The 72,089-nt window shown below is 40.3% G+C and overlaps 1 protein-coding gene across 2 annotated transcripts; it reads right to left on the bottom strand.

Moving 5' to 3' along the window:
- Positions 1-17,276: 17,276 nt before the first annotated feature.
- Positions 17,277-57,645, bottom strand: LOC148848839 (SUN domain-containing protein 2-like). Of its 2 annotated transcripts, none has more exons than XM_088950699.1 (3): positions 57,403-57,645; positions 56,196-57,303; positions 17,277-17,832 (listed from the first exon to the last, which is right to left on the bottom strand). In XM_088950699.1, the coding sequence occupies exons 2-3, from the start codon at positions 57,258-57,260 to the stop codon at positions 17,530-17,532; spliced, it is 1,368 nt and encodes a 455-aa protein (XP_088806825.1). In that variant the 5' UTR covers positions 57,261-57,303; positions 57,403-57,645; the 3' UTR covers positions 17,277-17,529. The 2 variants fall into 2 exon arrangements, with proteins under 2 accessions (XP_088806825.1, XP_088806826.1); XM_088950700.1 differs by having other exon boundaries at positions 17,277-17,815; positions 57,403-57,638.
- Between the last annotated feature and the right edge of the window lie 14,444 nt (positions 57,646-72,089).

The following is a 72,089-nucleotide window of genomic DNA, read 5'->3' as shown; positions in this document are numbered from 1 at the left end:
CTCGCTAGGGAGGCGGAACCTCTATATGAGGTCCTGAAGCCTCTTCGAGGTCATTATGGAAGGCCCAAACTGATCTGATTCCTAACCTCGGTGGGAGGTAGACGCTAGATGACTTGAAGCCACCCGTACTTCGGATGGCTGGGTTGCAGAGGGGACATCCCAAGCCGAGGTACCTACCTCGGGCTCGTCGATTGTCTACACTAGACGACATACCGGACTAACAGAAAGAAGCAAACTAGAAGGGAAAAGGAAGCTTGGGAGGACTCACCAAAGAAATGCAACCGGACTGGAAGAACAGAACGAACTGGAGGACCCGAGCTAGGAAACCCCTGGCGTGAGCTCAAACGCTAACGATGAAGGCTTTGTGGTGAAGAAAATGGCCAAGGGACCCCCTATTTATAGCCGCAACCGCGGCTTCTTCGAGGTGAAAATGATTTAGCGTGTTTTTGATGTCTGCGAAGTCCAAGTCGCGTGAAGTACGCACGTAACCCAGGCGTGACCCGAATCTCTTTTCGGTCAAGTCAGGCGCTAGACCAGTACAGCTGGACAGAACGCGCGGTGACACAGCACAAACACCGACGCCAAAACCACCCAACGCGTCATGACATCATTGCACTGGGTCACCGCCGCCAGCGTAGGGAGTGGGGGGCAATTGATGGAGGGTGATTTGGCATGACCTCATAGCTTAGATACACGTAGGCGTGACCTAGCTCAAATAGTGACTCAGCATGACTCAGTGGGGAAGTCCCATCGAGTTCAACACGGCAACTCGGCAGGTACACTACTCGCCGAAAGCTGCCTCGCCCGCACCTCCTCCCCGGGGTCAAGGGACTTCGGGGGGTCCCGAGTTTGGGGCACCCTGACCCCTTTTGAGACCCGAGCTCCTCCCAATGGACCTCGGGCCACTCCCAAGCAAGAACGCACCGATTCTTCTTTGGACGCCCCGAGGCACAAAGACCTCAGATCGGCTAGCTCAACATAACCGGCTGCAGGCAGCCCGTCACTTAAGGGACGGCCCAACTCAGGGCAATTCGCAGGAGAATAGCTCGGTATACCATAGGAGGGCTTTCTGCCTGACCGTCGTACCTGACAAACCTGCGAATTGCGGGCATGTCCCCTCGCTATGCCTGCCACCTTTAGGAAGGTGTCCCACAGCTGATAGACACGTACCCTGCATGACGGCCCCGCGCATGCCACCTCAGCCCTGCCTGTAGTGACTATGGTAGACTGATAGTGGCGGTTATACCTACCCTGTTAGAAGTCAGAGGGCCAGAAGCAATGGAATTCAGCTATAAGGAACTTACCCTTAAGGAACAGGGTATCTGAAATCACTAGCGCAACCTACACTTTTAGCCTTCGTTCTCTCTTTGCTTCCTGTACACAATACTAACTTAAGCATCGGAGCGTTCCCATCAGAAAACCCCCCGGGAGTTCTTCCTCCTTCCTCTCATTTCAGGTACATCTCAAGAGCCACGCGCCAGCTAGGAGTGACCGAATTGTGCTACATCAATTATCAATTGTTTTAATTACAATGAGCTAATAAGTTGCACTATTTTGTGCATATCCAATGAACACACATTCAGGTTTTCGATCCTAACTTATTTCTTTTTGGTTCAGATATTCCAACCTTTGCTAGGCAGCCCCAAACTTTTAGATAGTTCAAACTAGGTTTTCTGTTATGCCAAAGTTCAAAGGGTATTTGTCCTTTCTTCTTGGCTGGTATTCTATTATATAGGTGGCAAGCCGTTAGGATTGTTTCCCCCCACAAATTTAGAGGTGCACCTGAACTAATTAGCATTGCATTCATCATTTCCTTTAATGTTCTGTTTAGTCTTTTTGCAACTCCATTATATTCAGGTTAACAGAGTGCTATGGTTTCATGTATGATTCCATTTCCTTCAAAGAATTTTCTAATGGTTTGTCCTTCATATTCAGTTCCTCTATCTGTTCTAAATTTTTTATTTTCTTTCCTAACTAGTTTTCTACTTCAGTTTTGTAGTTTATGGAAGCTTGATCAACCTCATCTTTTGATCTAAGTAGAACTACTTTTGCATATCTAGAGAAGTCATCTGTAAAAGTTATATAGTATTTTTTCCTCCTCTAACTTCATGACATTTAAGGTCTCCTAGATCACTGTGAATAAGTTGTAGTAATTCAGTTTTTCTTTATACACTTTTATGAGGTTTCTTAGTAAATTTTGCTTCTAAGCATACTTGGCATTTTTCATTTGTAAAATTAACAGGAACATTCCAAACTCCTAATTTACACGATCATTTTAAATAAGGAGCACTACGATGTCCTAGTCTAGCATGCCAAATATCAAAAGATTCAACAATATAAGCAGAAGAAGAAGTGGTTTTATTCATAACAATATCGGAAATATTCAGTACAAGAAATCCTCCAGCATTGTATCATTTTCCAATAAATACATTATTCTTAGTTAACACAGCCTTGTTTTCTTCAAATGTGAGCTTTAGTTCCACTTTGTTGAAGAGTGCTCCTGATACCAAGTTCCGTCGGATCTTCAATACATGTAGCATATCATTGAACATTAGGATTTGCTCTGAAGTTAATTTCAGGAGCACCTTTCCTTTGCCAATGACCTTTAAAGTTTGTGAGTTTCCCATGAAGACTTGCTCTCCTTCAGACTAAGTTATATACTCATAGAAGGAATTGTAGTCCCCACATATGTGCTTGGTAGCACCAGTGTCAAGTACCCACTCCTTTAACTTATCAACTAAGTTTACCTCAGTTACCACTGCTACGATAACATCCTCAGTCAAATTGACTTTCGGTTTCCCATTGTCCTTCTTCTTTCAGTACCGATAGTCCTTCTTATAATGACCTTTGAAGTTTGTGAGTTTCCCATGAAGACTTGCTCTCCTTTAAACTGAGTTGTATACTCATAGAAGGAATTGGAGTCCCCACATATGTGCTTGGTAGCACCAGTGTCAAGTACCCACTCCTTCGGCTTATCAACTAAGTTTACCTCAGTTACCACTGCTACGATAACATCCTCAGTCAAATTGACTTTCGGTTTCCCAGAGTCCTTCTTCTTTCATAACTGATAGTCCTTCTTGTAATGTTCGGGTTTGCCACATACATAGTAGTTTCCTTTCTTTTGTTGCTTCTTGAATTTCTTATCATTTTTCACATTCAAGTTCTTTTTTAATTTTGTAGTCTTTTCCTCCACCAGATTGGTTTTGGAAAACTGGTCCTCATCTTTCTTTATGTTCTTTTCTTCTATCTTAATTTGGACCACTACTTGGTCCAAAGTAGTGTCATTCCTTTTATGCTTCATACTGGTCTTGAAATCATTCCATGTATGTGACAATTTCTCTATGAGAGAACCGACAATGAATTCATCTGGCAGTATCATGCCTTCATTTGCTAGTTTCCCCACAAGAACCTGAAACTCATCTATTTGGGTAGACACGTCTATGTCTTCTTTCATGGTGAAGTGCAGGAAGTTGGAAATGACATATTTCTTGTTTCCGACATTTTATAGAACACACTTAGTGTCTAATGCATTCCAGATTTCATAAGCATAATTGTAGGAAGAATAAACATTGTATAGTTCATTGGATAAGCAATTTAGGATATGGTTGGTGCAGAGGTGGTCGACTGTAATCCAGTGTTCTACAACAATAGAATGGGCTAGTTCCTCCATTCTTAGTGGGTCCTAATTGCTCTAAGGCAAACAACAGGCATTTTCTCCAACGCTTGTAGTTGGTTCCATTGAAGGGTTCAATCTTAGAGAAATCGGGAACTGTTGATAGTATTCGGTTCCTCAAGGTGTTAGCATAGATAGGTTCCATAAATGCGGTTTAAAGATTGTTGTAAAAATAGTAAAGAAGGCATAATGGAACTTATCGGTATTCGCTTTCCAAACCAAACATATAGAGATGTGATGATGCAAAATCTCAAAACTGGAAATTGTAGGAAGAAGGAGGGTTGAGTCGTGCCACTTGGTCACTCTCCTTAAAACTGCATTTGCCCCCTACGATGTAGCCGGGTGATCGCAAATCGGTCACTAAGATAAAACAACCTACAAGCTTCTGGTAGGCGTCCACTCACTTACCAGACCTCTGTGAACCACAGGAAGGATGATGCTCACATTACAGAGAAGATAGAGAAGAAGACTTTTGAAAGAGAATGTTGTGGGTAGACTAGGTCGGCTAGCACTCTTCTTATAGAGTGCTCTCAAACCCGAATGGACACAGATGTGTCCTTTCAGACAGGATTCTCTTCAGAATAGTGCACCTATTCAAAGAGGCACAACGAGGAAGAAGAGACATTGATAACTCTGTATTTTGATGCCTTAAGGGTATCTTTTTTGGGGTATTTTAGACCTTAGACTGACTAATTTGTACCATTATTTTCGGTTAAATTCAATGTTATGACCTCTGAGGGTCCCTGTGCAAATTTTGAGTAAAAACAGGGAAATTTACAGAGTTTTCTACAGATTTTAGGAAGCTGGTGAGAATTTCAACTGAGAAAGGGGATGTTTCTATGAAAAATGAGCACAGGAGGGTGCCTCCTATCTGCTAAACCTAGAAAGACACCCCTCCTACTGTATTAGCATACTCCCCTCTCCTTAGAAAACCCTAGGGCACCTCCCCACTCATTCTTTTCACCTCTAACAAACCCTAGCTGCCCCTAACTACTAAATCTTCACCTTCCACTCCTCCCTAACATCTAATCTCAACCATCCAATCCTTAGCAACCTCTCATAGCCATAGACCTCTCCCTAGACAACATCCTAACCTTACACCTCACTCTTTAAACCTCAACCAATCACCTTAGGGTGCTAAGTCACACTAACCAATCACATTTCTCTAGTTCTATGCGCCCAAATCTGCTCCCTCCATTCTGGGCACCCTAATCTCAGCCCTATATAAAATTGGGCACCCTCTCCATCTCATCTTAGCCTTAGGATCACCTTAGAAGAATCCTAATCCTCCATTCTCAACCCTAGGGCGTTCATATTTCTGCAAAAACCCAACTGCCACCCCTCTCTTTCTCTCTAATCCCAAACCTATCATTCATTCTCTATAAAAAGGACCCAAAGGGTCCTTGAGAAGGGGTTAGATTTTGCCCCCAGGTAAGACGGAAGGTTGTTCTTGAGAAGTTCAAGGGTAGAAGAAGAAGAGAATGCCTAGGCAAGAGGAGGGGTTCCTGCTTGTAGTTCGCCTAGCCATTACTGCCACCTCTAGGTCTGGGTCTCAACCAATCCCATAGTTTTAGATTTACTTTTTACGCGTGTTTTTATTTTCTGTTCTTTAATTTCCAGTTTTTATTTTATTTTTGCAATTTATTTTTATCAAATTTAATTTTTGTCTTCCTTTCTACAGATCTGAAATTCGGCTAGGTAAGACGGAAGGCCCATCTTGAGGAGTTCAAGGGTCAAAGGATAGATTCAGAGACTACTACCTCTAACCGAGTTGCAGATTTTTTATTTAGTTTTTTTTTTATTTCTGTTATTTATTTATTTTTCTACAATTTTTACTTTCAGCATTGTTAGAATTTTATTTTAATGGATTCCAGTTCAATTAATTAAATTTTGTGTTTCTGCAATCTTAAATCTTGTTATTTGGTCAGGATTGAAGTACGTAACAATTTTTTCCTCTCTTTCCTGTGGATACGACTCCTTTGTTACCATTAACTGCATTTTGTAGTTATTTTGAGAACTGGAAAATTTATAAATATTGAAATTGGTGTTACAAAGTGGTTAACGACACACTTCCTAATACACCAATTTTTTGGCGCCATTGCTGGGGAAGCAACGGAGAAAAAAATTTTATTTGCTATGTTTGGATCTGTTTCATTATTTTTTTTTATTTTCATTTGATTACTTGATCTGTAATCTCATTTTAATTCTTGTTTCTCTTTGATTTTGTAGGACGTAATAACAAAAGGTGGGGTACTGGAGCGTTTTTGGACTGTTGAAGAAAAGAGAAGAGAAGAGAAATTGGGATTGCGATTCAGATGTAGTCGTTCCAATTTAATCATTTTTTTTGTTTTTATTTTTGAATTCTTTTTGGTAAAGTAGTGTTTTCGAATTCTTAGTTAATTATTTTTATTTCTTGATAGACCCAATTTATTTTTTTTAGGATTATTTTTTGTTTCGTTCTTATATCTTTTTTTTTGGATTGTTAGGTTATGTTTTTTGTTTAATCATTAGAAACTCATTTCATTTCTTGAATTTTTATTGCTGCATACTCTTATTTTTTTTATTTTTATTTAAACTTTAGAGTAGTGAACTTCCTTCTTAATCTTCATTTCTATAGTATTTATTTTTTGCAAAATTAGTTCATTTATTTTTCTATTTTTTGTGATTAATTGTTGTTGTAATTAATTGCTCCCTTTGCTAAATTAGTTTGTTTTTTTATTTTATGCTAAATTGTTGAATTGCATATTAGAGATAATTGTTCATGCATTGTAATTAGTTGTATTTATTTTTTTATTGTGTTTTTTCGTTAATCCATTTGAAGGCAATCCTATTTAAATAAGATAAGGTGGGGATTTCATCACCCTTCATTGGCCCAAAAACCACCACCCTTTCATGTGCAGTTCACCCTAAACCATAATTTAAAATTTGGATAGCAAGATCCTTTAGGAGGCTCCACACATTTGGTTCAAAAGTATGCTGAATTTTAGGGAAGTTTGTAATTACTTTCCATAACTAGCGTTTAGTATCTAAGGAAAGAGGTTAACCGGCTAAGCCTAAGCGAGTTTTGTGGTTACTTAATTAAGTCCTTGCGAGAGTAAGGAAGCCTCCCACATCCCCCACCTCTTACCTGGCTAACCAAAGGAAGTGGTGTAATTCCAAGTGAACCTAAGAGGATTCACATTGGTTGAACCACTAGTTTTGGAAACCTTAGGTCCCCTAAGCCGTGTGTGAAATGCTTGCATTTTCAAAAATTTAAAAATTCAAATTTGAATTTAAATTTCAAAATCTATATTTGAATTTAAATTTCAAATTTCAAATTAAAAAAAGAGAAATTTAAAAATTCAAGTTTGAGTTTAAATTTCAAAATCTAAATTTGAAATTAAAATTCAAAATTTTAAATTCAAATTTTAAAAAAGAAGAAAAAGGGACTTCTGAGTTGTATGTTAGGAAGGAGATCTCTGGGGAGAGAAATAGTAGAACCTATACCTGAGATAGAGAGATACCTCCATCACCAACAGCGCAACCACATGGTCGGGATCGATGATGAACCACCCAAAAAGCTGAAGGAGTATTTCACTCTAACCCAATATAACCCTTCATCCTGCATACAATAGTCAGATACCCAAGCCTTGCAGTATGAGATTAAATCAAGCACAATCCAGATGCTCCCCTCTTTCTACGTAAACCCGAGTGAGGACCCATACAAACACATAGATGAGTTTCTAGAAATTTGTTCCACTATAAGGATCCAAAACTTTAATGATGATGCCCTTAGATTAACTCTTTTCCTCTTCTCCTTGAAAGATAAGGCCAAGCACTGGTTGGGAACTATATGGAGACCTATTAGAACTTGGGCAGAAATGTAGCAATAATTCCTTAAAAAGTTTTACTTTATAGGACAAACCAACACCATGAGAAGAGCCATCACTGGATTCACCCAAACACCGGGTGAACAAATCCACGAGTCTTGGGAGAGAATGAAAGAGTTATTGAGAAGGTGCCCACACCATGCCTGTCCAAATGGCAAATTGTCCAAGCCTTCTATGAAGGTTTGACTGATAAATACAGGCAAATGGTAGATGAATCCTGCGGGGGGGGGCATTTATGACTAAAAGTGAGGATGAAGCATATGGTCTTTTCGAAACATTGAGTGAAAATCCCATCAACAATGCATCATTATATTCCTATGAGAGGTCGGTGGGACCTTCAAAGAGGGCAAGGCTCTACGAAGTCAGGAACAGTATAGAGCCCGAGGCAAGAATGGACCTGAATGCAATCTCTAGAAAATTGGACAAGGTAGATCTTCTAGCCCCAAAGCTTGATCAATTCTTCACCTATAACTAGCAACCAAGCCCATCTACACCTTATCTTGATTGTGCCAGCTCGGCCCACCAAGTTGATGATTATCCAACAATGACCTAGTTTTCGTCATTTATCCAAGAACAAGTTCAGACAACCTAGAATTTCTCGAGGCCTAATAATGAACCATTTTCAAATACTTACAACCCTTGGTGGAGAAATTACCCTAACTTTTATTGGATGACACATCAACCTAACACACAGTCTCAACAGTACCATCCATCTAACTCAATGGCCCAGCAATTTTAGAGGCCACAAGTGTAGAGCCAATTCCAGTAGACTTACCCTATAGGAACCAGTCGGTCTAACCTTACCAGGTTTCCACAACCTCCTTAGACCAGTACAGTTGATGACAAATGCATGCAAGTTCAGTAGTTGATTCTAACTCGGCAGTAGTCCATTGCTAGATTAAAAAGCCAAATAGGACAGCTAGTTGAAGCCAATGCGAGGAGAGATGTAGGACAACTACCGAGTCAACTGGTTGCGAATCCTAGAAATCAGCCACCGAGTTTTCCTCCACTACAGATTCAACCACCTCCTAAGAACCCTCAGTTTGAAAATGTCAAGGCTATTATGACCTTAAGGAGTGGGAGGATTTTAGAGGACCCGTATGAGAAAAAAAAAATTGAAAACATTAGTGAAGAAGAAAAGGAGCAAGAAGACCATACATTGGAGGGGGAAGACAAAGGAAAGGAAAATTTAGAAGAAGAACCTATAGTAAACTGACCTGTAGTTCCCTTTCCGACCGCACTCATAGCCAAGCCGTTGTGAAAGACGAAACAGACTCGCAACGAGGAGATCAGGGAGTTATTCAAGCAATTCCATATTAACATCCCTCTCCTCGATGCGATACAACATGTCTCAGCCTATGCCAAGTTCTTGAAAGAGTTGTGTACTCAAAAGAGGGAACCACAACCGGCCCCGCAAAAAGTGATGCTCTCGGTAGATGTTAGTGCAGTTCTCCTAAACCAACTCCCCTAGAAAATGAAAGACCTTAGTGCTCCTCTAATAAGTTGTGTCATCTCTTGAATCACTTTCGATTGGTCCATAAAAAATGAAAGACCTTAGTGCTTCGGTAATTTTGCAACTCGCTGATCGGTCAGTCAAGACTCCTCAAGGTGTTATTGAGGAAGTCATTGTCAGAGTAGAGGATTGTTACTTCCCAATGGATTTTATCGTCCTAAACATGACCCCAACCGAGGAACTGAACAATAACCCAATAATCTTAGGATGTCCGTTTCTAGAAACTACCAATGCAAAAATCACCTTAAATCGAGAGAAATGAACATTACATTTGGGGAGCAGAAAGTCCGATTAAATGTATTTAGTGCCGCTAAGTATCCAAACATAGGGGAAGATGAATTCAAAGTAGATGTAGTGGACGACCTTGTAGATGCCCTGTCTACCTTTTGGTTAGCTCAATCTGAGCCTTGTCTGTGTAAAGAAGAAAGCGAGTCTAGAAGTGTAGATGAGAGAAGTGAGTGAATGCGTCTGGTTGAAGACGCTAAATTTAGCACTGGTTGGGAGGCAACCCAACGTAGTTTTTAGTTGCTTTTGCTTTTAGGATTAGAGTTTTTGTTTTCATGATTCGAGACCAGTTGGCAGACCTTGAACCCCTTGGGAAAAACCTTCTTGATTGTTCCCTTTGGCCGAAGTCCCTTTGTATCATTCTAGTCATGCCATTGGGGACAACGGAATTTAAGTTGGGGGTGAAGAAAGAGAGAGAAATTTTGAAAAAAAAATAATAATAATAATAATAAGAGCTCAGCTTTTAGAAATGTAGAACTAAAAATTTTACTAAGAAATTTTTAAGTTTTTCCATAAAAAGATATTCACAAACATAAAAAGTTGAGGAAACTGACAGAAGAATATTGAATTTTGTAGAATATTCCCAAGTTTTCCTTGGTAGGATAAGAAGAGAAAGATTGAGAAATTAGACAAAATTTCTTCAAGTCATTAGAGACAGTGGACTACCCTGAACAGTGTTTAAAAAAAAAAGAATAAAAGGTCAATGGACACCTTGGACTTAGTAACCGAGTCTCTTCACCTAAGTCAAGTGTCGAGATTCACATTAAACGGAAAAGGGAATGCCAAAGACAATCACCTAACACTTAATAACCGGGTCTCTTCACCTAAGTCAAGTGTCGAGATTCACGTCAAATGATGGAATGTAGCAATAAAAATGTGTGTGCGTATCAAGTTCAAGGGTAGAAATCCACTACCAGAAATGATAAGAAGAATACCCGCCTAATTTTAAAAATCAATCTCAACTTATTGAGACAGTCTGCAACTGGAAGGGTATATAAGATTTTTAAGCCCAAGTTTCTGTAATGTTCAAAGCATGATGGTTTTACCCCTTAAACCCAATACTGATTTATACAAAGTTTGAGAATTCTGGAATTAGGATACTTAGCTAATTTTGTCAGGGATGATCTTGCAATGGGAATGATCTCTTTACTCAATGTAATTTTAAGATTGCGTTGCTAAGGGACTAGCATTGGTTAAGTTAGGGGGTGTGATAACTCTGTATTTTGATGCCTTAAGGGTATCATTTTAGGGGTATTTTAGACCTTGATTGACTAATCTGTACCATTTTTCTGGTTAAATTCAATGTTGTGACCTCTGCTGTGCAAATTCTAGGTAAAAACCGGGAAATTTATAGAGTTTTCTATAGATTTTGGGAAGCTTGTGAGAATTCCAGTTGAGAGAGGGGGTGTTTCTGTGAAAACTTGTGCACAGGAGGGTGTCTCTTATCTGCTAAACCCAGAAAGACACCCCTCCTACTGTATTAGCATACTCACCTCTCCTTAGAAAACCCTAGGACGCCTCCCCACTCATTCTTTTCACCTCTAACAAACCCTAGCCACCCCTAACTTCTAAATGTTCACCTTCCACTCCTCCCTAACATCTAATCTCAACCATCCAATCCTTAGCAACCTCTCATACCCTTAGATCTCTCCCTAGACAGCATCCTAGCCTTACACCTCACTCTTTAAACCTCAACCAATCACCTTAGGGCGCTACATCACACCAACCAATCACATTTCTCCAGCTCTAGGCACTCAAATCTCAGCCCTACATAATATTGGGAACCGTTTCCTTCTCTTCTCAGCCTTAAGATCAGCTTAGAACAATCCTAACCCTCCATTCTCAACCCTAGGGTGCTCATATTTCTACAAAAGCCCAGTTGTCGCCCCTCTCTTTCTCTCTAATCCCAAACCTATCATTCCTTCTCTATAAAAAGGACCCAAGGGGTCCTGAAAAGGGGTTGTACTCTGCCCCCCAAGTAAGACGAAAGGTTGTTCTTAAGAAGTTCAAGGGTAGAAGAAGAAGAGAACGCCCATGCAAGAGTATGGGTTCCTGCTTGTAGTTCGCCTAGCCACTACTACCACCTTTGGACCCGGATCCCAACCAGTTTCCCATAGTTTTTGATTTACTTTTTACGCGTGTTTTTATTTTTCGTTCTTTAATTTCCAGTTTATATTTTATTTTTGCAATTTATTTTTATCAAATTTAATTTTTGTCTTCCTTTCTGCAGATCTGAAATGGCCAGGTAAGACGGAAGGCCCAGCTCGAGGATCAAAAGATAGATCCGGAGACTACTACCTTTGACTGAATTGCAAATTTTTTTATTTAGTTTTTTATTTCTGTTATTTATTTATTTTTCTACGATTTTTACTTTCAGCATTGTTAGAATTTTATTTTAATGGATTCCAGTTCAGTTAATTAAATTGTGTTTTTGCAATCTCAAATCTTGTTATTTTGTCTGGATTGAAGTACATAACAAGTTTTCCCTCACTTCCCTGTGGATACGATCCCTTTCTCACCACTAACTGCATTTTGTAGTTATTTTGAGAATTGGAAAATTTATAAATATTGAAATTGGTATTCCGAAGTGATTAACGACACGCTTCCAGACACACTAGACACAAAAAAGAAAACGTTTTAATTTAAAATTAAATTGAAAAAATTGAAGAGACATTTTAAATTAAAAGGTTGTAATTCGGCTAAACCAAAATGATCTAGTGCATCGCACGTACACGCACCCGCACCCACGCTTGCACCCTCGCCCACACCTCAACCAGGCTCTGCTCGACGCACGCGTGTGAAAAGCACTCCCAACCCCCCCTCACATGCATGGAATATCTATAGTGCTCTCCTATGGGTCCCTACACAAATATACTCAATGTCACTCATTTCCCAAGCAATGTGGGACAATGAGTCTTACCATGCACTCAAGGGTGGGAAGAGGAAAAGACAAAAACAAGAGGAAGGAGAGAGATTCTTGAAAATTTGAATCTCCCTCTAACAGGTTTTCGCTAAGAAAGCTATAAATGTCCTAATCTTCTTTTGCATGAAAAAACTTTAGCTGTTGCGGGCCAATGGCCAATGCTATTGAGAAAATTTCTGGAAATACCACATTACCATGAGAATGGATAAATTAGTAATTACATCTTAATTTTTTTTTTGACTAAAACCAAAGCATGGGCGTGAACTGGTGAATTGCTCAAAACATGCCCAACCCAAAAATTGAGACCAACAGCCAAAGTTAAGCCCCTTTTGCATTTCTTTGTGAATCGAGGCTATCAGCTCAAGCAAGCACTTAGAGTTTACAAGTCCCCTTATGATCATAGCGCCAAGAGGGAGGACACATCCTCCAACGGGATCCCAAACTCCCCGAATGCCCCTAGAAAAGTGTGTCCATGAACACCAATGAGCAAGAAGAGGCTCCATGTGCTCAAATCTGCTCTTTTCTGCCATTCCCCTAGAGCAATCTACAACAATAAGCAAACATGGAGAAACTTACAAAACATGGGATTGCTAAGAATCTAGCCTTCCCACTTTATAAACTAGACATTAGACTCCCCACAATGAAAAATTATTTTCTTCTCAAATATGTCATAGAAGTACAGTAAACTAGTCCCTTCTATTGCATAATACTACCCATTTTCCTACCCCATTGAAACTAGAACAGGAGGGGGAAATCCCTTCTTAATCTCTTTACTCTTTAACACCAACGCCTTCCTCAAGAGATAATCAACATCTACATGCCCTAGAGATACCTCAAAAGGGTGAACAACATTAGTAGCAACCATGGTTTTTAAAACCAACCCGGAGGCCGAACCGGTCAGGAGTCCGGTTACCGGGTCAAGTGGGAGTCCAGATCTGCTCCTCACTGCTGGTAAACCCTATCGAGTATTCCTCCGCTTATTTCTGATTTCCGGTTCTATCCTACTAAGCCCCTGGTAAACCCTAGCGCCCTCCACCAGTTGTAGTGTTTTCTCCGGCGGACGGTGATTTCACCGACAACAATACGAAGTCTCCTTTCAATCAGAGACGAAACGAGACTGACAACTCTGTCGATTTCTTTTTTCCCGCCTAAACTCTCATCCCTTTTCCTTTTTCACGAAGGACCCAAACTAATAGATAGCAAACCTACGATTCCTCGTCGTCATTGTCTCTTGTCTCCACCGTGTCACAAGCCTACGATTCCAACTTGCTCAGTTCTCTGTCTATTCCATCGTCTGTTCGATCGAGATTTATGTACTGATAGATAGGAAAGCTAACAACGGCGGATTTTCTTTTTAAATAAAAAATAAAAAATAAATCCCATATCTCTTCTCTCCTAAAGCTCATCATTTCCTTCCTCCCCGCATCGAACCAATCATTTACAATCCCAAAGTCCCAACTTGACCAAGCTTTCTACTACTACTACTACTTCTCGATTGCTTCGCCAAATTCAACGTTTTCTCGGAGCACCAGCCCTAATTTTCCTTCTGAAACTCTTCCTACTTGTCTTGTAATTCTATGGCTCAGCTCTTCAAATCCAGGTGTTGTGGACCTGGACGGATATCGGTGTTGGAGTTGTCCCCTCCGACTCCATCATTATATCTAACTAAGAACGAAGACGAAGAAGGAGAGGAAGATGATGACGGTGACGATTACTTTTCCAATCCAATATCATCCACTCCGTTGATAATTCCTGCGGGGGGAGAGGGAGGTGCCAGAGATGAGAGTCATCATTTCCCAATTCTGGAAATTTTGCTAGCGGCATTAAAGAAGTCGTTGGTGACATGTAGCATGGAGAGGGAGGATATTTGTGCCATGGATATTATTAGATGACCTACCAATGTCAGGCATGTCTCCCACCTAATTTTCGATCACTACAATGGCTTTCTCGGTTTGCCCGTTGAGTTCAAGACTGATGTCCTTCTAGGGTTCCCCAGTGCCAGGTTTCACTCTCGGTCTGTGCCTCTATTTGTTTGCTTCTTATGCTTAAACTCTGCATCTTCTCTTTACAAAAATCCTAAAGTTATAAGTGCGGTGATAAACATTCCATGCTTTTGCTTTATTGTTTCGTCATATTCCAGTAGTTTTTGCCAAAATATTTCCCAACTCTGTAATTTCTCTTTTCTTCTGGTTAGAGTTGTCAGTCTCGTTTCGTCTGTGATCGCAGAAAGACTTTGTATTGTCGCCAGTGAAATCGCTGTCCACCGGAGAAAGCACTACTCAATCGGTGAAGGCACTAGAATTTAGCAGGAATTTAGGGAAAATAACAGAAAATTAGAAATAAGACTTGCTGAGGAAGAATACTCGGTGGCGGGGGTGGGGGCGCTAACGGAATGATGAGAACTTGCAAGGCGCCAGGCGGTGAGGAGCAGATCCGGACTCGTCAAATGATCGGACCGTTTGACCCAAATGGTCAGTCTGTTCTAACAAAAGAAATAAAAAGATTAAAAAAGACGGTCTAATCCGTTCGAATGATTAATCACTCGGGTCAATGGTTTCTTGATCAAAATCAACAGTTTTTTGAGATTTCTAACCGGTTCCTGGTTTTTCCTTTCCAGTCCGACCCTATTTTGAAAACCATGGTAGCAGCAATTGAGGTTAACTTAGTCTCAATCTCAACCATTCTATCATTTCTTGTTACTAAAAGCCAAAAACGAAGGTCGTTGCAGATAAAGAACTAGAAACAATAATGGAGATGAAGAAGATGAAAAGGCTAACAACTTTTTCAAATAGATGGGTGGTTTTCTTAACCCCCAAATTGTTTAATCAGCCGTATAGCACCACGTGTCACCTTGACACAATAATCGCACCTATGACTTCGGATTATGGGGTTTCCAGTTTTGTTAAATTTCAAAAGAGATCCCCTACTTTACATGATAACATTGACAAGCATTTAATCCTCATGCAATAACATTCAATCATTTCATTACACTAGAAGTTTCGTTACCTTCTCATCGCAAATCAAACACAGCGTATAACACCCCCCACGGTATAACTGCAATGGTCTGTACTTCTATCGGTGAGTAGCGGCTACATTAGGATAGGTAATCTATAAATTGACCAGACTTATTTTTTCCAACACAAGAATAGGTCATGCTTATTGACAAAATTACTTCTATTAATAACAACCAATGGACTTGTAATTCTCACATACAGATCCCAAGAATAAGGGTGATAATCCAAACCCCTGGATCTTTGCATAGACACGTTGCGACACCCCACTCGGCTTGCTCGTTTTGGATCTAACAAAATAACAAACTTTCCCACTCGCAAAAGTTTCTCTCCTTTACACACCTTGCGTCTATAAATACAAAAAAGGTTTGAGCCTTGAGGCTCTTATGACTTTAGTCTTCTAGATCTCCTGCATAAATTATTCTCAACTGAAACCCTAACCTCCCTCAAGCCAAAAACTACTTTCCCTCTTCCTCCTCTAAGAGACTACTATCTTTCAAATAGACCATTTTATTGTCTTACCCTCCCTGCCTACACCTATGATGACATAACAAACATTCTCATACAAAAGTCCATCAAGCTTGAACTGTAGCCAAGCACAAATCCACCATACCTTATACTAAAATTTAATTAATTATAATAGGACAAAAAGGATCAAACACTAAATCACTTGGTTAAATAGGCTTTGATAACAAGAAGAAAACTAAACTAGCAGTATGTGTTGTGTTTAACCAAGAAAACCAACAAAAGAAAATAGAGAAGATTAAATGGAGAAGAGAAGATGGAAAAGGAGAAGAGTCAAATTGTACTCCTATCTCCAACCCCTAATTAATTTTATTAATTCTGATTAGAAACAATGGGGTAATTACGTTACATGAATACCCTTAATATGGTCACTGCCTATAAACCAAGGTTCAAAGTATCGACACATATCGGCCCGTATCGACTGATATGTATCGTTCTGGGAGTTCCCCGATACGTCCCTACAATGGGTTTATCGGGGTTCTGACCAGTTCAGGGGGTGGAGCCTTAAACCACCCCCCCTGAACCGGTTTTGAAAAAAAAAAAACTTAAAAAAAGTATCGATATCGCCCGATACACCCCTACCGGTGTATCAGACATCAATATTTTGAACCTTGCTACAAACTTTAGGAAAAGAGACCAATATGCCCACAAGTACAAAGGTCCATCCATTAACACAAAAAAATAAACAATAAATGTAAAACTGAAATAACCATGGCCCATCCATCCCAATATTTCTATTGTGGATTTCGATGCTCTGATCACATGCATAATAAACCATCAACAACACCCATAAAAAGTGATTTCTTGCTGGTTGAAGGAGCTAGAAGGGTTAGGGATAGATTGACCAATAAAGACATGGGTAATAATAAGAAATGATTTAAGTTCCAATAATTTAACAATGGATATAGCAAATGATGAAACAAAATTTATATAACCAACCCCATATGATTGGGTTAAGGCTTGGATGATGACGACGATATTTCCTCACTTAAGAGAATCTGAATAAGGCGTTTAAGAAACTCTATTAGTTTGGCCGCGATAAAGCAGATATCTAGCTTTACAATATAGCTGAATGACTTCAACCTAAAAGGTTAAGAATACGAGTTTTTCTGTTTTTTTCCATGCATGGGTGGAACTTGTATAAATGCTTCAACGGGCACAATTGTTGCTTCTTTAAGTGGCTGAGCTATCAGAAAAGAGTCCGATTCACAAACTTCAATCTGGCTGACCCGATTAGGGAGAAACTGCATAGATGGGCTACTTGATGAAAAGTTATAGCATGAGCCAGGTTGTGGCGTCCGGACTTTTCCTCAACTTTCTCCTACATGAAATTTACGAGGGGTGTCCCCTTACACGTATAATCCCTATTCATATAAGAACACAAGTGAAGGGACACATGTCACACTGAATTGAAGCTCCTGGTTTCTCTAGTGAATCTCCTCTCCCTCTTTCCTTTTTCCTGTTTTGCACAAAATTCTCTGGAAAATAACTGTGTTCACATCATAATCTATTTTCAATCAGTTTCGGGTCTCATATATGCCCAGTTAAGATAGTATCTTAGAACAACCAGTACAGAGAAAGAACTAAAACATAGAGTCCGAAAAATTTACATTGTCACAAGAAGATAGTTGATGGACATCGGAAGAAAGAGGAAGTACAACAAAAGATAAACTACAAAAATAACTTGAATATCAGCAGTACGGTAGAGAAAAGGGATGATGCTTTTTAAATCACGATTGCATTGCCAAGGCTGCAATTGTATCAGGTTCATAACCATGTACCCTCAAGCGATAGATGCAAGTGTGAGTGAGGCTTCCATGGTTGGAAGTGAAGTCGAGCCTAACAAAGTTGATAGCACCTGAATTTGTTGGGTCCACATTGAAGGTCTGTGCATTGCTCTTATCAAGGTCATAAGTAAACTCTGTCAATAAAAACATCTTCTCTTCCTGGCTGGATGGATCAATATCACGTTTTTGTAACCATCCGGAGATCCGACAATCCCTTGGAGCACTTGCTCTGTCATAGGCAACACTCTGAGCATTAACAAGGAAAACTGTTATATTAATACATTGACAAGGCTTCATCATGATATTATTAGAAGAATAACTTATGAACTTCACTATATCTTCAAACAGCAAAATAGACCACTAAGCAAAGCGCCTTTAAGAAGGCTAAGGAAAACGTATTTTTCCAACAAGAAACAGATGATATCCATACTCATTCAGTCGGAACTACACAGATAGTGTCAATAGCATGAGTCAGTTCGAGGACTCATGCATGTGATTAAATCAATCCAACAATGCCCCGTTCCTTTTAATACTGAATTGCCAGCCCGTATACCTAGATGATGGTCTGAATGGACACTACTGTAATCCACATAAATACTGTGAGATCTGCCCCATGTTGCTTTTGAAATACATTTCTTATAGAAAATGCAACTAAATTTAATTTACACATCCATACGGAATTAACTAATTTATGTATAGCACAGATTTTCAGTCATTTGTTTTTCAAATTAGTTACCAAATAATGCATACTTTGTAGAATTGGAATTCTAAATCCTGTTCACATCACTATATCATCCACCGAATCAATGGCATCGTTCTATTTTAGAACAAGAAACAGAATGACCTACACAACAAAGATCCAAAAGTGTGCCAAATTGACAAACAGTTTCACTCTGCAACTAAATGTCCAATTAAGTGGAAAAGAACAAGAAACCGCTTCAAAACCAGTCAGATAAGAATTACTTCAAGTATTCTATATATTTAGTGATTTCTAGTGTGAACAAGGTATGAGAAAGAAAATGAAGTTAAGGAAAGTTGAGGATGCCCAAAAGTGTTAGAAATGCCCCTCCTCATTATCATTTATACTTAGTACACAAAGTTACACCAACACAAGAACTAAACTACCCCAATGGTAACAAGCAGCTATCAACACTCACCCTCAAATTGAGCATAGATAATGGTACATGCCCAGCTCGCATAGATTTGGATCCAAGTTGGATCATAGAACTTTGGTGAGGCAGTATACCGATTAAGCTTCATACTTGACAAAACAAAAAGAAAAACTTCACCACAAGCAATGTCTTCCTTGATAAAGTGTCAACCTCAATGTGCTTGATGCAGTCAGGCTGTACAGGATTATTTGCAATATTTATTGCCTCCTAATTATCTCAATACAGCATCATTATGCATTCATGGTCAACACCCATCTTTCTTAACAAATTACGCAACCATAGTATTTCTAAAACTATACGAGCCATAGCTCTATATTCAATTTTTATACCTGACCTTGCAACCACAGAATGCTAGATTTTGGAACCTAGTAATTGAGATATTCACTAAATGGCCTCTTGGAAGAAAAGTTACCTGTATTTGGGGGTAGGATTACATTGATTAGGTCGACGTTGACCAACTTGCCGGTGTACCATTTGATTGTGTTCAAAACTCTAGAAGGGGTGAGAAGAAGATTGGAAAAATTGATTAGGGATTTTTATAGATCCATGAGAGAAGAAATATAATAGAATTCATTGGGAGATGGTGCAAGACATTCAGTAGTCTAGGTGTAGAGAATATCCAAAGAAGGAATATAGCTCTATTGGGTAAGTAGTTTTGGAGACTGCCACAAAAAAGGATAAATTGTGGGCAAAGGTGATAATAAGCATTCATGGGCTTGTGACCAAGGGATGGGATGGACTTTGGGCTAGAGTAACAAGAGATTCAGCCTGGAAATCTATCCATAATATTCTACATGTATTCTTGGCCTTTATCAAATATAACTTGTGTTCTGGAAACCTTGTTAAATTCTGGGAACATGTGTGGTTGGGTGACTCACCATTGAAGAAACAATTTCCATCTCTTTTTAATTTGTCCAACCTTAGGGATGAGCCTGTGTCTTCTTTCTTGATGCCTTCTAGCTCTAGTTCTGACTTTTCCAGGAATTTGGGGTTTAGGATGTTTCATACTTCATCTTTTGGATGGGGTGTTCTTGATGCCTTGACCCAACCCCCAAACAGCTCTTTGGTGCCTTTTCCTATTAAGGAGATCTGGGACAAGCCTATTCCTCCTAGGGTTGGTGATTTTTGCTAGGATCCTGGAAAGAATCAATACTTGCGATCTCCTTCAAAAAGAGACAAAATAGGTGTCTTTCTCCTAATTGGTGTATCATGTGTAATGCCAACGGTGATACTTGCTACAACTTATTAATCTCATGTCCTTTTGTTTATGGTATTTGGGAATGGTTTCTCTCTTTGATTGGGTGTAGGTGGGACCCCCCGCCAAATGTACAAAACTTGTTCAGTTCTACCTTTGTCAAATGGAAAATGACAAGGAGGAGAATTTTGTGTAGGTGGGTGGTTGTTTGTTGGACGATCTAGGAGGAAAGGAACCAAAGAGTTTTTTTCAGATGAAGAGAAGAGCAGAGAAGCACTAATTGAAACCATTACCATCAAAGTGGTTCAGTGGACAAAATCTTTGAGTAGTTTTGAAGGTATTTCTACTGATGACCCGTTTAGAAAGTGGAAGGAGGTGGTTAACTCCTCTCTTTAAAGTTGTCTGTTGTCACTAGGCTGACATGGTCCCTGCCTACTTCCACGTTTATCAAGTTGAATTTTGATGGTAGTAGTGAAGGGAACCGAGGTGCTTCAGACGAAGTATTTTCTGGAATGAGGGAAGAATTATTGCTCTCTACTCGGGCCCAATAGGTATGAGTGATTAATTGAGGGCTGAAATCATGGCTTTGATGGAAAGAGTTCAAAAAGCAAAGGAATTGAACATCAGAAGATTGATCGTTGAAGGGGATTCATAGTAGTGAGCTGGCTGCAAAAGGAGGATATTGGTTGGTTTTAATGAAAGAAGTTTAAGCGGATGATACAAGGCATAGAAGTTAAGCCATAGTGAGTAATATAGATAAACCAACCAATATAGCGGGTAATACAAAGCTGTAATTGTGTAATCAGCTGTCATCTTGGGGAGAGTTAAGAGAGTTTACCTCTCTCTATGGTGTTCTATTGTACCTCTTTTCTATAGTAATGAAATTGTTCTGTTATTGATAAAAAAAAAAAAAAAAATCTACAAATTGCTTCTTACTCTTCCAAGAAATAAGATTAGCTCCAACTAAAACACAGTAGCTAGAGATAGATCATTTATCACCAACTGACAATATTCCATTGGCTGAAAACTGTGGATATCTTTGATGACTTCTCCTTTGATGATTTGTAGAGAAATTGGCTAGTAATAGCCAATACTTCAACAAAGAATGATAGAATTCTGTCAGAATGGGTTCCGCCTTTGGAAAGTGTCATTAAGCTGAACTTTGATGGAAGCAGCCAAGGCAATCCCGGGCCTTCAGGTATACGGGGTATCCTGAGAAATAAGGACAGTAACATAATTTCCCTATTCTCAGGACCGGTGGGAGTGGGGGATTCCACAAGGGCAGAAATACTTGCTGCAGTACAAGGAATTCAGATGCCAACCAGCTTGGGGTGGAGCATCTCCTAGTTGAAGGGGACTCTCAGGAGGTAACCAGGTGAATCCTAAACTTGGATACCACCATTTGGGGCTACAAAGATCTCATAAAAAAAGTAAAGTGGTTAACCAGCAATATGAGAGTGGAGGTAAAATGGGTTAGTAGGTCTGCTAATTCTTTGGCCGATGCTCTAGCCATACAGGGGGTATATAGGGAAGATCTTTTTTGTGCTCCTATGTAAGTTATTATTAATTCGGAAATTTGTACTTAGCCTGGAGAGGTTGCAACTCGTACCTTTCCATGAGGACTTTGTACTATTTTATTGCTGATTTATAAAATCACTTCAATTATCAAAAAAAAAAACATTGGTATAGGCTTTTTGAAGTGTCCATAAGAAGAATAGATAAAGTCAATGAGAAGAATAGGTAAGGGCATCTTCCCTTTAAGTTTGTCTATTTCGTCTTGATATTGATTATGCTGTCAGTGTAGTAAATGAATACACGCATTGTCGTCAACTTTCTCATATGGTGTAGTTAATCAAATAAAAACAGTCTTCCAACAAGGCTTTGGTACATACCCTTATCTGTTACTAGATCACCCTCAATAGCACAAATCTTGTGAGATGGTCATAACCATCAGCTGGTTTGATCTCTAACTTTCCAATGTCCTTATACAGATAAAAAATGTATTCTCTCTGAAGAATAATTATAAATTTCCCTGACAATACATGTATTAACTAAATCCCAAAAACTACAATATCATAATATAAACTATCATTGTAGTTACTTTGTTGTCTCTCCTCTTGATTAGTAGTGTATGATCCACTTGGAATTGTTTGAAATCCACCTTCAAAACAACACTCCTAAACCTATCAAACCCCAAGCTCTAGGTGTTGATAACATGGACTCCTGTTGGCAGATGGTCGAGTCTCCAAAGGTTTGGAGAAGGCGACAAGGAAGAGGGAGAATGTGGGGAGGAGAGGAGAGAGAAGAGAAGAGGGAGAGTCTCTTTTTGCAAAATCCTAGGTCAAGGTCATATCCTCTCCTCCAACGTGGGGGAGAGATATCCCTTTTTATAGAGAGGACCCCAAGGTTATAAAGAGAAGGATCTAAAAGGAGACCTTTCCTATTAGGAAAGGGGATATTTATCTTTATGTTGGCTATTAAGGGAGTACCATTGGGGTTTCGCCACATTCCAACAAGATCCTTCAAAGACAAAGTTTCCTTTCTCTTAAGGTGCTCATGTGGCATGTGTAGGCTACGTCCCCTTATGGGTTTCCTAGTGGCCACGTGTTAGTCTTAGGTGACGCCCATTGTTCACTGTGGGTCTCAAGTGGTGTTTTATGTTCATCACAAGTCTGTGATGGATACTAAGCTCATCGCAAGTCTACGTTTGCTTTGTTAAGCTCATCGCAAGTCTGTACGAGCTCTGAGATCATTGCAGATGTGGGCCAAGTCATGGACTCGTCGGGGGTATTATTGTGGTACTGATTTATCACCTTATGTGCCCCCACAATCATGGCGATCAACACATACTTACATTAGCACCCCCAGGGTATGTAAGATCGCGCCTGGGGTTGCCAGGGTATGTGAGATCGCGTCTGGGGTTGCCAACGCCTTCCTGGGGTTGCCAGGGTATGCAAGATCGCGTCTGGGGTTGCCAAGGTATGTAAGAGCATGCCTGGGGTTGCCAGGGCATTCCTAGGGTTGCCAGGTTATGTAAGATCGCGCTTGGGGTTGTCAGGGCCTTCCTAGGGTTGCCAGGGTATGTAAGAGCGTGCCTAGGGTTGCTAGGGCCTTCCTAGGTTGCCAGGGTATGTGAGATCACACCTGGAGTTGCCAGGGTATGTAAGATAGCACTTGGTGTTTCTAGGGCCTTCCTGGAGTTGCCAAGGTATGTAAGAGCGTGCCTAGGGTTGCTAGGACCTTGCTAGGGTACGTGAGATCACACCTATGGTTGTCAGGGCCTTCTTGGGGTTGCCAAGGTATGTAAGATCGCGTCTAGGGTTGCCAGGGTATGTAAGAGCGCACTTGGGGATGCCAGGGTATATGTGACGAGCTCCTTTGCTTGCTAGGGCTTATTTACAACTGGGGGTGTCAGCCCGGAGGCGGTGCCCAGGCCTATAATGAATGGGCTATGTTGTTGATCAGGAACATGTTTCAACCCCACTTTTTGTTTCGAAATCATGCTTAGCCATTGTTTACTAGGAAAATGTTTTTAAATAGTCTTTTTTTTTACTTCGCAGTAAAGATATGTCTTTGAATTGATTTATGAATTTTAAACAAGTGTTTACCCATTCATCGCATTTCGTGTTGTTCGCTAACATGTTTATTACAATATTTACATAAAAGTCCTGGTCAACAGCATAGCCCATTCATTACAGACCTGGTTTACCAGGCCCGGGCACCTCCTCCGAGCTGACACCCCGATTGTAAATAAGCTCTAGCAACCCCAGGAGCTCGTCACATATACCCTAGCAACCCCAGGAAGGCCCTGACAACCCCAGGCGCACTCTTACATACCCTGGCAACCCCAGGAAGGCCCTGGCAACCCCAAGTGTGATCTTACATACCCTGGCAACCCCAAGAAGGCCCTGAAAACCCCAGGTGCAATCTCACATACCCTGGCAACCCCAGGTGTACTCTTACATACCCTGGCAACACCAAGTGCGCTCTTACATACCCTATCAACCCCAGGAAGAACCTAGCAACCCCAAGTGTGATTTTACATACCCTAGAAACCCCAGTAAGGCCCTGGCAACCCCAGGTGAGATCTCACATACCCTGGCAACCCCAGGTGAGATCTCACATACCCTGGCAACCCCAGGTGAGATCTCACATACCCTGGCAACCCCAGGCGCACTCTTAGATGCCCTGTTAACCCTAGGTGCAATCTCACATACTCTAGCAACCCTAGGCGCACTCTTACATACCCTAGCAACCCCAGGTGCGATTTTACATACCCTGGTAACCCCAAGCATGATCTCACATACATTGGCAACCCCAGGCACGCCCTTACATTCCCTAACAACCCCAGGAGCAACAATAAGCAAAATACATAGCATCCTGAAATGCAATGAGTTACCGTGGAAACACCGGGTGTGATGAGATATGCTGACACTTAGTTTTCCGAAGTACAACAAACTATCCTTGCAACACCAGGAGCGATGAAATTTAGTTTTCTTATATGCGATGAAATTTACCTCTTACATGTGATGACATTTATCTCTCTCAAATACAATGTCAATTAACCCTCAGTTGCGATATCACTCAACCTTCGCATATGCGATGACATTTAATTTTCCCAAGAGCGATAACTCTTAACCTGCTTAAATGCGATGGAATGTCTTGGCAAACCCAAAAGGCCTTGGAAATCCCGAGGACAATGGAAGACATTAGCAAACAAAAAAGTCGTGATAACAACAAGCATGGCAATCAATCTCAGCACTTAGCATAATCAAGTGCGATGACATATACTGGAAAGACTAGGAAAGCTTCGACAATCTCAACCACACTAACGGACCTTAGCACAAAAAAGCCCTCGGAAAACCCAAGGGAGATGGAATACCACAAACACTCAATGCTCCGAGTTGCAATGACATGACCAAGTCCAAAGGTACTTCGTATCACCGTACGTAGTTCAAATAAATGATCCGCAATATTATCACAAGAATATCAATAGGCTGCAAAGCAATCTCAACAAATTTACCCCCTTTGTTAGCATGGTCCATAATCTTGCACACTTAATGAGGGGCTTCCTACCCCCTTTGTGCAATATTTACCCTTACCTGATACTTCACTTACCAAAATGTAGAGTTGTAAAACTATCTTCAGACCTTTCCTATTCTTTTAGAATCCCACGAATCGTAACAATATGTTTATTAACAGAACTATGCGATCATCTGGACGTTCCAGCAATATTTAACATGTATCAGTATGCTTGAGGTCCTATATACACCTTTTGACAAAAAATGCTTAACCCAATCCCAAAAGAATTCAAATGGGGGGCTGCAGACTTGGCCTGGTCTTTTCCTCTCTCGATCGTTTCTTGATAGGGGGGCTGACAATTCGACCTAATTTCTTTCGTGCTTCTTGACAGAAATCATTCTACCATGAAGCAGGGGGCTATGAATTCAATTTGACAGGCTCCCGATCCATACTTCTTGACAGATGCTCTACCCAATACTTCACTTGTTTCTTGATATAATGCCTTCTATCAAGAAACATGGGCTAAAGTAGAGGAAGTATTGAGCTATGCAAAATGCTCCTATGATTGTACCATCACTTACATCTTCAAACACTTTGTACATGACTCAAACAACCTAGAAAACAAGTACGAGCCAATATGACAAATAACACCCTATCAAAAGACAGGTGGCTGAACACATCAGCGCAATCAACCCAAGAGAACGAGAAAATAACTCAAATCAACCGCTCCCGGTCCTCACCCAAATAACACCAAGATATAATAAAACAAGAATGCTTATCGGTAAGCTCCCACTTAGCAATTAGTAGGGGGGCTAATGTAAGTATATGTTGATCACCATGATTGCAGAGGCACAGAAAGTGTTAAACCGATACCACAAGAACACCCGCGGCGAGTCCATAACTCGGCCCACATCCGCAATGATCTCAGAACCCGTAAAGACTTGCGATGAGCTTAACAAAACCATTGCAGACTTGCGATGAGCTTAGTAGTCATCGCAAACTTGCGATGAGCATAAAACAACACTTGGAACCCATAAAACACCACAACAAGATAACATCGCCGATCTAACATCGCCGATCTTGTCCTTTAACACGTGGCCACTAGGAAACCCATAAGGGGACATAGCCTACACGTGCCACGTGAGCACCCTTAAGAGAAAGGAAACTTTGTCTTTGAAGGATCTCGCTGGACACGTGGCGAAACTCCAATGGTGCTTCCTTAATAGCCAACATAAAGATAAAGATCCCCTTTCCTAATAGGAAATGTCTCCTTTTAGATCCTTCTCCTTATAACCTTGGGGTCATCTCTATAAAAAGGGATAGCTCTCCCCCACGTCAGAAGGAGAGGATATGACCTCAACCTAGGGTATTCCAGAAGGAGACTATCCCTCTTCTCTTCTCTCTCCTCTCTTCCCTGCATTCTCCCTCTTCCTTGTCGCCTTCTCTAGACCTTTAGAGACTCGACCATCCACCAACGGGAGTCCATGTTATCAACACTAGGAAATTGCTTCAAAGCCATAAATCAACTTCTTTAATCTACATTAGTTCCCTAGAATAGTAGGAATGATAAAGCAATTACTAAAGTTACATGATTTTAGGATCTAAGATTGGAAAAGATAATTAGCTTCTTAAGCTACCTTCTTTGGCCTGGTGTATACTTGAAGATCTCTCCCTAGCATAGAATCAATGGTGGGAATCATAGGAAAAGTAGGATCTAAGGAGTCATGAACGGGAACAAGTCAAGGAAGAGAAGGTCGACTCTCTCACCATTATTCTCCCCATGAAGAAGGGTTTAAGAAGAAAAATAAGGTTCAAATTCATAGAAAATGACATCCTTCAGCACAATGCCTACTAAAATTGGGTTCATAATGATGATACCCCTTTTTAGTAGTAAAAATCCCAAAATGATGCATTTAAGAGTTCTAGGCTCAAACTTAATGATTGCTTGACTTGGATCATGAACAAAACATGAATCACCACAGACCATTAAGGGAAGACTTAACATAGTATCAAGGCATAGAAGCTGAAATAGAGATCTATAATGAAGAACCTAAGCAATTTATTGATTAGGAAATTTCTATTTAAACATATCCCAAAACCAAGTAGGAACCTTTATTTGGAACAACAATCCTCTTGCCACCTCCACTACATGTTGATTATTTCTCTCTGTTACACCATTTTGTTGAAGTGTAGACATGTAAGCTGATGGGATAAGGTTAGTTTGAAAGTTCTAAAGTCGGGATTAAAACACTAAGGATCAAGGGAAGCAGAAGGGGATTTACTTTAAAAGCTAAGGATTAGATAAAGAAGAAAAAAGGTCCTTGGCAAAGAGTTTGGTTCCCTATTTATAAGATCCCACCTTTCCAAAAACTTCCTCGGCATTAACGAACAAGCAGGAGGCAAATCCTACATTTCTCTCAGGTGGGATGTATTTCCTAGGGACCACAAGTCGATTATACCATGTTACTGAAACTCATTTGAAAAGCAACATGAGTCTCGAAAGGTACCAAGTACCATTATGACCTCCACCATGTATCTCAAACCAAGCACCCCACAACATGGATCTCATGCTAGGCAAGCTTTTTTAGGGTGTACCAAGACAAGGTATTCCTCATGCGAGATCGCATCATAGCATCGCAAGACCTTCATGTCTCACTAGTTTTAATGAGACCACACTTGTTTTATCTTAGCAAGATCGTGTTTGCCTTATCTTGTCAATAAAATACCGCAATCTTTGATAGTCGTAGCATGATCCCCATGAAGAACTCGCTAGGTCTAGCGAGATCGCTTGCATTCTATACTCTATACTCATAAAATAGTATCTTGATCTCGCTACACTTATCCACTCTCTCACAAGAGGCACATGAGCATTAATGTAGGATATTTGTCCTTAAATCCCTTCTCCAAATACTCCTTTACATTGCCTGATCTAAACATTTTTGTCCTCTTACCATACCAGGTCTATACCATATTATAGAAGCTTTTTGATAATTGAAGAAACTTGTTCCCTGCTCCTACGAAGATACAACCATGTATATCTAGTAAAATTATTAACAAAGAGAATAAAATACCCAAATTCAAAAATAGCATCTTTTATTATTAGCACGTTAAACATCTTTACAATGTTTGGATAATTGACAAACTTCACAATGTAAACTAAAATAGACAATCGAAAGGACTAGGAAACATGGACATCAAAGAAGAAAAAGAAATGACCAAGGCTACAATGCCAAAATTTTAATTAATGCATAAGGGCACACTAAGACACTATGATCAATATGCCAAGGCTTGTAAGAAGACTAGTCTAGAAGGTACACTCCATTTGTCTCACAACCACTACCAATCATCCTCCTAGTGCTGAAGTCTTAAAAGACACAACAATTATGATAAAATGGTACACAACACAAGAATTCAAATTATTGGTGGAAGAACAAACAAACAAGAGAACCAGTATAAAGTTTCAAAACAAGGAGAACAAACTAAAGGGAGAGATCCTTACTAACTCTAAGTTCACCCAAACCAGAGATATGTGTACAGGATTTATCAGCAATAGTAATTTTATCTCTTTCAATGTAGAGGTTATATGAATTAAAGCAGGAAGACATACCCATCATATGATCTAATGAAACTTAGTCAATAAGCCAAGGAGTGCAATGGCAAGACAAACATTGTGGAGAGAGCAACAGGTCCAATGTGTTTGCCGGAACACAACAGCCGAAGAAGAAGAAGAAGAAGAAGAAGAAGAAGAAGAAGTTTTGAGAAAGGCGGCATACTCACTTCAGCCGGCCCTACAATCTTATATAGATGATTATAAAACAATGTTACACGAATGGACTAGAACGCCCCTGATTAGTGATGGGACACCTAGACAAATAAAACACTAAACAAGTTTAGGCCCAATAACTAAGAACTTAAGACGCAAATATGTCTAACATAAACACTAAAAACAGCCGAACCAACACTCCCCCTCAAGCTAAGCATGGATGTCAGTCATGTTTAGCTTGCCAAGTAAGTCTGAGAGCTTCGTTGAAGCTAGTCCTTTAGTTAACACATCTGCAATCTGCATCTCGAAAGGAGTATAAGGAATGCAAAGTTCTCCTGAAACGATTCTTTTTCTAATGAAGTGTCGGTCAATCTCAATGTGCTTCGTCCTATCATGTTGCACTAGGTTATTTGCAATGTTGATAGCAGCCATGTTGTCACAGTACAGCCTGAGTGGACACTCGACCTTTACCCCGAGCATTGAATAATTCAGGAAACAACCCTTGCAATGATGAAAAAGGTAAATGACCTAACCTAGCATGCCACAAGTGTAATCTAGCTATTGACTCCTCATTATTCTAACTACCGGTAGCAGATGATTGTAAAGCCGAACTTATGTCTGCATCAAAATAGTAGAGACCTCCACACTCATGACCGCTCCCAATCGTTCTCTTCGTCAATCTGTCCTGAAAGACACAATGAGTAGGAAAGAAAGTTACGCTACAATTTAAATTCTTGGTAATCTTCGAAACAAATAAGAGATTGGAAGTAAGGTTTGGAACATGTAGAATAGATTTAAGAGAGAAGTTCTTGCGTCAACCCCCCCCCCCCTTCCCAGAAATGGTGGAGAGGGAACCGTCAGCAACTCTCATCTTATCTTGGCCAGACATCAATTGGTAAGAAGAAAATAAAGTGGACATGTGTGTCATGTGGTTAGTTGCATCGGAATCAATAATCCAAGAAGTAGAGTCTATAGAACTAGTTGTGCTGTAAGAAGAGACAACACCTGATCTGGCAAGAGAGGTGGAAGCAAGGGAATTAGTCCTTAGACGGGTTAGGGCCCGGCTAAGGACCTCTACCTCATAGCAGTGAAACCTAAGGACCCGGATGTGGAGGAATTAGCAGTCTGTCCCATGGGAGAAGATGCAACTATAGATGTATTCTTCGAGCTATCACCACTGTGACTAGTAACATGGTTCCCAATTGCTGTTTGATTCTTCTGAGGCTTCTTGTCTTTCCTTAACACAGCTGGTTTCAGATGAGGATAAAGAACCCAACAAGTCTCTTTTACATGCCTTTCACCACCACAATGAAAGCACTTAAGATGCCTCTTGTTTGAATGCTTGCTCCCCTTTTGGTTTGAAGAAATCAGGGCTGAATGTTCAACAGGCTGTTCAGTTGGCTGTATTTGAGTGTCAACTTGCATCTCTTTCCTCCTAACCTCTTCATTCCTTACTAGACAATAGATATGATGTAAATCTGGCATTTCATCACTTCCCAGAATTTGAGACCTTATGCTCTCATACATTGGGTCTAAACCAGCCAAGAACTTAAAGGTTCTACCCTCTTCAATTTGTTTGTCATGCCTCTCCTTGTCTTTTGCATTCTCCCAATCAAGAATAAGATGATGATCAAGTTCTTCCCATAGTCCTTCAAGGGTTGCAAAATACGTTGCAACTGTCATATCTCCTTGTCTCAATGCAGCAATGTCTTAGTTCAGCCAATAAATTCTGACATTGTTCTTTCTCTGTCCATAAGTTTTAGAGACTTTCTCCCAAATCTTAGCAACAGTAGGAAGGTGTTGAACAGTCCTGACCACTCTTGGAATCACCGAAGCAAGCAGCCAGGACATAAAGTAGCATTTTCCTTGCGCCATACTACATACTCCACACTACCCACTACAGGTTCCTTCTTCTGTCCATCTAAATAACCTATAAGTTCCCGGGAAGTAATGAAGAGCATGGCTGAAACAGACCATTCTCTAAAGTTATATTCATCCAACAATACACTGGTGATCTGCAAGCTGTGCAGATCTGGATTTTCCAGATTAGGAGATCCCCCACCAGTTCTATTATCCCTAGAAGACACTTCTCCCGATATTGAAGACATATCCTTCCTCTTACAGTGATCACAATTGAAAACTCAGTACAAAGAACACTATTTCAGACTTACCGAAGCTGTTGCAGGTCAGAGAACCCCTTGTAACAGGTCTGAAACCAAGAACAATCCGCCTCTGTACTGTGCTGAACTCTTCTGGACTAGACTGGGCTTTGATTTCTGCTATCGTAGACTGGGATCACCCTTACGATCTGTACTAGGACTGTCGAAGTCAATCCTTCCACCTAGATCTGTTCCACACAGATCTCTCTTAGCAGCCGAATGGCTACTACCTGCTGCAAGGTGTCTAGTAGGGCATCGGTTTCTAGAACAAACTCCCCTTGGGCCCTACAACCAAGGGAAACCCTAGATACAGACCTTGTTGTGTTCTACGGTCAGCCCTAGGGTTTCTTCACAGTGACCAAGATAAGAGAGAAAGGAAAAAAGGAATAGAGAAGAGCAGAGAAAGGTGGCGGCTGTAACCAGACAGACGAATTAGTGCTCTGATACCATGTTTGCTGGAACACAGCAGCCGAAGAAGCCGAAGAAGAAGAAGAAGAAGAAGAAGAAGAAGAAGAAGAAGAGAAGAAGTTTTGAGAAAGGCAGCATACTCACTTCAGCAGGCCCTACAATCTTATATAGATGATTATAAAATAATGTTACATGAATGGACTAGCATGCCCCTGATTAGTGATGGGACACCTAGACAAATAAAACAAATAAAACATTAAACAAGTTTAGGCCCAATAACTAAGAACTTAAGACACAAATATGACTAACACAAACACTAAAAACAGCCGAACCAACACAATGGATGAATTACTACCATTGCATTCCAATTGAATCACTACCTGAATACATTCCTTTTGGTTGGTCCCAAATTTGTATCCAAAAATATCGGTCGACTGCTAATTTTAGGTTCCATTAAATTCCACAACCAAGTTTTTATTTGGGCATCTTCTTGAATCCAAGCAGAGTAGTTGGCACTGTCATCCGCAGGTTTCTTTTCTATCCGTAAGGTATACTTGTACAGATTTACCCAAATTGGATAGTTACCACTTCCATTGAGCTTAATACTGCTCAGCTGAACAGACATATCTTTCTGTCTGGTGTAACAAGTATAGATTTTTTTGAATCCATATCTTTCACAATAACAGATGGGAAACCCAATGAGGGCCTTCACTCAACACAAAAATTGTGAAATCAATCACAATTCAATTCTGAAATAATTATAGGAAATCACAAATTCACCGACTGTGAATATTAAGAAGTTCCCTGCACACTTTTATACCTGCATCTTTAACTTTGCTGGGCTGAATCACTTCAGTATAATAATTTGACTAGAGCACCCTAATTTTCTTCTAGAAATTAGCAGATTACCCTGCCTCCCAAGACTTGACATAAAACAGCTCTCTCAATAAGCGGTGACTATTGTAACCAGATCAGTGTGGGTACAATAGGGAGGGGTTCACTAGGACAAATTGCCAGCATCCGACAATTCTAAGAAGGATGGATAGTTTCTTGTTCTCTGAGATTGGATGGATGAAATTGGAGAAGTGATTCAGGAGGCCTTACATTCTTTCAGACCATAAACCAATCCTTTTGAGGAAATTTATCAAGGTGGTTGGAATCCAACCATTCCGTTTTGAAAATATGTGGCTGGATCACCCAAATTTTCAAGAGTGGGTGGAGAAGTGAAGTAGCTTGCAAGCAGTAGGGTCAATGGGCTTCAGACTAATGAAAAAGCTTTAATTTCTCAAGGACTTAATGGTCCGTTTGGTTTGTGCAACTGGGATGGGAAAATAGGAATACTCTTCAAAGATTCCTATTTTCCTAGGTTTGTTTTGGGCGAAAGGGTGAGATGTGACGAGAACACATGTCTCAATTTCTAGGACGTGGGGTCTAATCTCACCAAATAGCAGACCCCATTGAGAAAGGAAGTTGAGTGAGAAAATTTCATCGAGGGAGGCAACTGCACGTAGTCTTCTTCTCAGACGCCGTCCAACGGTTTACTCACTGGCGCCATCTCCGGTTTTCATTGCCGGAAAATGACTTCCGGCTTCCGACGTCTACCTCTTCCAAAAAACAGCTTCCAACTTCTGGCGTCCAACGGTTTTCATTCCTAGAAAACGGCTTCCGGCGTCTGCCTCTTCCAGATCTGGCATCGTTCTTCCACCGCCGTTGCCACCACAAGCACTACCGAGGTACTAGGCCCCGATTAGACAAGCAAAGAATATTGTTCAGAGTGTGATGAAGCAGGAGATTGCCAAATTTTGGAGGCAGAAGCGCATGGAGGAGGAGGATCACCTCCTTGCTGCTATCAAGGTCGCAGCTCGTATCAGAGCCCGTAATCTCACCATAAGATCAAATTAACCAATAACATTCATTTCTTCTCCCTTGAACAAATTGGTCTCAGCAACCAAACACAGGTGACAGGATTGTGGAAAAAAAATTTCCTTCTCATCCCATCCCATCTCACCTCATCCTTTCTCAACAACCAAACGGACCATAAAAGGATGGAATAAGGAGGCTTTTGGAAATTTGGAGAGCAAGAAAAAGGAAGTGCTTCAAAAAATGGACTGGACAAATTATAGGAAGAGGAGAATATCCTTGTGGCTACTTGGGTGGAAAGAGAAAGGTTGAAAAGTGATTTGGAGAGAATAATCCAGAGGGAAGAGGTGAGTTGGAGGCAAAAATCTAGGGCAATTTGGTTCAAGGATGGTGACAAGAATACAGCCTTTTTCCAAGCTTTTGCAAATGCTAGACGTAGGAGGAACACAATTTCCCAGGTAATGAAGTGATGGACAATGGGCCTAGTACAAGAGAAAGTAGTAGAATTTTAAAAAGGCTTGTATTCAGCTAGACAATGGAGTTCAGTGGCACTTGGGAGGTTAGAGCCCAAGAAACTTGAGAGTAAATTTGAGGTGGCCAAAGTATAAAGAGGCTATAAAAGGAATCTTAGGAGATAAAGCATTGGGGTGGTATGAGTTTAATTTCTCTTTTATTAAACATTGTTGGAATATGCTAGAGGATGACTTCATGTTAGTGTTCAAAGAACTCTTTGATTCAAAGTTTCTAGATAAACTAGCAAATGCCCCATTTATCTCTCTAGTCCCTAAAAAGGATGGGTCTCATGACATCAAGGACTTTTGTCCTATAAGTTTGATTTGTAGCTCTTATAAACTGGTTGCAAAAGTTTTGTCGAAACAGTTGAGAGGATTGATCCATGAAGTGGTGGGAGAGACTCAAATGGCACTTGTGGAAGGTTGACAAATCTTGAATGGTGTTCTTGTTGCAAGTGAATGTATAGACTCAAGAATTAGGTCTGGGAGGCGGGGTATGGTTTGTAAAATTGATATTGATAAGGCTTATGACCATGTGGAGTGGGGCCTTTTTGAGGAGATCCAAAGATCGATGAGGTTTGGGGAAAAGTGGAGAAGTTGGATATATGTGTATGTGTCCTTGGTCTCATTTTCAATTCTAGTGAATGGAGTCTCTTCAGATTCTTTTCAAGCCTCCAAGGGTTTGAGGTAGGGAGAACCTATTTCTCCTTTGTTATTTGTGTTGGTAAAGGAAGCCCCAAGGTTCAAAAAATCGCAACGTATCAGCCCATATCAGTTGATACATATCAAATCTGGGAGAGGTCAACATGGGAAATGGTACCAAATCACTAATATCATCCGTTTTCATCATGTCGAACCCATTTCACAACCGTATCATACCATTTCGGCTCATTTCAGTGGCATATCAACCAATATGCTACCGATATCACAGTATCAATTACGCTACAATTTACTTTAGTGGCAGATGTGTTTAGTAGACTCCTCTCTAAGACTGATAGCAAAGATGAGTGCCTAGTTGCTAAAGTCAAGGCATTTGGGTGAGGCACCTAGTCGCCTAGGCGACGCCTTCACAACTATGGCGATGACAATGTAGAACAATGAGCATATAATATGGGAAGACATGCATCATGAGCCACACAATGGAAAAAAAAAAATACATGATTTCATATAAGCAAGTCCCTATTTAGAGATTCAGAGTATCAAGGGAGTTGTGGTTCATCACAAGCATCCGTGTCTAAGCGTAAGAACAAATTGCTCCATTGACAATGTTGACAATTTGGGATAGAACATTGAGAATTTACAAAGGTCCTTTTCATTGATAGTGTTGTTTGAACATGTAGCTAGAAAGGTTTTGGAAGAGCTAAGAGAGTTTAATGGTTTCTAAAATCTATGGCCCAAAATAGATGGAGATAGGGAGGAGCTTTGGGAAGAGCTAGAAAGGTTTCACAAGGCAGGGTTCAACCATGGATGTTTGGGAGTAGGAGATTTTAATGTTACTAGAAGATTAGAGAAAATAAAGGGGGGAAGGGATAGAAGAACATGGACTAAGAGAGGTTTTGGAGAAGTTATAAAAGAAATTAATTGGTGGAGCCAAGAGAGCTTACGTGGTCGAATGGACAAGAGCCTTCAATCCTTAGAAAGGTTGGATAGATTTCCCTTCAATGAGAAATAGGAGATATTTCCAAAGCTAATCAAGAACCACTTGCCTTTTCAATTTCAGACCACAAAGCAATACTGTAGAGGTGTTTGGCAAAGGTGAGGGTCCAAGGCCATTCAGATTTGAGAACATGTGGCTTGGGCTTCTTCAACTCTTGGAGTTCGTAGAAAGCAAATGGAACAATTATCAAGTAAATGGTGCAGTCCAGTGGTAGAGCCAGGAATTTTCATTTGGGGGGGAGGGGGCCAAGTTATATAACATTTTTTCACTTACAGTAATGAAAATGTTATATTAAGTCAATTATATTATAGAGATTTGCAACATAAACAACGCGAGTGAGGGTGGGACAGACGCACTCATGGGATTACTTTTCCCCTTGGTCTGCCTTCTTGGCAAAAACAAGACAATAAGATGGGAGTACAGGAGGTAAGGTTTGGAGAGAAATAGAGTGAGAGGGTTTGGGTCTATTATAGCTTTTTTTGAAAGAAAAAGTAAGCCTTCTTTTTATTTTGGGAGTTAAATGGGCGGGTTTAAGAGAATTAGAAAGAAGTCCTTAACATTTTAATAGGGCTTTCATGTTTTGGGGGACCCAAGCGCCCACTTTATTACGTGTTTGCCACTACCCCCACCCACTAACTATATGAATTATAATGATAATGGTTTTAACAGAAGGTGAGGTGGAGGCAAAAAATCAAGGGAGTTGTGGTTAAGAGAAGGCAATAAAAAATACTGCATACTTTCAAGCTCCAGTAAGGGGAAGAAGAAGGAACAAGATTTCATGGTTGGAGTCTGAAGATAGAAGAATGGATGAGCAAAATAAGAATGTAAAAGAAGTTGTTTTCTTGGGAAATTGGAGTTTAAAACAATTGATGAAAACTTAAGTAGGTGGCTGGAGAGGGAGTTCGATGAAAGCAATGAAGGGTGATAAGGCACCAAGGCCAAACAGTTTTATCTAAACTCTTTACAAGCATTGTTGAAATATGGTAAAAGGGAACATGATAGAGATGTTCAAAGAGTTGTGAAAGGGGCATGCAGAGTGAGAGATTACAGACCTAAAAGTCTAATTTCAAGCCCTTACAAAGCAATTGCAAAGGTTTTTTTGGCAAGATTGACGAAAGTGTTGCATTTAGTGGTGGGTCCCACTCAAACGGATTTTGGAGAAGGTAGACAAATATTGGATGGGGTGTTGGTTGCAAGTGATTGCATTGATTACAGAATTAGAAGTGGGATGGAAGGAGTGGTGCATAAAATTAATATGGAGAAGACATATGATCATATAGAGTCAGGCTTTTTGGAGGAAGTGCCTACAAGGATGGGTTTTGGGAAAAAGTGGAGGAGCTGGATTTTTGCATGTGTATTATCAGTCTCATTCTTCGTGTTGGTAAATGGCATATTTGCCAAGGTGACGGCAGGGCAACAAGGTGCCCTTGGAGGCTCACCTTGACTAATCGCGAAGCAATTTTGTATACTATATTATAAAATACTATCATATTCTTAATTTTTTGATATTATAATTATAAAATAGACATTATTAAACTAAAATAATCATGTTGTGCGTTTTACGAACTTGATAGCTAAACCCTATCAGTCGACCTCTTAATAGTGATTAGGCTTCTAATTAAATGTACAAGGACTAAACTGCCCCTACTTAAGTATGGGACAGAGAACCTCTAATAAGACTACCACATAAGCTCATAACTTAACCAAGGTGAGATGACTAATCTACCCTTATTCGGCCAACTCTAGCACTCCCCCTCAAGTTGGAGAATATATATCATATAATCCCAGCTTGTTACATATATAGTTCACTCTCCCTGAGCTTAAGGCTTTTGTAAACAAATCTGCCCACTGATCACCTGAGCTTACATGTTCTGTGCTTATCTCTCTAGTAAGAACCTTCTCCCTCACAAAGTGGCAATCAATCTCTATGTGCTTTGTTCTCTCATGAAAAACAGGGTTGGATGAGATATGGAGTGCAGCTTGATTGTCACAGTACAACTTCATAGGTTTATCCATGTGGAACCCGATTTCTTGTAGGAGATTCCTCAGCCACACTAATTCACATGTAGTGTGTGCCATGGCTCTGTACTCGGCTTCAGCATTGCTTCTAACCACAACCGTCTGCTTTTTACTCTTCCACGTCACAAGATTTCCTCCAAGAAATGTGCAATAACCTGTAGTAGATCTTCTATCAGACACAGAGCCCGCCCAATCTGCATCCGTGTACCCAACTACTTCAAGTTTTCCTCCTGGTTTATACAATAGCCCACGACCTGGAGCTCCCTTCAAATATCTTACAATTCTAAGAACTGCATCCCAGTGAGATATACGAGGGTTCTGCATAAATTGGCTCACCACACTGACTGCAAAGGAGATGTCTGGTATCGTGATAGTCAAATAGTTCAGCTTCCCCACTAGTCATCTATACCTTCCAGGATCATCAAATATTCCCCTTGTATCACCGCTCAACTTAACATTTGGTTCCATAGGAGTCTCAGCCGGTTTATGCACCTAACAGTCCTGTTTCGTCCAATAGATCGAGAACATATTTTCTTTGGCACAGGTTTACACCTTGTCTTGATCTAGCAACTTCTATACCCAAGAAATACTTCAATGTCCCAAGGTCTTTTGTTTGAAAATGATTTTGCAGAAAGACCTTGAGTTTGTCGATCCCCAATTTGTCACTGCCAGTTATGACTATATCATCCACATAGACCACTAATAAAATCTTTCCAGCTTATGAGTCATAGCTGAACACTGAGTGATCAACCTGGCATTGTTTCATTCCAAAATTCTTCACCACTTCACTTAACTTCCCGAACCAAGCACGAGGCGATTGTTTCAACCCATAAATTGACTTTTTCAGTCTGCACACCTTACCAGCCTCCCCCTGAGCAACAAACCCAGGTGGTTGCTCCATATATACCTCCTCTATAAGGTCACCATGAAGGAAGGCATTTTTTATGTCAAGTTGAAATAAGGGCCAATCATACATAACTACCAGGGAAATTAACACACGGACAGAGCTAATCTTAGCCACTAGAGAGAAGGTCTCCATATAGTCCACTCCATACAATTGTGAATACCCTTTAGCAACAAGTCTGGCTTTCAGACGCTCCACACTACCATTTGGCAAGTATTTAACAGTATACACCCATTTACAACCCACAACATGCTTACCAGGGGGAAGAGTAGTGAGCTCCCACGTGTGAGTATGTTGAAGAGCAGAGAGTTCCTCCTCCATTGCTTGCCTCCACCCAGGTGAACTAAGAGCCTCTTGGACATTGTTAGGTATGAAAATAGATGACAATAGTGAAACAAACTGGCGATGTGAGGCGGAAAGGCGAGATACTGAAACAAAATTGGAAATGGGATGGAGAGTAGAACTACGTTTACCTTTCCGTAAGGCAATGGGTAGGTCAAGTCTTGAAGGTTCAGCAACAGGAGCAACAATAGGATCCACGGACAAGGTAGAAGCTAGAGGAGGGGCCGATGTCGTTCGACGTGTATACACTTGCCGAATTGGTGGTCGTTCAGTAGGGATCTGCACTGGATGAGATGACGAGTCAACTCCAACAGGAACACCCAGAACGGGACCACTGACCGGAAGAGGAAGAGGAAGAGGAAGTAAAGGTGGAGACGAAGATGCTTCAGTTCCTAAGAAGAAGGGAACAAACTCAAAAAATGTGACATCAGGACAGACATAGCACTTCTGAGTAATGGGATTGTAACACTTGTACCATTTTTGAGTCCGAGAGTAGCCAAGAAAGACACACTTAATGGAGCGTGCATCCAACTTGTCTATTCCAGGACTCAGATTGTGAACAAAGCACACACAGCCAAAGATATGAGGTGTTAATGGAAAGGGAGACAAGGTGGGAAACAAGATAGAGAAGGGAGACCGACCATGAAGAATAAAGGAGGGCATCCGATGAATGAGGAAACACGCAGTAAGTACAGCATCACTCCAAAATCGTTTAGGAACACTCATATGATGAAGAATAGACCGAGTTGTTTCAAGGAGATGACAGTTCTTCCGTTCGGCCACCCCATTTTGTTGAGGAGTGGATGCACAAGAAGTTTGATGAATGATGCCATGCTGTTCTAAATACTGTTGAAAGGAAGTTAGAAAATATTCACGACCATTATCTGAACGAAGAACTTTGATTGGAACACCAAATTGTGTACGTATTTCAGCATGGAATTTTTGAAAAATGGAAAATAATTCACTCCTTTCTTTCATTAAATAAATCCATGTCATTCTTGAACAATCATCAATAAAAGTGACAAAATACTTGTAACCATTATAAGACTCTATTTTGATCGGGCCCCAAACATCTCAATGAACCAAAGCAAAAGGACTCAACATACGACTTTCAGCTCTAGGACTGAAGGAAACACAACAATGTTTCCCAAACTGACACGACTCACATTGTAACACTGACAAATGACTCAAAGACGGAACTAGTATCTTGAGTGCCTTGAGAGAAGGATGTCCCAGTCGACAATGCCACTGTAGAGGAGTGAGTGAAGTCTGAAGTGCAACTGACGATCCACCACCGTCAAGGTAATACAATCCACCAGCTTCATGCCCCCCACCAATCTTCTTCCCCGTCTTGAGATCTTGAAAAACACAAGAGGAAGGGAAAAAAGTAACAGAGCAGTTAAGAGTCTTGGTTAATTTACTAACAGACATAAGATTGAATGGAAACTTAGGAACATATAGAATAGATGATAAAGAAAGAGATGCCATGTCAACATTGCCAACACCACAGATGGGAGAGGAGGAACCATTGGCAAGGGTAACAGTTTGAGATGTGGAAGTTTCAGAGAGAGAAGAGAACACACCTGGAGTCCCGATCATGTGATCAGAGGCTCCAGAGTCAATAATCCAATGAGAGGTTTTAGATGACAGGCAAGCTATACCTGAGTGGGCAAGAGTAGCAGTAGTGTGTTGTGAAGTGGACTGAAGGAACCGCTCAGACTCATCACGCGGTACACTCACCATCTCCCTTCCGGAAACAGATGTAGATGTGGAAGGAGTTAGGTCTGCCTGTTGATTATCACTGACATCAACCCCACCAGCAATAGCATGATTGGCCCATTTAGAGGGAGGACGACCATGAAGATCATAACAGAAATTTACGGAATGTCCTTCCCTGCCACAATGGGTACACTTCCTTGTAGAGCTGCCTTTTTCTTTTCCACGGCCTCCCCTTGAGTCACGACCACCACCACGACCTCCTCGGGAGGCATGTGCTCCCCCTTTCGTACCATGTCCACCTCCTCTGGCTGTTACAAAAGCTGATCTATCAGACTGTGTGGGATTCTCTATCTGTCCCAAAGAAATCCTGCGGAGCCGAGCAAACACTTCCTCAAGTGTAGGAAGGGTAGAGCCCCCCAATATTTGGGCTCTAACTGGTTCATACTCTGATTTCAACCCCACTAAGAACCTTGTGACATCTAGTTGTTCCCTCTGTTGTTGCTGAACTTTAACATCTGGAGTGAGAGGATGATAGGCATTGAGTTCATTTCTGAGGTTCTTCATACTGGCATAGTACTCTTCTAGGGTTTTATTTCCTTGTTGCAGACCAAAGTACTCCTGATAGAGCTGATATACCCTTGTAGTATTATCTTGCCCAGAATACAGCTTCTTGGCATGTTCTCATATGTCCTTAGCTGTATCTAAGAACATGAAGTTGGCACTTATTTTGGGTTCCATATTGTTCCATAGCCATGTCATGATTTGAGCATCCTCCTGTTCCCAATCATCAAACCCTGGAGAGTCAGCCGGTGGTTTATCTTCTTTCACATGCTTCACTTTTCTCTTTGCCTTGAGAAAAACTTCCACCGACTTGGCCCATGGAACATAGTTCTCACCATTCAGTTTAATTGAGGTCATCTGTACACCTAGATAGTCAGAGGAAACCACCACACTAGGTTTCTGATCACTACAGTCATCTCCCATTGCTGCCATGATACTCTTTCAATGCTGCCTCTAATCTGAATTCCCAATCACCAACTAAATGCTACTGTCAAGAGTTTGATGTTCTAGAACCTACAGCAGTCCCTAAACACAATGATAGATGCACACGCCTTTGTTCTTATCCATACCACTACTGATTTCACAAAAAAAACAGACTACACCGACATTAACTCAGCACTTACTAACCACATGTAAGCTCATTTACAACTACTCAACAAAAACTCAACTAGTTTCCTTTTATTATTTTCTTATTTATTAGGGTTTTGTTGTTAGGACTGCTGATGGGCTGTTAGATCTATATTTCTATTATGTAGTAATCAGGGTTATTCTTGTGATAATCCCCTTGTTTTGAACATCCTAATATCTAAGATGAGGGTGCCACCCCTAACACGTTTTTCGCAATCCTTTCTCTTTTCTGCTTTCTTCCTCTCTTTTCTTCTTCCTTTTTCATTCCAGATGGTATCAAAGCAAGCAGGTCTGACTACAAGTATAGCTCAAGTACATCTTTTCTCTCCTCTCTCTCTCTCTCTCTCTCAGGTTTCTCTGGAAAAGATTGTGGTCTTTCAAATCTGAGAAGGACCTGATTGGGTAAGGTTTTCTGTGCTAATTGTTTTTTTCCTTTTTGGTTGTGGAACCAAAAGGGTGATTGTTTGGGTGTTTCACTTGTATCCTTTGATGGATTTCTGAGTGTTTAGAGAGGTGGCTCTCAGTATTCCGTATGGTTGTGCTCTGAGATCCAGTCGGCTGTGCTGTAAGCCTTGTTTTTAGATCTCTAGTGTCCAGGCCTATTGGTTTTTATTGTGCTGGTTTGCTTGCACTGGAAGTGCCTTCCTCTTCTTGCAAGATTCAAGACTGTTGCAATGTTTATCCTGTGAAGTTCGACTGTAAGGTTCTTCCTCACTGTTTAGTTTTGACTTGGTAGTGCTTGGAGGTTTCCTGTACTGCTATTTACTTCTTGTGGAAGGTGCAGTGTGTAGTGTATTTGGTTGCTTGCAATGGTACTGTTAATTTGAGAAGAAAAAAAAATAAACAGACCTGGTCACTCTCTTGTTGGTGCTATTATTGTTTGTTGGGTTCAAGGTATTTGTGGAATTGTTACTTGCTACACTTAGACAATGCTAGCTGATGATTAAGCCATATTTGTAATCACTGGAGGTCAGAATATGGTCAGTCCAGGCCCAGGGGCTGAAAGCTGGGATTTCCCTGTTGCTATTACAGTCCTTGATGGACTTAACTATTTGGAGTCATCCAAAAGTGTTAAACTGTATATTGGGTCTAGAGGAAGGCTTGGATACTTGTCCTGTGACATCCCTCAACCCCAAAGAGGCTGGTACAGAATTATTTGATCATGTCTTGGCTTGTAACTTCTATTCACCGGAAGGGAGATTGGGGACCAGGCTAAGGCTACTTTCTCTAAGCAAAGGCACTATGCTCATATTTATCAGCTACAAGCTAAGGCTACTTTCTCTAAGCAATTAGGTATTTATAAGTACATTATTGTTTCATGATCACATTTTGTAAGGTTTTTGTGAATTACTCAAACTAGACATTTATGAGAACTCGTGTTAGTTTAGAATATTCTCCGCCATTGGATAGATTCGGGGAGTTTATCTCATAAGGCTAACAATGGTGTGCTGCCAAATTGGTGGAGCAGCTTGTCTCAATTGGTTAAACCCCAAGCACAGCCAGTGAGTGTTTGGAAGAAGCACTGAATTCGGACCAATTTCCAATTATGCCCTGGACCTTGGAGATAGATGGGCAAAATTGAAAAGCTGCACTTAACCCAAACTTGATTATGATACTGCACTAGGTTTTGGACTGAACTGTCTTTAATGTGCCAACTAGTGAGATCCGCTAAGGGTCAAATATTTGGGCATGTTGGGGCAATTTAGGAAATTACCTGAGTGGGTGATCATAGTGATAGGATAGGCCCCGTTTTCAAATAAAGTGAATACCAGAGTTTAAACTCCCTCTAATGGAAACCTAAAACTATCAACAGTGAATTTCAACTATATTTGAAATCTGATTTGCAAAACGTATTTATATACTATATTACTATTTTATGGAAATTGTTTGGAAAAGACTTTAATCTCGGGATCCATCTCAACAGAGAGTGCCACTACATTTTGCAATTAAAGAAGAGGTCCTTCCCTATGAGCAATGTTTTGATGATTATAGGCCAAGAGGTTAGATGTAAGAGACCATTACAGAGTCGATTACCTGATGGGCTTCATCTGAGTCCATTGACGTTGGGTCTTCATAGGGTGGTTGAATCCAATGATCATTTACATGTAAATGTTGGGCCCATCTGAGCACAATCTTCAGGCTTACATGGCCTTGCAATGCATAGAAAAGTGAGCAATTAAAGAAATTGGGCCTAAGGCCCATTACTAATAATGATTAGTTAAGTAAGCAATGACAACTTGACTTGGGGTGAATTTGGGCCATGGATATGGGTATGGTGCAGCCATTATTCTAATAAGGATAAACCTTAATCCAAATCTAATTTGAATTCAAATCCTAGTAGGACTAAGAGAGTGCTCTATATAAGGGAAGAGAAGGATGGGCAAACCATTCTATCCTAAACTCTCTCCAGCTCTCTCTCTCTCTCTCTCACATACACACACTCACACCTCCCTTGCTCCCATAAAACCCTAGTTTGTTCCAGCCCTAGTAGGGACATTTTTCCTTCAGTTCCTAACTATGCTTTTGGAGAAAAACATCAGTCCTAAGAAGGCTGACACTGCTGCATTTGTGGAATTTATGGTCAAAAATTAATTTGGGTTTCAAATCTGGTTCGGTTTAGTGCAAAATCAATCCAAAATTTTCATATTTCAAAATTACTAGGAAACCAATTCCCAGGTTGAGTCCTCCAATTGTAAACAAGGGGAGAAAAGCCTGTCAGGTTACTATTCATCTCTTACCTCCATGTGAAGGGAACTTGACCATTATCAATGTGTTGACTGAATCAGTAGCAAGTATTTGCCTTCTTTGGAAGTCTTAATCCTAGTTATGATCCCATTCGGGTTCAGATTTTAAGGAGCAAGGAACTCACATCCTTCCAAGAAGTGTGCTCATTAGTTCAGTCTAAGGAGAGGAGGATAGCCATGAATCCTCCCGAGGGAGAACAGCAAGTTGCTCTCTTTTCCAAGGGTGGTGGTGCAAATAAAAAGGTGGTGCAAGGAAGAAGTAGAAAAGGAAAAAACATAATCTGATTTGATAATAGTGAGAAAGAAGAGAAGAAGAGATGGGGATAATCCAATAATAATCTAGTCACCCCACTCGTTATCTTACATACTCATAAAAAAGATTGATTACAAAGACTAAAATGCCCTTAATGGGGTGGCTAATGTTCATAACATTAAAACAACTCCAAAAAAATAACATAAACTAATGGGCCTTGAGCCCAATAACATTAACTAATGACCCAATAACACTAACTAATGATTATAGAAAGAAAATCACAAAAGGCTGTTGAAAATAGATGTCACATTCCCAACTTGCGTAGATCATGTTCAAGCCTATTTCTTGCAACTCCTTTAATGAGAAAATCAGCTAACTATAAATCAAATGCAACATATGGTAGGCACACTTCTCCAAATGTCACCCTTTCTCTTATGAAATGTCTGTCCACCTCTAAATGTTTTGTTCTATCATGCTGAACTGGGTTATGAGCAATGTTAATTGCTACTTGATTATCACAATACAACATCATAGGTTCTTCTGCATCAACTCCAATCTCTCCTAATAAGGACCGAACCAAGAGAACCTCTAAAACACCATGAGTCATAGCTCTACATTCAGTTTCTACACTTGACCTGGCTACAATTGTTTGCTTCTTACTCTTCTATGAAATCAAATTACCTCCAACAAGAGTGCAGACTTGTGATGTAGATCTCCTGTCATCTAGGCACCCTGCCCAATTAGCATCTGTGCAAGCTTCCAACTACAAATGCCAATGGTCAGTAAACAATATCCGTTTGCCCGGATGTCCTTTCAGATAAGAAAGAATCACGTCAATGGCTTTCCAATGTTAAACTCGTGGGGCATGCATGTACTAATCAATGTTTAGAGAACTGGACCAGACATAGAACCAAAGAATGGAGAGGTTCAAGGGTTAGAGGTTCAACTAGGGTCAAATTGGAGGTTGAACCATGATGATGTGACATATACTTAAGATAGTGTATGGATGGCAAGTTCATTAATGTTTAAAGCAAATGACTAGGGTTCAATTAAAATACATGTACAATAAAGAGTCGTTAATTAACACAAGTTAAGAGGTCAACAAATGATAATTAGGTTGAACCATGATGATGTGACATATACATACATACATACATATATATATATAATATTTTACAACTTTTAATATACTTAAGATAGTGTATGGATGGCAAGTTCGTTAATGTTTAAAGAAAATGACTAGGGTTCAATTAAAATACATGTACAATAAAGAGTCGTTAATTAACACAAGTTAAGAGATCAACAAATGGTAATTAGGTAATATATGAAAATAAGAAGTCATTGGTTCAAATCTTATTAAATGCATTTTAAAATTTCAATTGGTTAAGGATTCAGGCGGTTTTATGAAATCGGGATTGGTTCACTGGTTTTCTGGTTAAATCGGTCGGTCGGCCAATTCTCATCGGATTTTTAGTACAGTTATTAGGGTAAGACCGAACTAGCCAAGGTCTCAAATCACAGTTCAACCGATCTAACTGGACTATCTGGTCCGGTTCTCTAAACACTAGTACTAACTGACCACACTAATTGCAATAGGAAAGACTCAGACTGGAATTATTGTTATTTGCAAGATCCAAAGAAGACAAATTATGTCACTTGAAAATTATATAGCAAAGAGACAAATGGAGGGATCTATTGAGCAAAAGACCATTAATTTGTGGAAGAAGAAATGTAAAAGTTTGTCCTAAATGCTTGAAAGAGGTGAAAGAAGAGATTTAGCATACATGCAAAGAAAAAAAAATCAATGAAAGAAGACATGATTGGAGGTCAAGAGAGCAGAATTCCAAATTTAGATGATTTTGAAAATATAGTTGAAGATGAAGATGAAGATGAGATGGGGGACAAGAATTAAACATAAAGTGTCATATGGTAACAACCTTGCTATAGTTGTTGGGAGGAATAACTTGTACTAGGACAATTTCTCCATAATAGTTTCTTTCTGACCGTAAACTATTGATGAGTTATGTTATTCATCGTTCGTTTAGGAGGATATTGAGTGGTTTGAACCAGAATACTGATAGGCCCCCAATTAACCTTGCATATGCTAGGAGAAAGAAAGGGCAGCGTAAGCCAGGTCAACAATCAGTTAAGGGGGGAAATGATTAAACACATGGGGCTTGCCAGCTGGGCATTTATAGAGGAAGTCAGAAGGGAATAAGAAGAGTCTTGGGACATTTATAGCTATGTCAGTTATGAATAAGAAGAGTTTTGGGCATTTATAACTAGGCCAGCTGGGCATTTATAGAGGGAGTCAGTTATGCTGTCAGAAGGGTATAAGAAGGGTCTTTGGGGGATGGGGAGAGGGCAGGTTTTTTTGAGTGAAGAATATCTTGAGTGTTTGGGAGTGCCGGCGGTCTCTCGAAGAACCGACCAACTGTTAATGCTTTCCTCTGAATGAATACCAGTTTCTTTCATTTGAGTTGTGTAATTTTTTGCTGTGTGACTGAGAATTGTGTGTGAAATCTCCAGGACATATTAGTGGTATCAGAGCCCGTCTTTCCTCGGCCATGGTGACAGTTAAGGAAGTGGCATCGCAGGTGGAGGGGTTTGAAGAACGCTTGTCTTCTCTGCATTCTGATTTTCGTTTGGAGATTGATGGCTTATGTAATGATTTTCAGCCTCTCAATCCAGATAAGGTAGCAGCTGGACTTTCGAAGATCTCGTCTCCGGAGAGCTCGATACAATCTCTGGAAGGAGGCGTTCAGGATCTGGTGAGACGTTTTGATTTGTTGCTTCATCAACAAGTCTCTTCTGCTCCTTCGTCTACTACTGACATCGCTCCTCCATTTATCGCATCGAGTCGTGCTTCTGACAAAGGGAAGAGTGCAGCATTTTCGACGTCTTCTTCGACGCCAGTGTCGGAACATACTTCTGATCCACTTCCTCAGAAGTTGGAGTTACCTATTTTTGATGGGGAAAAACCAGACGGCTGGCTTTTTCGTGCGGAGCGCTATTTTGAGATTAATGGATTGCTTCCGGCGGAGCGTCTGCGAGCTACCGTTGTCTGTTTAGAAGGCGACGCATTGGCGTGGTATTACTGGGAAGATGGTCGGCGACCTTTTCGAGGTTGGGCAAAATTCAAAGAGCTCCTCCTTGAACGTTTTCGATCGACTTAGGAGGGTAATTTATAGGAGCGGCTCTTCTCGTTACATCAGTCTTCTACTGTTAAGGAATATCGTCGCCAATTCGAGGTGCTCTCCGCTCCCTTACGTAATCTGCCGGAATTAGTCCTTGAGGCAGCATTTGTTAATGGGTTGCGCCCAGATATCCAGGCCGAACTCCGACAGATGGAACCCGTTGGGTTTATCAAGAAAATAGTTGCGGCCCAGAAGATTGAGGATAAGAATCAGGCCCTTTGGGCTTATCAATCAGGTTTATTTCCTCGTTGGCCCACAACATCCCCCTCTGGAGCTCATTTTAATTCACGGGTTTCGCAGGTGACTACTTCTGCTATCACCCGACCTACACGTGCCGCGATTCCTTCTTCTTCATCGGTCCCTATTATTAATCCCCCGCCACCTGCTTTCAAAAAAACGACAGATAAAGAGATGCAGCAGAAGCGTGCAAAGGGTCTATGTTTCCGTTGCGACGAGAAATATAGTCCTGGTCATCGTTGTGCTCAGAAATCACTTCAGGTTTTATGGGTTCAAGATGATGTGGAGGAAGTTGCTTCTGATGTGTCTAATTTGGACAGCACTTCAGTGGACACTGAAATTGCTCCGGCTCCAGATTTAGTTGTGCTTTGTGTTTCGTCTCTTGTGGGCTTGTGTGCGGCTAATTCCCTTAAGGTGCGTGGACGCATTTTGTTGCGTGAGGTGGTCGTATTGATAGACTCGGGTGCATCCCACAATTTTATCTCCGAAACTTTAGTGGAGGAATTGAAATTACCCCGCACTCCTACACACGAGTTTGCAGTTCAGATGGGTAATGGCGATGAGGTGAGAACTTCTGGAGTCTGCCGTCAGGTTTGCCTCAACTTACCTGAATTGGATGTCATTGCTGATTTCTTCCCTTTAAAATTGGTCTCTACGGATGTCATTCTTGGTTTTCATTGGTTAGCATCCCTCGGGGTCTCAGTGATGAATTGGGGTAACATGTCTATGAAGCTCAATTTGGGGGGTGTCCGTGTGAAATTGCAGGGCGACCCTTCTCTCTGTTCTTCTTAGGTGTCTTTGCATGCTATGATGTGTAACTTACAACATGAGGGACAAGGGGTTTTGTTGGAACTAAAACAGTTGTAGGTGGTGAATTCTTCGTTGAACTCTGCCTTGCCTACACCCCTGTCTCTGCCAATTTCCGCTTTACTGAATAAGTTTAAAGATGTTTTTGATATGCCTACGGGTTTACCCCCTACTCGGGTTACAGAGCATGCTATTGTCTTGCATGAGGGCACTTCTCCCATCTCTGTTCGTCCTTACAGATACCCTCGGTTCTAGAAAGATGAAATTGAACGCCTTGTCTCTGAGATGTTGACTGCGCGGGGTATTATTCAGCCAAGTACAAGCCCCTACTCGAGCCTGGTCCTTTTAGTCAAGAAAAAAGACGGAAGCTGGCATTTCTGTGTTGATTACCGATCTCTTAACTGTGCCACGGTTCCGGATAAGTTTCCCATTCCGGTTATTAAAGAACTTCTCGATGAGCTTCATGGTGCTTCTATTTTCAGCAAAATTGATCTTAAATCGGGCTACCATCAAATTCGTGTCCGCAGGGAGGATATTCCCAAGACCGCATTTCACACCCACAAGGGCCATTATGAGTTCCTTGCCATGCCCTTCGGTCTTACCAATGCGCCATCGACTTTTCAGTCGTTAATGAATATTGTTTTCCATGATTTCCTCTGTCGCTTTATGCTGGTGTTTTTTGATGATATTCTAGTTTATAGTGCTTCTAAAGCTGCCCATTTGGATCACCTTCAACAGGTCTTTTCTGTGTTGCGTGCCCATCGTCTCTTTGCTAACTCAAAGAAATGTATCTTTGCTTAGCCTAGCATTGAATACCTAGGTCATATTATCAGTGCGACTGGTGTTTCTGCCGATCCTTCTAAAATCCAGGCCATGGTTAATTGGCCCCAACCATCTTCACTTTCGCGGTTTTCTGGGACTTATGGGCTATTATCGTCGCTTTGTGCGTAACTACAGTAAAATAGCATGGCCATTGACACAACAGCTTAAAAAGGATGCCTTCTCATGGAATGTGGAAACTAAGAATGCCTTTCAGAACTTGAAACGGGCTATGACAACCGTACCTATGTTGGCCCTTCCGGATTTTTCCCAGCCCTTCTTGATCGAGACAGATGCATTTGGTGTGGTCTCTTTGCTAACTCAACAGATCTTTTCTGTGTTGCGTGCCCATCGTCTCTTTGCTAACTCAAAGAAATGTATCTTTGCTTAGCCTAGCATTGAATACCTAGGTCATATTATCAGTGCGACTGGTGTTTCTGCCAATCCTTCTAAAATCCAGGCCATGGTTAATTGGCCCCAACCATCTTCACTTTCGCGGTTTTCTGGGACTTATGGGCTATTATCGTCGTTTTGTGCGTAACTACAGTAAAATAGCATGGCCATTGACACAACAGCTTAAAAAGGATGCCTTCTCATGGAATGTGGAAACTAAGAATGCCTTTCAGAACTTGAAACGGACTATGACGACCGTACCTGTGTTGGCCCTTCCGGATTTTTCCCAGCCCTTCTTGATCGAGACAGATGCATCTGGTGTGGTCTCGGTGCGGAATTAATGCAGAATAATCGTCCTATAGCTTTTTACAGCCACAAGCTTAATCCGTCTGCACAGTCTAAATCTGTTTACGAGCGTGAATTAATGGCTATTGTCTTTGCCATTAAAAAGTGGCGCCCCTATCTTCTTGGTAGACGCTTTATCGTTCGTACCGACCAGCGTAGTCTTAAGTATCTATTGGAGCAACGGGTTGTCGAAGGTGAGCATCATAAGTGGCTCCTTAAACTTATGAATTATGATTTTGAGATTCAGTACAAACCTGGTATTGAAAATGTCGTGGCTGACACTCTCTCCAAAGTTCCGGCTGAAATGCACTTAAATTCTCTTACAGTCCCCATTTTGCTCGACTTTGATGACCTTAAGGAGCAAGTTGATGTTGATTCTTTTCTGGAAAACATTAAAAATGTCATACAGCATGATCTGGCTGCCTATCCTGCCTACTCTTTAGTTGGGGATCACCTTCGTTATCATGGTAAATTGGTTCTGCCTACTTCTTCTCCATTTATTCCCCTCTTACTTAAAGAGTTTCATTCTGGTGTTGTGGGGGGTCACGCCGGTATTCGTCGGACATATCAACGTATAGCAGCTGAATTTTATTGGCAGGGGATAAAACGTTCTGTTCAGGAGTTTGTGCAGACCTGTGATGTGTGTCAATGCAGTAAATATGAAGCCATGTCTCCTGTTGGCCTTTTGCAACCTTTACCCGTTCCTGAATAGATCTGGGTGGATATTGCTATGGACTTTATTGAGGCTCTTCCTAAGTCGAAGGGATTTGATACAATTATGGTGGTGGTCGATCGTCCCTCCAAGTATGCCCATTTCATCCCTCTTAGTCATCATTTCTCAGCTCTCACGGTTGCTCAGGCTTTCTTACACAACATAGTTCGTGATAAAGTTTTTATGAGTTTCTTTTGGGGCGAGCTTTTCACTTTGCAAGGTTCAGAATTGCGTCGTAGTTCAGCTTACCATCCTCAGACGGATGGTCAATCGGAGGTGGTTAATCGCTGTTTAGAAACTTATTTGCACTGCTTTGCGGCTGATTCTCCCTCCTGCTGGTCTTCTTGGTTATCTTGGGCAGAATACAGCTATAATACCTCTTTTCACACTGCTGCTGGCATGACACCTTTCAAGGTGGTTTATGGGCGCGATCCTCCTCCATTAATCCGCTATGAGCTTGGCTCTACGGCTAATGCTAATGTTAAAGTTGTTCTCCTTCAGCGTGACGCTATACTTAGAGAGCTACGTGCTCATCTACATCGTGCACAACAAAAGATGAAAGACTTGGCTGATGCAAACCGACGTGATGTGAATTTTGATGTCAGGGAATTGGTGTCTATGAGAGTGTGACCTTATCGCCAGCAGTCTCTAGCTCGCCAAGTCAATGAAAAACTTGCCCCTCGTTTTTATGGACCATTTGTTATTGTGGAAAGAATTGGCGTTGTCGCTTATAAACTTCAACTTCCTCCAGATGCACGAATTCACCCAGTTTTTCATGTCTCGCAACTCAAAAAGGCGATTGGAAACCATACCTCTTCTCCTGTGATTCCTTCCACTCTGTCTGTTGATATGGAGATGCTAGTGGAACCTGCTATCGTGTGCGGTGTGCGTCCATCCATTATGCCTAGAGCGACTGGTTTGGAAGTGCTTATTCTTGGCAAGACATGCCTGATTTTGAAGATTCTTGGGAGCCTTTTGACTTGCTTCGAGACCGATTTCCTCATTTTAACCTTGAGGACGAGGTTAGACTTTGGGTGGCGGGTAATGATAGGCCCCCAATTAACCTTACATATGCTAGGAGAAAGAAAGGGCAGCGTAAGCCAGGTCAACAATCGGTTAAGGGGGGAAATGATTAAACACATGGGGCTCGCCAGCTGGGCATTTATAGAGGAAGTCAGAAGGGAATAAGAAGAGTCTTGGGACATTTATAGCTATGTCAATTATGAATAAGAAGAGTTTTGGGCATTTATAACTAGGCCAGCTGGGCATTTATAGAGGGAGTCAATTATGCTGTCAAAAGGGTATAAGAAGGGTCTTTGGGGGATGGGGAGAGGGCAGGTTTTTTTGAGTGAAGAATATCTTGAGTGTTTGGGAGAGTCGGCGGTCTCTCGAAGAACCGACCAACTGTTAATGCTTTCCTCTGAATGAATACCAGTTTCTTTCATTTGAGTTGTGTAATTTTTTGCCGTGTGACTGAGAATTGTGTGTGAAATCTCCGGGACATATCAAATACCTGTAAAGAGGGTCATGAGCCATTGTTTCATATGAAGGTTTGGAGCAGCTGCATCGTTTTATCCGTCATGGCAATAACACATGTATCTTACAGTTGCTTAACTACTGGCAATTGTTAAGAGAATAAACAAAAATAACCTTGCACGATGGAGGAAAGCGATGAAGATTGAAGGAAAAGATTTCATCTTTGAAGAGATAAGGATCAGAGGCCTGCAGAGCTTGAAGATTAGGGAGGCAAAGAAAGAAGGTATTGAAGTGATCGAGTGGATGCAAAAGTTTGTTTCAGAAGCAAGTTCTAAGGTTGCGTTTGGTTTGAAGGAAAAAGTAGAGAAAGGAAGGGAAAGGTAGGGAAACCTTTACAAACCTTGTATAGGTTTCCCTACCTTTCCCTATCTTTTCCTTCAAGCCAAACATAGCCTAAAGGTAAACAAGTGAACTTTAAGGAATTCAACTTAGATGGAAGAAAGAGATATGAGCTGGAATGTAGAAAGAATGCAAAAGGATGCTACATAACTCTGCAGGAATTCTTTGGAGGAAGAAAGAAGCAGTTAGTTTGCTTCCCAGAAGGTAGAAGGGGTAATGGATGGAAGGTAGTGGCAGAGGTACTGAGTGATTTTACTCAACAGCTGAAAACAGAACAAATAGAGACTATGGCAAAGGAAAAGAAAGTGGGTAAACAAAAGAGAGGAAGAATCCATTGATAGGAAATGGATGATTGCAGAAAAAGGAAAAAGAAACTGTAAACTGGTAGCAACAGCAGGAAAGGAGGATTGGGGGAAGAAATTTGTGGTGGGAACTTCAAGCCCACCAAAGGATTGGAGGGGTATTGCGCAGGCAATACTCAGAGAATTAAACCTGCCAAAGCCGATGGTGATTACAGCTTATGAATCTTGTAAAGATCTGATAGATCTGGTGAAGCTGAAGTAGAGATCTCAGCTTTAAATATTCATTTATAGGCTGGTGCTGCCACAGTCTTGAAATGGAGTCCTCTCTCTAACACCAAAAGTTTTTGAGGTAGAGGACATCGTAATAGTCAGATTGCTTGGGTTACCTTTCAATCTCTGGAAGGAGGAAGTATTACAGTCAATAGCTATAATCTATGATGCAAGATTAGATGGTGTATTTGATTTTGATCTCCATTCAGTTGCATTGAAGCTAGGCAGAGTTAAACCCAGTGACATTCCAAGGAAGATAGAGGTTGTTTCAGATAGTATACCCTGTTTGGCCTGCTACTTTCATTGAAGCCCAGCTATGGAAGGAGAGGCGAAGGGAGGAAGACAAAGGGACAGAACAGGCTTGTTTATGTGGGTCACAAGGCAGAGAAGTTACTACAAAAGAGGCTAAGTCAACTGAGGAAACCAAGAAAAAAGAGAATAACATAAAGACTTGGGGAAAGTCTGCATGGCATGTGGATTTGGAAGAGCATTATGAAGAAGTTTCACTTTTTAGTGGCTAACATAACAGAATGAAGAGTAGGGTTCAGCAACACCATTCAATTTTGGAAGGATGATTGGTTGGGAATTGGAAAACTATGTGATATGTCCAAGACTTTATAATCTAAGTGAAAGGAATATTGCAATACACAATGTTATGAATTAAGACAGTGTATTGTGGTTTGGGCTCCAAAGTTTAGAAGACCATTGCTAGATAGAAAGGTGCAAGAATGCATTCAACTGCTGTCCAGGTTACAAGACGCAGAGATTAATGTTAACAGTTCAGATGAGAGATGGTGTAAAGAGTGTAGGAATGGAAGATTTACAGTGAAATCATTTTACAAGACATCATCGAGAAATCATGTTGAAAGGTCAGAGATTAAAGGTGTTTGGGGAAACCCAGTCCCTCCAAGAGTAGAGGCCTTGGCTGATTTCTCTAGATAACATCCTAACACAAAATCACATCAAGAGAAAAGGCCTCCAACTAGCCAGCAAATGTGTGCTTTGTGAGTCAAAGGAAGAGGATGCTCTTCATCTTTGTTATGGATGTAAATTCTCAGACTCTGTTTGGGGTTTCCTCTTCGTCTCTTTGATAAATCCATCTGGTCTCCAAGATCACCTAGAGAAATCTACACGTGCTGGCCTACTTTGCAAGGAAGTAACAAAGCTAAAATCTTCTGGAATTGTATTCCTTTTGCTGTTTATTTGGAACTATGGAAAGAAAGGAATAGAATGATCTTTTAAGGAAAAGCTTGTGAGAGAATGATTCAACAAGGAAAACTAATCTGTTGATGCCCTTTTTTACCTATCTTGCATAGAGAAAGGGAAAAGAAGTAGACAGGGTTAGTTCGAGGAAACCCAAAAGCCTCTTTCAATCTCTTCTCCACATGAAGCCATACTCTATTGCCACCATCAAAACACATTTCCTAAAGCTTGGTTCAAACTTCAAACCATTTGCCTGCTCTGGAGCATAGAAGCATTCCTTGAAGAATCATCAGAACCCTTTCCCAGAGCATTATAGGTATAAGAGAAAACAGATGGTTTTGTAATGTTCTCTTACCCCAACCATTAGCCAGGCTATGGGTGTCAATAACTCAAGGCAACGCCTAGATGGGCAACTATGTGATGCCTAGGTGACAAGTTGTTTTCAAGAGGACACCTTTACATCACACCTTATTTTTTGCATATATGTTCAGCACCTTCTTAAGGAAAAGGGAAAAACAACCATATGTTGTATGGCATGTTATTTTTATTTGTCCTTTAGGATATATAATATCATATGGAATATGTAATAGTATGGTGTTAATTATTTATTTTCTTGGATTCTTGCTGCAATGGCCCCTTGCTTAGATTCAATGTACAGTTAGTCTGTCTTATTTGCATAGATTCAATGTGCCGTAATACTGGATTTCTTGGATGTACCATGCCATTGACTTGTTGCTTTGCTTATTTGTTCAGATTCTTGCTACATGAAAATGCACAATTTAAATGTTATCCTACTTTAAAGATGGAATTGATTATTTGATTATATTAAATGGAATATTGAGACTTCTGATTAAAAGTGTATACTGATATTGCCTTATGAAATTAATGATTCAGTGTGTCTTTATATGCAAAACTTATTATATTGACTTCCGTCTAGTACTTGCCATTACAAAATAATAAGAAATTGAAAATATGGCACAAGACAACATGGACCATACCCAATAAATTATACTTCATATTTCTAAAAGAACCACACCCTAACCAGCACCAAGGTGTAGATTTAAGCACTCAGGTAACAAGGTGGTATCCCATCACGTAGTCAGACCTTGTCGCCTTGATAACTATGCTTATGACAAGCAATCAATCTGGTGGGATGACTACCATTCTTAGGAAGCAACCACATATTGAGTTTCATTGTTTAGTAATAACATCAGTTACTGGATGCATGAAACTTGATTGTCCATTGGGAATTCATGTTATTTCACTTCAAAACAATTGTTGACTACTCTTAATAGGAACTACTACAATTAGGGAACATCTATGTTATAACAGAAAGACAGAAGAGTGGGAGGCAAAGGGTCATCTAAAATATCAATAATCATGACCAATAGATTATTTTACTTCCCACATCATGACCAATGTTGAAAATGCTTCATACACAATTTTGTTGAGTATACATGTAATCCAGAAATTGTGAAATGTATGCAAAAGAAATAAACAGTACATAAACCTAGTGAGAACATAAGTATCACCTTAGTAACATGCTCCAAAGTAACTGCCTCTGGTACAATCACTGTCCTCAGCTTGATCTCAACAAAACCCTTGCTTCCTGCCAAAGGAAAACAATGACCAGGCTCTCCGAAACTGGGTTGCAACATTTTTTGTGCATCACTATGAACCCTATTTCGTCCTGTAGCCAAAAACCAACTTCTACCACTGCCAGGGATGTAAGGCTCCGAATGCCTGACCACCATTCCCCCACCAGAAACCAATGCATAATCCACTCTGGCAAGTCCATCCGCTGCATGCTTTTCAACCTCTTTCCTGACTATCTCCCTTGCAATAGCCTTAATCTCATCCAAGCTCCATTGCCTATCACTTTCCTTAAGGCTATTACTCTTCTTCAACTCATCAGCAAATTTATGGAAATCCTCCTTTGGAAAGAAATCAGTACCCCTCAACTCTTGCAAAGATGAATCCAATCTATCAGTTCTATCCTCCAATTTCTTCACCTCCCCTTCAAGCAAACTGCCCTTCTCTTCAACCTTACTTATCTTCTTATCCAACACATCCACCTGAACCTGCATCATATTTGTCGTTGTCTTCACAAATTCTTCAACTTCTGCTACCCGCCCTTCAAAATCCAATGCTCCCGCCTGAGGTATACCACTATTTTCATTTTTAAGAGCCAATTTCCTAATCATCTGAACCAACCCCAATAGAACAAGCAGAAGCACGAAATTCTTCGTGAAAATACTAACTACAGTCATCCATCTGGGCTTCTCAGGTTTCAAAACAACCTTCCTAGTACGCCTTGGTGAAACCGTTGAATTCACCAAATTCCTCTTCGACTGCAACAGATCCTTCGGCTTCTCAAGAACCGTCTCTCCCCTAATGGAATGACTCAAATCCTTTCCATTCCCACCCTTCTCATCACCCGTTTCAGAAACTGCCCCTTCTGCGACCATTTCAATGCCGGATTTCTTCTCGGTGACAACAACTGCTCTCCTCCTTGCATTTGGCTTAGAAGCCAAAGCCAGAGAAGGGCTGTTGCTGACCGCTGGATTTGCAGCAATCGCAACAGTCGAAGCAGACATTCTTCAACCTTAATCTTGCCTTACAAGACCAGATTTGAAAATCCTAAGCAGAAAATTGAAAACCCAAAAATGAAAATCAAGAAAATAAGAGAACTCAATAAAGCGATCTAAAGAATGGTGTAGAGAATAAAGGGAGAAGTACCAGAGAGAATATCTGAGATTCTGGTACGATGGCAAAGCTTGTAAATTTTCGTATATGTTTGGCTATTTGGATTTAGCAACGAAGAAGAAGAACGGAGAACATGAATTCGCATAGCGCGCCCCAAAAACAGCCCTACGTTACATCCCAACCGTGTAACAAATGCGGGAGATGTGCATATGGGGCGCACCCCGTCGGGGGGCCGGCCGGCCGGGGACAGATGTGAACTCGGACAACATGTCACTTAAATTGCAAACCCCTTTTTTATTTCAACTATAGGCATGACCCCGTACTAATGATCTGAATTATTTCATTTTTTTTAAATATATTTTATACTAAAAATTTCGAACCATATTTGTGATAGTTTTAAAATATTCTTATTCCGTTGGGCATGGATGTATTAATTTAAATATTTTGAAAAAATGTTTCGAATTTTGAATTTTATTCGAAAATGTAACTAACTAATTTTAAAATATTGTTTTCTGAAAAATTAGAGCTGCACGTGTCAGAATGGAAGAGGCTTCAGCCTCACTACCTTCCTTTAATATATAGATAATAGATTTTAAAATTTGCTAAGGGTCCACTCTCAACCGGACATATATATACTAGTCAAGAACCATGTGATGCACGGGTTTTATTTATAAGCAAAATTGAAGATATAGCTCTATAACATTTTCAATTAAATGGTATCCATCTAAGTTCAATTCAAGAATTATTTTTTGGGGTTATGTCTAGTTTAATCAATCACAATCTAAGTTGTGCTTTATTGAGAGTGGCCAATCTCTAATTCTCTAGATAAATTTGTATTATTTTTTTGTATCTTAATGTTAATTTTTATTAATTTTTTTGAAAGGAATTTTTATTAATTTTTTTGGTTTATATTATTTTTAAGTAAGACTATAAAAAAGCATCCTATTATGACAATTCTATAAACCACCTTTAAGTTTTGACTATAGCAAAGGCCTCCCCTATAGTTATGAGAAAAAAAAAAAGTGTAAATACCTCCTTTTCACTTGGCCTTTCAGTAACAAAGACATTGAAATTACCAAAATACCCTTATCATTATTAATGCACTATCATACATAATTTAAAGTTTCAAGTTTACTCTCAGTGATTTATTTTGCCAAACAACTTTCAAAGAATAATTCTCCATACTCTTCTTGGACAAAGTAAGGTAAAAAGGCTAAAGTGAAGTAAAATTAATGCATTACATTAACATTTTTTAATTTATTTGCACATTTTTTCAAAACAATAAGGGAGGTTTTTGTTAAAGTCGAAACATTGGGGAGATTCATAGGATTCTTAGAAAACCCAACGAGGTTTTTATAATTTATCTTATTTTTAAATGGAATTTAAATTGATTTTAAAATAATTAAACTATATTTAACATTAATGTTTTTTATTAATCTTTTAAATTAGTAAAAGTTGAATTTATTTAAGTATATTATGTTTTTATTAAATTTAAATTTCTTATGAAATTTAATTAACTATATAAATTTTTATTTTTTAGTGGAACTTAAGATGGTTTTAAATTAATAAAATTCAATTATAAAACTAATACTTGTTTGATAATTTTGTATTAGTTTTATATTAATTTTAAGTTGATATTAATTTTTACTTTATCTTGTTCTTTTTATTATATTAATAAAATATTTTTATCAATAACAATAATTAATAATTACTTTTTAATTTAAGTAACTTACTAAATTATTTTTATTACGGTTAATTAATTTTTATTATTTTTAAATGGAATATAAATGGATATAATTTTAAATGGAAGTAGATTATTTAGCGCAATAATGTATCTATCATTGAATATCTTAATTTCAATATAATTAATGTTTACTAATAATTATAGTTTAATGCAAATATATCTAATATAATTAGGGTTAAATTGAAATGGATATATATAAATAAAGTTAATGTATTTATATACAATTTAATGGAGTAATAGAGATGAGAAAGAATTAGTGGAATGAGTTATTGAAGGAGAGAGTTAATGGCATAATTAATAAGGAGAGATTATTAAAAGAGTGACAAAGAGGGGAGAGAAAGAGAGAGTTAATGGTGTATTAATAAGTGTTAAAAACCACAAAGCAGGGAAGTGCTAGCTTGGCACATTCCATTTTAATATATAGATGTAGAAGAGCATGAAAATGGCTTAAATTCTAGGGATGTATCAGACTTGTTCATGGGCTGCCCCAGCATAGCCCGTTCTACATCAAGTTTGGACAAAGTTTCAAGTCCACGAGTTCGCACTTGAGCTCTAAACATCATGTCTGATTAGTTTTCAAGCGAGGCTCGTGCTTTTCTAAATAAAGCTTGGCTTAAGCTTGAGCTATAGCTCAATAGTACTATATATAAATATATAGTAAGCATGGTCAAGATTCATTGCACAAATTTTAATCAAAATATATCCATTAATAATAGATCACTGTTACATCATACTATTCAAAATATATCAATATATCATAACTTCATCACAAGACTCCAAATACTTTACAAGATATCAACTATTACAAAGACTCTAAAGTCACAGTTGAAACTCATCACATAAGATTTTCAGGGTTAAATATGCATACAACGAATATAAGATACATTGTGTTCTAAATACAACACATCTTTTATACGACAATTGTCTTTCCAAAATATGTAACATGTTTATTTACACAAAGCAACATTACATATCTTTTTACAGTGCTACTCAAAGTACGGTTTCAACTAGTGGCCATTCACGGTTTCATCTTCTTCCCTAGTGTCTACGGTTTTCAATACATAATAGCCCGATGAGTGAGCTTCCTGGGTTACATATGGTTCGACCAATTAGAAGCAAATTTTTCGGTAGATTTTCCTTGTCTAACATGGAACATTGTTTTATGTCTCCCTCTCTAAATTTTCTGGGCTTCACTAATTTGTTATTGCGGCCAAGGCTTGTTTGTACTTGATTTGTCTCTGTAATGCCTTTTCTCTTTCTTCATCGATATATTCTAGCCTATCGTTGAGCAACTGATCCATGTCCTCTATTTGGAACCATTTTCCCATTGCAAAGGCTACCAGGCGGAGATTATCTATATTTCTGCCAGTAGCACTACTTCTTGACCATATACCAGGGAGCAAGGTGTTGCTTGTGTACTTTTTCTAATCATCGTGCAATAAGTCCAAAGAGTCTCTAACAATTTTTCTAACCAGTCCTTTTGGTTGTCTACCACCATCTTGCTCAACATTCTTAACAACATTTTGATTGTTGCCTCTGCCTACTCGTTCCCCTGTGGGTAATAAGTCATAGACATGCCCAGTCTCACCCAGCGTTGTCCCAACAAGTCTCAGACCTCTTGATTCTTTATGGATAGGCCATTGTCTATCAAAAATCTCATTGGGACCCCAAACCGATGGACTATGTGTTGCTTGAGAAAGTTTGCAATGTTTTCTGCACATATCCTTCATAAGGGTATGGCCTCCGCCCACTTAGTGAAATAATTTGTGGCCACTATGATAAAGCAATATCCCGGGGACGGTGAATGAATTTTGCCTATTAAGTTTACTCCCCAAGTGTGGAAAGGCCAAGGTGTGATGATAGGGTAGAAGTCATTAGCACATATCTTCTCAGTATGCACTCGGCACTTATGGCACCTTCGCACATGCTTCTAGGTGTCCTCTACCATGGTAGGCCAATAGAAACCTAGGTGTAGGATGTGGTTGTACAAGGCCATTTGTCCTTGGTGTGGGGCTGGTTCAGAGTTGTGGGTAGCCTCTAAGATCTCCTCTATCTCTCTACTGACTAGGCATCGCAAAGGTGTCCCAATATGAGACTTCCTGTATAACACTCCGTCCTGAAGGTAGAATCTCTTGGCACTTGCTAGGAGTTTTCTCCTCATTGTTGGGTCGACTGGTATGGTTTTACTCTCCAAGTAATCAGCATGCATGTTTCTTAGTCTACTTCACCTATCACAAGGCACTCTCCCATATATGCTTCTGGAATACACCAACCTCTACAATCTCCTATACAGTGTGCTTGTTGTATCTCCACAATAAGCCTTGTGAGCTTTGTCCAGGACCACTTCTACTTCCTTAGGCCCTAAACACCTTGTCCTAACCCCGTCTACTAGCCTATGGTATAGTACCCCATTCACCAATTGAAACATTAAAACTATCTTGCTATCCTACATTGCCATTGTTGGGTTGTTTAGCTTCTGTATTATGGCATGTCTCTAATCATCTGTTGCGATTTCGTCCTTCTTCTCTACCTAGTATCCCAGTTTATTGGTTGAGGGTTCACAATGTGTTTGAATGGTAATACTAATAGGGTTCTCACTGAGTTGGATTTTCGACCCCAAGGTGGCTAGTGCGTCAGCATATTTGTTCTTGGCCCTATTCTGGTGTTCATATGTTACCTCTATGTCTCTTGTTAGCCTTTGGATTAAGGTCCTATACGACAAGATTGCCAATTCCTTGACTATAGTACTGCCATCCATCTATCCGATCACCAGCTTCGAGTCTCCTACCAATTTAACCTTCTAATCCCTAGAGTCTCTCGCCTCGGTCAATCCTAGTACCAAGGCTTCATATTTTGCTATATTGTGGAAGCAAGGGAACTGTAAGTTGAACAAATAGGCCGAGGTGTCGTAGATGAGCGAGGTCAATGTGATTCCAGCCCCAACAGAGGTGTTAGTGCTACTTCCATAAGAGGTCAGCGTCCACTCCCCATCTTCGACTACTATGATAATAGGCAGTGTTAGACAGTTTTGTATGCCCTTAGCTTCAATCAAAATTGATGTACTTTATGAGTTTATTGTAAATGAATAAAAGTGCATATTTGATTCATGTTCCCTTGGTATGTTTCTGTGTAATACCCTTAAACTGGACACTTATTGAGACTCGTGTTAGTTTAGAAAGTTCACAGTCAGTGGGTCGGTCTGGGGAGATCTATCCTGACAAGGCTGACACTGTGGTGCCATCAAGTCAGTTGAGGTGGCTTGTCTTAACTACCGGGGTGAGACCCCAGGCACATACAGTGTGGGATTAATTGAATCTTTGAACTGGACCAGATTTCCAGTATTGCCCTGGACCTTGGAGATTGATGGGCAAAACTGGAAAGTTACACCCGACCCCTAGACTCGATTATGATACTGCACTAGGTGTCGGATCGGGGTGTCTTTGATGTACCAATCAGTGAGATCCTTAGCGAGGGTCAAAACCTGGGTATGTTGGGACAATCCGAGAATTCATCTGAGTGGGTGATCATAGTGACAGGATCAGCCCCTTTGTCGGACAAAGGTAATGATCGGGGATGCGCTCTCACTGTTGGAAACCAAGACTGCCGGCAGCCGATTTAAACCGTTGAAATTTGTTTTGCAAAATATATTTTATATGAGATATAAAAGTATATATATTATGGTTTCTAAAATGTTTGCAAAAGGTTTTAATTCCCGGGATCCATATAAGTGGAGAGTGCAACACTGTTCCTTGCAGCCGAGGGAGAGGTCCTTTCTTGTCGGGCAGTGTATGATCATTAAGGGCTGAGAGGTTAAGTGTAAGACCATTGAGGATAATACCTGATGGGCTAATCTTGCATCTGCCCATAGTCCCTGGGTGTTACAAGGTGGCTTGGCCCAGGGACCACTTAGGGTAAGTGTTAGGCCCATAGAGCCCATTTGATGGGTTTTAGGGGGTGCACTGTCTTTAACAGTGTATTCGACCAGGCCTTGTAACAAAGGCTGGGCCGAACCCATGTGGCTGATGTGTAGATCAATGCTTGGGTCCCACGCCATACAAGGAAGCCCAACTGGGCAGCAGATAGGAAGGTTAAGTGAGCACATAAGCTTAATGGGCCTAAAGCCCATTTCGAACTGGGCTATTTATTTAGTTAATTAAAGGGGCGAATTCTGAGATGGATTAGCAAATAGGATAGGGTCTTAATCCTATCCACTCTGAGAGTCCAGATCTGAATGTGATTCAGATCTAGAAACCTCCTAATGAGATTAGGATAAAGCTAATCTAATCTGTAGATAAGATAAGGGTTTATCCTTATCACTAGAAGAGAAGGTTGATCCAAATATGATTTGGATAAGCACCTCCTAATGGGATTAGGAGCTGATCTTTTAAGTTAACAAAAAGAAGGAGGGGGTAGCAGCCTTGAGAGAGACCAACAAGAAACACATCAGATCCTCTTTAGTGCTGAAATTAAGAAGAGAGAATTCTGCAGCCTGCGAATACTCTCTTGCCACCTCCCTGCTCTTGTTGCCCTGTTTGCTAGTTCGATCTCCAGCTGTGGGAGAAGTCAAGATTGGATCTTGACATCAGTTCTTTGAGAAAGGATTGAAAAGGAAGCTGTGCTCATGTTCCATTCTACTGTTTCTTGCAAAGGACAGAGTTCTTGGGGAAGAACACTGCTGATTCTGCTCCATCCTGCACTGTGCCATCTTCAGTGGGAGCAGTCTTTGGATCCTTCCTTGGGCGTGAACACCTTCGTTGGGAGATATTACTTCTCCGTATCAGGTATTATTCTCTTCCATTCCTTTTGATTCATATCTAGTTCAATTTAAGGTTCAAGATTTATCCTTGAAAATATGATTTTCTTAATAGGGAATGTGATTCCCAGTTGAAGGGAGAAGAATTTTTTTTGAAATTCACCCCTTATTCCGCAATCCTAGTACCAAGGCTTCATATTTTGCTATATTGTGGAAGCAAGGGAACTGTAATTTGAACAAATAGGCTGAGGTGTCGTAGATGAGCGAGGTCAATGTGATTCCAGCCCCAACAGAGGTGTTAGTGCTACTTCCATAAGAGGTCAATGTCCACTCCCCATCTTCGACTACTATGATAATAGGCAGTTCTCCGGGCACTTCTTTGGAAATAGGGAAACTATTGTCGGTGGGGAAGGCGGCTAAGAGATCCGCTACTTCTTACCACTTTATGGCTCGTGATTGGGTATACTCAGTTGTGTACTCACTAAGTTGCATCATCCACTTAACCAGTCTCCCAGAAAGAGGAGGCCTATTTATGAGGTGCGATTAACTTCACCTTCTGACCTAGGATGTAGTGCCTAAACTTTTGCACAGCAAATACCAGTGCCAAACACTACTACTCCATATGGGAATAGTTCCTTTCAGTTGGCTTCAGGGTCCTACTGGAATAGTAAATTGGGCATTCACCACCTTCATCGTTATCTTGGGCCAACGAACATCCTACAGCTTTAGAGTTTGATGTGATGTACACCTTAAACTCTTGGCCATTTTTGGGTGGTGATATAGTTGGGGCCTTAGCTAGGGTGTCTTTCAACTATTTGAACACCTTCTAGTGCTCTGTTGTCCATTTAAACTCTGTAGACTTCTTGGTTAACTTCATCAGAGGTGTTGCCGCATACACAAGACTAGAGATGAACCTCCCAAGGTATGAAACTTTTTCTAGGAAGGTCTTCAATTGGGACTCATTGCTTGGAGGTGGTAATCCTAAGACTACTTTTACCTTGTCTTCATCCTGGTGAATTCCGGTTTGGTCCACTCTGTACCTTAGAAACTTTCCAAATTGCACTCCGAATGCACACTTTAAGGGGTTACGCCTCAGGTTGAAAGTTCTGCACCGGTTAAACACTTTCCTCAATACCTCAGGGTGATCTTCCTGTTTCTTCACCTTGACTAATATGTCATCCACATAACATTCAATTTCCTTATGCATCATGTCATGGAAGATGCTTGTCATCGCTCTCTGATATGTGGCCCCAACATTCTTCAGGCCAAAAGGCATCATCTTGTAGTAGAAGTTCCCAATAGCTGTCCTAAAGGCTGTATGAGGTGCATTTGTAAGGTCCATAATGATTTGGTTATATCCACTGTAGGCATCTAAGAAGGAGAAGAGGTGGTTCCCTACTATTGAGTCTATCAGGATATCCATGTTTGGTAGGGGAAACTCGTCCATGGGGTAGGCTCTATGTAAGTCCCTAAAGTCAATGCAACACCTATGGCAGGGGTGAAAGGAGTTAGTTCACAATATTATTCTTAGAACTTAACTAGGTAGCTAGACTTTAGATACTAACCTAAGTTGCCCATTCTTCTTCTTGATTGGGACTATATTGGCCAGCCATTGCGGGTGCGCTATGGGTTTGATGAACCCCACTTTTAGAAGTCATTTTACCTCTTCCTTGATTTTTAGGTTGCTTCATAGGTCTAAACTTTGGATCTATGCACAGGGAGTATCTGACAAGGGCCATGTCTAAGCCTGGCATTTGGTCATACGACCAAGTGAAGACATCTTGGAATTCTGTGAGATGGCACATAGATTAGTCTATTTTCCTTTAAACAAGTCCTAATGTTATTGCGATAAGGAAAGGTTTTTACCTTTCAGTAATGCGATCAACTTCTCTATGTCTTCCAGTCCTATTTTGGTTGATATATACCATGGCCTTTTTTTGTCCCTTCTGCGACCATGTTGATTTCCTCTAATGGTTCTTCCACTGCATCGATGGAATCTCGCATATGCCTAGGAGGTGCTTGAACCTCATGCAATACTTTATGGTTTCTTCTTTCTTCTCTTGTTATCGCAAGTGAATTTTAGCGTTCCTAATTTTGATCCTTATTTATGTGCTTAGTATATTTTTAGTATCGTACCTTTGGTATTTGTGGTACTTGTTGAGGTTGTAAAGTGTCCTTCTACGATGAGATCATCGCAATGTCCCTTTGTGGAGATGGTCCGATGAAATAGTTTTGGTTGAAATATTGTTTTGTAGACATAGTTTCATTAAGAGAAAGTTGCAAATGTTCTATTCAAAGTACATGATTTGAAGATGATCTTAGATACACTCATATGGCAATATATATATATATATATATAGACTAAGCCTTTTGGTGATAATAATTTTTATTCTAGGAAACACAGCACAAATGTCAGAGGATGAATTATAACTTGCAATTAAACATAAAGTCATACCTCAGGTATGGCCTTTTTGGTTGCCGACAATTCGCCATCTTCGTAATTCGTGACGATGGTGTAGTAGCTTTTTCCATTGTCGTCAATCACCCGCACACACCTAGTCCTTTTCTTCCTCTCTAGCATGGTCAAGGGTTCATTCGTAAGGTTCGCCAACTTCACTCTCTCCACCATGGCTATCCTTGTCTCTCCTTCATTAGCTAGCTCGGTATAGTAAATCACATCTTGCAGGTGGGCCTCAGACGCCCCTTGTGCTTGGATTTTATACATTGGTGGTACTTTGATGGAACTAGAGCCAGACCATGTATTAGTGGCCACCCTAGCAAAGTGTGATAAGCGGTCCCCCCCTGAGATAACTTGAAATTCCTACATGATGGAAAACGGTACTATCGCGACTTGCGGCTCGGTGGATGCTTCTGTGAGAGGCGCTTTGCCATTGAAGTCTATCACTTCCATGGGTAAACCTTTAATCATCTCCTTCTAAATATTCATCAACTTTAGCATGTGGATGGATATCAGGTTTATAGAGCTCCCTGGGTCAATCATGGACCTTTTCATCTCGAAACTTCCCACCTTTTGTTGTAATGTACAGAGGCTGGTTTTGGTGGGGGTCAGTGGCCAACATGTCATTCTGTATAAATTCCACGCTGGTCCGGTCGGACCGGTGTGGTTCCAATGGCCTTCTGAACGTTTCTGCAAATGCTCTGATGGTCAACCTCCTCGTTGAGGCACTAGCTCCCTATTTGCTGAAAAATTGTTGGAGCTCTAGGCTTTGTTCAAACCTTTCTATCAACATATCCGGATGATACTGGCCCAGTGCTTTGACTATGTTAATACTCCCTCCCTGAGTGTGAGCTGGGAGGGGGTTTGTCTCTACTTGCGCGAGATTCCTTTTAACAAAATCATCAAGTTTCACTTTCTGTACAAATAATCTCCTTAAAGAAAAATAGTCCATCAAATCATGGTGCGGTGATTGGTGGAAATTGCACCATCTTCCTCCATGCCTTTCCTTTTCTGGGTCAACTCCCAGCGGTGGTGGTGGTAAGTTAATTACTCTATCCTCGATCATCTTGTTCATGATCATAACTACCTCCTCCTTGGTGTAGGGGAAAGGAGGAGGTATCGGTAGGTTGTTTCTTTTACCTTGGGGATTGTTGCGGTAATAGGGCCCCTGCCTAGGCCCTTCGTTGTTGTGAGGCTTTCTATCAACGACATAGGCTTTGCTTCTCCCATACTGCCCCAAGGATGGCACGAGACTGGGCGGAGTACTCTTAACAGTGTGCATCGGCCTCTCTACGCACCTCCACAACTGGCTGAAGTGTCAATCTCCACATTTTCGATGCCTAGTCTATAGGCAGATTGCATCCCCTATATGCACTATTTGACGAAGCTCTTCTCCATGGCATGCTCATTGAAAACGGAATGGGTTAACTTCTAAAACCTCATGACGTAGGTCAGGAGGTCTTCCCCTGCACGCTGCTCTGTATTGCACAAATCGGCCATCATCAGTCTTCTTTCCAGGGTGAACCATTTGGACAGAAATTTCTTAGCTAATTCCACCCATGAGTTGATGCTACCGGTGGTAAGGTTGACAAACCTAGTGTACGCTAGCCTAATCAGAGATTTGGAGAATTTTCTAACCTTTAGATCTCCATTAAGGGTGAAAGACCCCAAGACATCCTCAAACTTACTCATGTGCTCTTGGGGGCTCCCCTTTTAACCATCGTACTATGGCCATTGTTGGGGAGGGGTATAGCCGGTAGGGTAAGGCTTATATAAGATTCAGTCAGAGTAAGGCTTTTGCAAGACAACCAAAGCTTGGGCCTGGTTCTGGCTTTCCACTACCAGCCCCTGAACATACTCTTTTAGTTCATCCCGGCTGAGTGGGGTTTCTGTCACCAAGTCTGCTTGAGGGAGGACTCGGGACTACCCTACGGTGGGTTGGCTGGCCTGCATGGGTACTAGATTAACCCTGGTAGGCTGCTCCAACATGGTGGGATTTGGATTGGAGGCATGATGGCTGGTAGGGATAGATGTAGGAGTAGCGGCCGAGGTGAAAGGGGATTGTTCAGTCCGGATGGACTGCTGGAGAAGGATTTGTAGGGCGGCCCTTGTCTCGACTTGCATCTGTTCAATTCAATCAAATTGAGCTTCAAACTGAGCTTCGAACTTGTAAACTTTAGTCGATAGAATTTTAATGTCAACCTGGTCAGCTGTCTCTATCTCATACTAGTTCCCCATCTCTAGGTTGGTATTCTCTAGGATGTTGTCGTGCTCCTCGGGAATGGGTGAGAGATTGATTCTACGAGCGGCCATCCTTTGTGATCAAGGATGTAACCAAAAATTCTAATGTAAGTGTTGTGGTTAGGCTACGTAGGAGTGGTCTCCTTGAAAGACAAAGGAAGACTGGAGGTAGGATGTATGTTGAAGGCTAGGGCAAATGAGAATGATAAGGTGATAAGGTGGGATGATCGAATGATTGAATGAATGATTTTGTTATGAGATGGTCTCTCATTTACAAGGAGTGATCCCAAGGTCATGAAAGGAAGGAGTCAAAAGTGTTTGATTCCCATTAGGAAAGGGAATATTAGATTCACTGTCAGTTATTAAGGATCACTACTAGGGTTTCGCCACATGACTTATGAGATCTCTCAAGGATGTGCTTTTCTTTCGTCTGAGGATTCTCATAATCCGTGTGTGCTAGTTCTTATCATGACCCATTTAACCGATGTGGCACTGGTGACATCATCATTTAGTGGGCACACTTTTATTAGACCCACATGGCGCCTTATCATGCGCATAACTTAAAGACGCACGTGTAACCAATATTTATTCCCGGTCTACAGTGGTCTCACAGTTCTGTAATGGTCTTGAATTCATTGTAACTCCTTGTACGTCCGAAGTTCATCGCAAAATTGCACGCATCCGAAGTTCAATGCAAAATTGCATGCATCTAAAGTTCATCATGGGTTCACGTTAGTCGAAGTTTATCATGACTCTTCTCCAGTACGAGTTTGTCGCGATCGTGCGATCAGTCGTATATTCATTGTAGACATTCGATGAGTTATAAGCTCATTGCAAGCAATGATGAGTTGTGAACTCATCGCAAGCATCCATGTGGTATCGGTTTGGTATCCTCTGTATTTTGATGGTTTGAACGATCACTATGTACCTACACAAATAGACCGGGTTGGGTTTGAATTAGGGTATATTCGAATTCGATTCGATCCAAAGATCTGATTAGATCTCATAAATATTGCTTCAAATATGAATCTGGTCAAGATGTTGGATACTCGAATCTGATACAATCCAATTTAATTTAAAAAAAAAATAAATTATTAAAAGGAAAAGAAAATATAATAGTTGAAATAAAGAAAAATAAAAAATATAAGTATTTTTTCAACTATTTTCATTAAATAAGAAATTTACAAAAAATGCAATATAAATAACATATTTATAAATAAATAATAAATAACATATATATTATATATAAATAATTGATTTGACCACAGTATTAAAAACCAATATTCAAACAATATATTGGAATTGCATTTCCTCTTGGTAAATAAGTAATTTTTATTATCTTATAAATTAAATAATAAATAATAAAAATATATAATTTTTTTAATAAATTTTATAAAAAATTTGAACATGCATTAATATTATATATTTTTCATGTTAAACAAAAATATGTTTAAAAAATAAGAATTATTGTTAGTAAAGATACAAATGGCTAAAATATAAAGAAAAAATGAATTAATGTCTTAATGATAGTCCATTTTCCTGATTAAATAGGTTAATGGTTCAATTAGTAAGGTCATTTAATTGCTGACTATTTTCATCATCATGATCATCATCATTTGATATTGCCACGTGCAACGCGTGTACACTTCTTATTAGTTTGAATAAATACAATGAAAATGTGCCTAGCATCCCTTTGATTTAAGGAAGCACTTGCTGCCCACCCATAGCTCCCTTGTATACCCCCTTACCCCACCAATACAATCGATTCTGAATCACTTGGACTAAGCATCTGCAAGCTGTTTTGATATTTACTTGGATTGAGCAATCTTAACATTAGAGTTGGATTTTTGAGATGGCTTGCTTGTTATTTACACTATTTTTGGATGAATTTGCTGGTTTTAGATGGACAAATTACAGCTATATGCCTAATTCATAAGGTGGACTAGGTTTTTTTTTTTTTTTTTTAGGATGGTTAGAGGTTTTGGAGTTTTTTCTTTCCAATTTAATTCCAAGCAATAACAATCACTTATATATATATATATATATATAGTAAATTTGGTGGTAAGATTGGATATTATCCGAGTATCTCTTTGTTCGTGCCCTCTAATTGTATCTTTGGTCTACCCCTGAACTCATTCACTAGGGTATAGTGGGTCTGTTGTAGATTATGTAGGATGCAGAAGGGGCTATACAGATAGTGATATTAGAGAGGAGTGCTTTTATGACTATACAGATATCTAATTAAATTGTTATTATGAGCCTTGTGCGATTCTATAGACTCTTATTCACCAGATTTTCAGGTAGGTCATCACTATTTCAAGCTTTTTATAGATTTGTATTGACTTATATTTAACATGGTTGTTAAGTTAGCCTAATCACTAGGACAATCCAATCTGATGAATAAGGGGACCGTAAGGTGGTTTTAATCTGGCTAGAGGACAAGAATCCAGGTCCCTGGATTCTTCAAAAGCTTATCAAAGAAGCCCTTGATCCAATCTGAGCTATTTGTTGAGATTGACACCTTGATCGGCTACCTCGATATCTGATGTTTTGGCTTAAGACTGATTTTAATACGTAACGACTCTCGTCACTAATGTAAATCTGAGTTAATACTAATAGATTCATTGAATTGTCAACTTAATGCTTCTTGTACAGTCCCTTGAATTAAAGATTCTATATATAGGGTTGTTCCGAATTAATATAAATTTACTGTTATTGAGGACAATTTAGCTATTATGGCATACAAAGTAGACCAAACTAATTGAAAAAAAAAACAGCTCCTCTAGATTTATACTTTATTGGAGGAAATATCTTGTATTCATTGTTGCAGATTGCCCAAGCACAATTGAAGTTCTTATATTGAACGAAATGTGGCATGGAACTTCCAATCAAATAGTTATTCTCAAAAACATACTTTCAATATCTCTTCCTAAAGTATATTATTAATTGGTTTAGAAATTAGGTTTCATCTCTATTTATCAAGAACATGCTTTTAAATATAATCTTTTTACTCCACAATGGAGATATGGCTTTGAATCAACTTATGAATTTTTAAATGAATTTTAAACAAGCATTTATCCATTCATCATATTCCCTATAGTTCCCTAACGTGCTTCTTGCAGCATCACATAGAAGTCTCGAACAACAAGTGCTAATCACCAATGCAACTTATTTGTCACAGGCCTGGTCTACTAGACCTGGGCACCGCCTTCGGGTTGACACCCTGGTTGTAATAAAGCCTTGGCAACCCCATGAGCTCATCTTATACCCTAACAACCCCAGGAGATCATCTTATACCCTGGAAACCCCAAGAGCGATGCTATATGCCCTAACAACCCCAAGAAGGCCCTGGCAACCACAGGAGCAATGTCATATACCCCGACAACCCCAAGAAGTTGGCAACCCCAAGTGCAATGCCAAATGCCCTAGCAACCCTAGGATTGATGCTGTATTCCCCGACAAACCCTGGAAGGCTCTGACAACCCCAAGAGCAATGCCATATGCCTCAGAAACCCCAATTGTGA

Source organism: Nelumbo lutea, chromosome 6, assembly GCF_056320005.1.
Source record: "Nelumbo lutea isolate HS-2025 chromosome 6, American lotus-T2T, whole genome shotgun sequence".
In the NCBI taxonomy this organism is placed as follows: domain Eukaryota; kingdom Viridiplantae; phylum Streptophyta; class Magnoliopsida; order Proteales; family Nelumbonaceae; genus Nelumbo; species Nelumbo lutea.
This window is presented reverse-complemented; position numbering and strand designations above follow the sequence as displayed.

Coding starts and splice junctions, on each gene's coding strand:
- LOC148848839 (XM_088950699.1), bottom strand. CDS start 57,260: ATGTCTGCTTCGACTGTTGCGATTGCTGCAAATCCAGCGGTCAGCAAC. Junction 17,833..56,195: donor CTTTGGAGCATGTTACTAAG/GTGATACTTATG, acceptor GTTAATGCTCAG/AGTGTTGCCTATGACAGAGC.